The sequence below is a fragment of the Thalia democratica genome, chromosome 7 (assembly GCF_965202585.1).
Source record: "Thalia democratica chromosome 7, ktThaDemo2.hap1.1, whole genome shotgun sequence".
In the NCBI taxonomy this organism is placed as follows: Eukaryota; Metazoa; Chordata; class Thaliacea; order Salpida; family Salpidae; genus Thalia; species Thalia democratica.
Window position 1 is genome coordinate 60,704,030 of NC_139171.1, and position 72,089 is coordinate 60,776,118.

Below are 72,089 nucleotides of genomic sequence, written 5' to 3' on the forward strand. Positions count from 1 at the left end.
TTAAAATGAGAACCCCGTCTAATTTGCTACTGAGATTAAAATATTCAAAAAAGTTTAGACTGATTAACAACTTAATATCTATAACAGTTGTCGATATAAAACAACTATATATACCTATAGGAATAAATTGATTTTATATGGTTGAACTCCAGCACTTTTTAGATACGTGCTGGTCTAGTCAAAAAAATACAGTTTTGATTACAATAATTAAAACTGATTAACAAGTTAAAACAAAAGTTAGTTATATAAAAGCTCTATATTTATAGTTTTGGTACTTTGTTCTATTTTAAATTTGGTAAATTGTGCTGTACAATTTAAAAGTAAAGTAAAGTATTGTATATAAATAAGATATATATCAAATAAATGTGTATATTTGTTTAGTTGATTATATAAAAAAACTTTAGCTTTACTGATGAGTATATGAGGTTATATATCTCATATACGAAACGGTCGTATAAACCTATTGTTTTTTATATAACCAAATAAATATTTAGCTCCAATTCAAATTGTCGAGCGCTATCGACCAAAACTTAAAAAAAACTATTAATTTATATTTTTATATATTTATATATATATGCAATTAATACAAACATACTTTACACGTATTTCAGACTTGACACTTTATGCACAAAGTTTTAACATTTAAATTTTAAAGGTTAAATATTATATCTATAAATACACTTGCTAAGTTTTAAACTTTAGCTTTTTAGTTGTGTGTGATGCTCTAAAAAGCTGCAATAGTGTCTTTTTAAATTTATTCAATACTCTTTTTTAATTGATTGAAATTTATCATTTAACTCAAATATACTTTTACAGACTAGGAAAGAAATCAGAATATCAAAGTTGCAATCAGACTTCAATTTATCCTTTTTTTTTTGAATTTTTTTTTCTTAAGTAAAAATTTTAAAACTTTGTTTATTCTTCTTCCTAGCTAATCTAAAATTTAACTATCAAATTTCTCTATTAACTCAAAAATTCAATCTACCTTCAAGTTACTTTCTTGTTCATTTTAAATGTTTCTATTTATTATAAAATAAGTGCAACCCTCTAATTTATTTTGTCCACTTAGTTAGTATAAAGGATTAACCTGTAACTTTAGTAGTTAATATTAATATATATTTTTGTGTTTTATGTTCTAAATTAAAAGCTTTACTTTATTTGATAAGCATATTTTTCAAAGTCTATGCTTTTATTTTCTTAAGTTTAAATTTCGTATGTTTTATTGGTTTAGTCTAGTAAATTAAATGTTATTTAAAGAATTGACAATAATTTGCTTTATTTAAAAACTTTCTAACCTAAGAAGCAAATATTTTCAACAATTATTCAGTTTTGTAAAAAAAAATGATTTATTAAAAAAACACTTGTGAAGAATATTAACAGCAACTTGCTTTAAGAAGCTGTGTTTTGATTTATTTTAATGATTTTTGTGTTTTTCGTTGAATGTTGTTCAAGTTTTTTGCTTACTTTTGTGCTGTATCAATTCAAACGAACAACTTAAAAAACTGTAAGTTTAGTTTGTGCTTTAGTGGTTTTAGTGTTTTTTAGTATTGTTACTATGCAATATTAGAAAAATAAAATTTGGTAACATTAATTAATATTATACAAATAGTTTAAAAAAATACTCTGTTTAAATGATTAATTATATGACAATGCATTTTTGAATTAAATTGAGGTACAAGTTTATTTTTTTATTATTAAACTTTTTATCAAAAATAAATAAAAATGTTGTAATAGAAGTTATTCAAACTAGAAATAAATTATTGAAACTAACAACAGTTGTATGGTATTTTAAGCTTCAAATTGTATTAACATACGGTTAAAAAATATATAAATAAAAAAATAAATACATTAAAAAAAAGTTCAAGTCTCTTATTTTTCTTACTTTAAGGGAACTTTCATTAAGTTAGAAAATTAATTAATAAAATAGTTTCAATGACTTTAAAAACATAATTTATTAATTTTTCTGTTTTGTATAGCAATTTCGATTACTTTTTCACAAATAACACAAAATGTAATAATTAAACAAAAAAACTATTTTTTAGTAAATTTAGGAAGTATAATTATTATTCCTCAAATATTTTCTTTGTTTTACATTAACTTATGTATAAGTTACAAAGCAGAATTTTCAAAAACAATATTTATTAAAAAAAAAAGTGATTGGAAATTCTTCAGATAGAAAACAAGTCAGTTAAGGTATGATAAAATATATTTACAAGTTTTAACTTTTTCAATTAGCTATAAAATATAATTTATTCTTTAGCTGAGATAACTTTTAAAATCGAAAACTGTTTAACAACATTAGTCTTTTTATTTAAACTGTTCTCCTATTCATTTTTATTATTCTAAAATTAGATTTTTTATTTAAAACTTTTTTTAATATTAATAAAATCCTTTACAAAACAATTAATTTAAAAGCTTTTAAACTCCAATAAGAAGACAATTAACTTTCCAAACAAAAATAAGTTTTTTTCTGCCTTACATTTATTCCAAACATGTCTACAAAATTTGAAACGTGCAACAGTTAAAATTGAGAGGTAAGTCTCGTTCATAAATATAAACTTAAACAGTTACAAATTAAAAACACTCTTTTTATAACGTTTATCTTTTCTTGTATGTTGTAAAACAACTATCAAGAAATTTTAAACCAGATGTCCCAAAATTGGCCATTAGCTGCTAAGGCCATAAAGGAGCCATGATTTGAAATACTATGGAGTTGGTGAAGGAGAGCCAGAGAAGGAAGTCTTGTTGGAGGGGAGCATTGCTTTTTACTTTTTTTTTCCAAAGGGGTGTTGTAAAAAACGTTTAGGAAACCCTTTTCCACAAAAGTTTTACAATGCCTATTCAAAGTACTACTTTTAAACACATAAAAGTAATAAGCTTTTATTTTAGATTGCAAATAAGAAGTATTTATTTTTTATTGCAAACAAAAAGCATTTATTTTGAATTGCAAAAAAAAAAATATTGTTTTTTATTCCAATAAAAAGCACTTATTAAGTATTGCAAGTAAAAAAATTAATATTTTATACTGCAAATAACAAGCTCAATTATGTATATAAAAACTGCCCAAGCTTTAAAACATTTACTATTAAACTTTATTTATAGTAATGTATAGTAGAAATAATACAACTTATTTTAAATCTAGAATATGATAACTTCTAATAGTAATCTAGCAGAGTGTTAACTTTATTTATTTTATAAGTCAGGGCCGTTTTTGCCATATAAGTAACTATTTGCCTACTACTGTAAAAGAATAATAAAATCTACTCCTTTATTTGTGTTTTATTAAATATTTAACCTGATTACTAGTAAAAAATGTTTGATAAAACTTTGCTACAATAAGGCAGTACATAATTATATTTATATACAAAATAAATTTATACTAAAAGGAAAAGTTATAAAAAGAGACCTTTATACGAACTATTTTTTTAACAAGTTTAATCTTACCAGTGTTCTTAAAAGTGGAATGTTTATTGACGTCAAAATAATAAACTATTAATTTAAATAATCATAAGAACTGTTACGAATTAAACAAGCACACCCATAAACGTTTTAACCATTTACTCAGATAATACATGAAAAAAAAAAGAAAAAAACTTCATTTGAACACAAACTTTAATGATGGTTTACTAAAAATCTTAGTTATATATTAGTTATGTATAAACTGAAACTTATAAAAGTATGTGTATATTTTACATAAATCAACACTTTTAAACTATGTCAATATACTTATGGTGACTTTTATATACACTTTTATTCTTGTTTTATACAGTTTGTACTTTAAAAAAAATAAAAATTATTTTTAAGTTTAAGTGCTACAAAATACTATTGTCAATACTGTTTAAAATAGAGATGATCTATAAAGAATAAAAAATACCTGAAGATTAAGTTAAATATTAAAACTAAAGGCATTAGAACTATAGTTGTGCTATTTGGTAACATGAGCTGTTTTCTAAAGGTACAAATGATATTAAAAAAAAAGTAAATAAAAACCAGGTAATATCTTAGGATACAAGCACTTTAAAATGAAACAATTTGATCTAGTAAAAATCTTTGTTTTAATACTTTCAAGAAATTATCAGCATAAAAAGTAATTATCCGTAATAAACGGCTTAATAAAACCTTTTTTTCTTAAAAATAATACCTTTCTGATAATTTAAGTACTATTTACTACTCAATTTATAAAATATAACTTATTTTCTATACAAGCACTTAAAAGATTATTCATTTAATCAGATTAAATAGTGACTAATGTTAAAACAAGCTATCTGTAGTCTTTTAAAAAAAGCTACTACAAGTCCTTTTAAATAAAATCATGAACAACAAAAAAGCCCTAAAGATAATTGGTCCAACGACCTGGTGTACAAAAAATCGTTTCGGTTATCGAGTCATACACCACTTGGGTACAGTTTAACGTCTTGTCCAGAAAATGTAGGTAAAAATCTACCCTAATTTATCTACTTTTTTGTTTTTAAAAATGTCAATTTATTTCATGCTACTTGACTTGTAAATAATAGCAACTAATAAATAAACTATGTATTTTAAAAAATTTAATAAAAACCCATCTCTATCATCAATATAATAAAAAATAGTGACTATTTGAGGTAAGTTATAAAGGTTAAATACATTCGTAAACAACTTGAAGTTTATTTTTATTTTCAAAATCTCTAAAAATATTCTATGAATACAAATTACTTATTATTGTCAAGTTAAAATCACAGTTTTTAAAATATTTTATTTTAGTAAAAAATAAAAATGATAAATGTGTGAGTGAGTTTATAACCAAAGTTAAGAGCTTTGTTTAATTTTAAAATAATAAAGATACACTAATAAAACTAATAAAAGCAAAAAAAAAAAAAAACGTTTTTGCAATGTAAAACAGCGTAAAACAAATAAATGAAATATGTGCAAAATTAAAACGATGCGATGGTAGCATAAAAATAATATCACATTTAAGGTATTTATTCTTTCAAGACTTTATTTTACAAACTAAGTTTCGGTCAAAGACCTCGTCAGTGCTTAAATAAATCTTGTTCAAATCCAATTTTTCCTTTAGTAATTTTTTCTAAAGATCTCTTTATTTGTTTTCTAAAAATCAAAATATATGACAACCAAAATATAGTAGAAATGTCAAAAAATTTAATTTGTTTGCACTCGACAAAAGAGATCGAAATTTGCTTTGAGTTTAGAAGATAAGAGAAATTAAGTTAATTACTTTTTTTTCGAATTCAGTTTGATGAAAGAAACGTGTAAAAAACTACAAACAAGTTTTTATCTGTTTTGTATAATGTTCAAAAATATATGAAAACATTTTTTTGTACTACCTTGCTATATTTAAACACAAAATATTTGAAATAAACTGAAGGATTTTATTATTTTAAATATAATTTAAAAGCCTTATTTTGAATAAAAACTTTAATACCATTGAAAATTGTTTTTTTTTAACAAGTTTGTTTTAGTTTATTACTGTAGCTATAAATTATTTCAATCGATTTTTCTATAAAGAAAATAAAAGTTATAAATCTTTACTTGTAAACATTAAACTTAAATCAAATGTTAATAAATTTGATAAAATAAGCTTATAAGCTAAATATTAAAAAAAGAAGTTTGTTTACAATATTCTGTTAAAGTTAACAACGGAATCATATTTTATAAATATATTTGTATTTTTTAATTTTTAAACTAAGCATAGCAAGTGTAAGGAAACTAGTTAAGTTGAAACTTTTATTGAGTAGCAACAAGTGTCGATTTAAGCGCGCTGGTACAAAATTTCGGTGTTCAACGAGGCGTGAAATTCGAACAGTGAACATCAGCAATTCAGCACACAAGTCTCTTCATTGTTTCTATTCAGCCGCTCATAAGTGATTGGAGCTAATTTAATTTAATTAGGTGTTTCTTTATTGTTCTTTGTTGAGCTTTTGTTCTAAGGAATTACAATTGTTTATAAGAAAAAGTGTGATAATTGTAGTTTGGTAATTTTTTTGACAGGTAGTTTTGTTTTCTTTTGTCTTCTCTTAAAGTATTTAAAAAAGCATTAAATTAATTTAATTAGATTCACTTAGTGTCAAATTACTAACTTATTATAAAAAACAAATCGATTTAATCATGTTTTTGATAATACAATGTAATGAATAGAAACTTACTAGAGGAGTCATCTTACAAATAAGTTTCTATTGTTTTAGAAAACAAACATTTTAAGATACAGTAAGTGTTACAATACTCATTATTAAAACTAAACTTCTTAAAAGGTTTCCTTTGAATTAAATTTAGAAAACATAGGCTTACCAAACAAAAGTTAGTTTTAGTTCCACAGTGAACATATATTTGTTAAAACACTTTAAAAAGTTTTAACAAAAACTATGATATCTTTTAAACCTAACTACCATTTTCTTATGTTTTATTAATTTATTTGTTTTAGGACAGATGTTAAAGTGTATCAAAAATTTAATTCAGTTTGTTTAGTTAAACTTTAAAATTCTTTTCATTGAAACTAGACTGCTTAAAACGTTTTTTTAAATTATAGATGATAAAAAAAGGCTTACCAAAAAAGTTTCAGATTTCACAATTTTATTACAGTAGACATATATCTTTTAGAATACTAATATATTAATACAAACTTTGTCATTTTTGTATCCCAAATAAAATTCTTTGTTATTAATTTAATTTTATTTCAGGAAAGTTGTAAGGTGTTGTAAAATGTTTCAGAAAATAACAAATTCAAACAATTTATTTATTTCAGGAAAGTTTAAAGTTGTTGTAAAATGTTTCAGAAAATAACAAATTCAACCTCCAGGAACAGCGGAGGTATAAAAAGCATCAGTAGTCCTGGAAGTAAGTTTTGTACAAAATTTTGTTAATATAAACTAAATATATAATTGCACACACATAATATTCATAAAAGAAAAATATTTTATCATTAAAATGTATGGCTGTTTTTTTTTTTCAATTTGTCAAGTTTTATTATTTTTGTACTTAAAAATCATTTAGTTACTACTTTAGTATTTCTACACCTCCATAAACCTCAAATAGATATAGACAAATATTTAAATGAATTTTTTATAATTTATATATTTTTTTTCAGTGAAATAAATTAAGTTTTTTATCCACTGCTAAGTGTTAAACACAACTATATTAGTTTTTTAATATTTCTAATTTGAATTTGTTAAATAAAATTTTTACAATTAAATCAATAATTAATAAAGTTTTATTTATTTATTTAACATTATATTTAAAAGAATTTTGTTTATTTTAGGTTGGCAAGGTTCTACTCAAAGCTCAACCTCTGTAAGTTTGAAAATATTATGTAAAATACTTTGTAAAAGTGTTTGTACACTAGTTTTATTAATTAAAAAGTAAGTTTTTATTTTAAGAGAAAATAAGTTTGTTGTTACTCTTTAGACTTGGAAAGTTATGTTTACAAAAACTAAATTCAAGCTAATTAATTTAACAATATAAACATTTTTAACATTTTATCAAAGCCACCCACTGAGAAGAAGCAGTTTCAAGCATACACCCAAGTTAGCAAAATATTCATACAAAAACTTAAGCTTTAAAATTGTTTCGTAATAGCCACCCATTAAGCTGAATACACATTTCACCAAAGTAACTTTTCACGACAAAAACTTGATTTTCTTGACAGCTAAAAATGCTAATATGGCCTGCAGCTACAGCTACAGGTGCAGATTCGTGAAATTGTTCTTTTTGACAGTTCTGTGTGATTAATGTTGTGACTCCTTTTGAAGTTGTTTCAAACTATTTTTGATACCAAGTACTTCCGTTACTTATCAGAAAAATCAGATAAAAAAGTTCTACTTGCCTTAATAGACTATTAGTTGCTACAAGTCTAGACTGTTGATGGTTTTTATGAAAAATGTATTTTATTTTTTTTATTCACAAAAACTCGCACATTATTATGTATAAAAAACAAAAACTTCATGTGTCATAAAAGTACTTGTATAACAAATATAAATATTTGATAAATTTAACAAAATTCCTCGACTCCTAATGAAATTGTTACACCATGTTACTATTTCCGTTAAGTGCGCAGAATAATCAGGAAGAAATTTCACTTGCTTAAATGCACTATTAGTTGTCACAACTCTGGACTGCTGAAATTTTTATAACTATTTTTTTGTTTCTTTATCATCACAAAAACTTGCGCATTAAAATGTTTATAATTCAAAAAATTTTTCTAATATCAAGTTTTTTACATTTGATTTAGTCACACATACTTAAATGCTGGCTGTTGAAACTAACTATCAGTTAAGTTTCTTACTAGCCTTTAACAATTAGCGTTGGTTTAAAAATAAAAAGTCTAATATTTTTTACCAATAATTGTGTAATTTGTGAACAGTTGTTCTTTATGGTTTTTAAATATAAAATTATTCAGACAGTCATAAGTTAAGCGTATTTCAATTGTTTATGGATTCAAACAACATTTGATCACCTTATATTTCAAAGTTTTTGAAAACACGAAATAACATAGATACTTTTTTAATTGGTGCAATCAACACAGGGGTTAAACAACATTAAACTAATTTATTAAATTTTTTTTGTTTATATTATATAAAATTTTCAGGGGTTTCAGAGTCCGATCAACAACACAGCCATCAGAAGTCCGAATGTGGTCGTCGGTCAACCCGGTGGTCCCAACTGCATACCAGGTAGTTGTTTAGGGGATTCACCTACTTTTTTGTTGATTTTTTGTGTAGTACAACTTTGACAGCTTCATTAAATTTTTGATATATATGTGTTGTAATTAATTGTATAAATAAAAATTTAAAGGAGTTACAGCAAAAGTTGTATAAATTCTTAATCAGTTCAAATCAGAGTTTTTGTACCAAGCTTTGGTTAATAATCATCAATGCTTAGATGGTTCTAATGAAATTGAATGCAGTTTATTGTAGTTTTTACACTTGAAAAGTTTAGAAAACTTTTAAAAGTAACAGCATTTAAATATAAAGTTTGACCAAAAAGTTAAATAAAATTTTAATTAAAAAAGTTTAATGACTATTGATGAGATTTTTAAACTGAATGTAAATTCCTGTTAAAACTGAAACACTTCTTTATTTAAAGTAATAACAAAGTAATAGTAGATCAAGAACCTAACTGTTATTTAAAGCTTTTAAATAAAGTGTGAAATAAATAATTTGTACTGGCCTTTTGAACTTAATAAGCTACTTTTTAATATAATATATTAAGTATACATTTACTGAATTATGTCCTTTATTTTAACTTCCATCAAAAATATTGTTTAATATTATGCAACTTAGTACTGATAATGAATAAAATAAATAAACAACTAATTTATATTACAGTCAGAGAAGAAAAACCAAACTACTCATTTCAGCCATCCCCCGTTAGTTTCTTTTATGTAATAACTTGAAATAAATAAATATACAAGTATACACACATATATATATATATATACATACAAAGCAAATAATTTATTATCTCGCAGTGTTTTTAAACTGGTTAGGCTAAACTATTATTTATTTTTTTACTAATCTGTGATCTTGGAAAGTTTAGTAAATAAGGCACGCCATAAAATGTTTTTTTTTTCAGTTAATTAGTTTTAACATTAAAGAAAAAAAAAACAATTATCACGAGGTGACTAACTTTAAACGAACATATTACTACAGGGTTCGTGCGCGTCAGGCTAAATCAGGCTAAGTCAGGCTAAATCAGTTTTTTTGAAAAAAGTTTAAAAACGTCAGGCTAAATCAGTTTTTTTATTTTAAAGTTTGAGAATCTCAGTTTTTCTTAGTTCAAATGCTTGAAAATTTTTGATTAGAAAAAATTGAGATCAAATTGAAATGTGAATATATTTCTAAACAAAGATTTAGTTATTAAAGACAAAATCAGTAAATATTTGTAAATATAAATGCTTAAGACCTTTTGTAGAATATCTAAAAAGTTTTTTAGAATCTTCATTATTTTGTTTTGAGTAGATTATATACGTCATAATTATGAAACTTCATAAAAAATACAGTTTAACATTACAATTTAGTTCAACAACTTAGCTTTTTGTTTGAATTTGTTTAAGTCAGCTATGTTTTTCAGAGCTTAGTTAGTTGCACTGTTTTAATTTCTAACTTAAAGGCACTATACCAAATACTTTTTAGATCAAACCTCTTAGCAGTTTATTCATTTCTTTTACTGTTTGTTTAAAGTTATAAGAGATATTCACAACACTAAAACTTAGCTTTAAGATATAAGTACTAAGTTTGTGGGATTAAAAATTTTAGGTATAATTAATTTTTCTTTACAAGAACAAAACATTAAGGGTTTTTTTTTTTATTTAAGTGTAAGCTTTTTAAATCCGATACGACGTCAACAATCACTGTATTTATTTAGATTTTAGGATCTATAATTATGTATCACTTTAAGTATTAGTCAAAATACTATTATAAAAATTTTTGCTTATTTTAATACTTAATACTCGTGTAAGCGTTTCATTTTAAATTTTAATAAAACACGACAATGCACGGGGTATAAGGGGGTCAAATCACCTTTTTTACAATTCAGTCTTATTTTATTGAGTTGTAATTAAGCTATGAGTTGCTTTTTGCAGATTTTTAATGTTCAAATTATTTTTGAGATAAAGCTGGTTGAAGTCAAAGAATACAATAGTAGTAATCAAGTAGTTACTAATACCTAAATTGACTTCTAAAGGGGATTTTCCTTACTTTGAAAAAATGTCAGGCTAAATTGTTCTCAGTCAGGCTAAATGAAAAAAATTTCGCGCACGAACCCTGTTACTAGAACAAGGAAGTTTAAAAGCATTAGTTGCAATTTATATAAAGTACATGTTTTTTATTAATGTTATAAAAACATTTTTTCATACTTAGTTTTGATAGAAACACTTTAAATTGTTTGTAGCATTTTGAAAACTAACTTCAAGGGGTTTATAGTAGCAAAATCTGAAAACGTTAAGCTGTTTTAAACATGAAATTTTATTTAATTTCTTAGTATTTAAAGTTTGCGAACTTGTAGAACAAAAATTCACTAATTTAATTAATAAAAGAACATTGTAGAGTTTATTTTTAGCCCCAAAAATTCACCAGCGTCACGACTTGGCTTGAAATAAATCTGTACTATGACGAAATAAAGATTTTTATAGAAAAGTCGGTAACACCAAAGGTCAGGGTTTAAAAGATGTTCTTGTCCCCGAAAAAATATTCTTGCGTCCACGCAAAATTAATTTGCAACCTTTGACACGAAGCGCTAAAAAGTTTCTCTTTTCTTGACTGTTTTCAGTTTCGGTTTTTGAATGTTCAAAATCACGAAAACTTTTGGCATCGAGTTCGGATTAAAGTTCTAAAAATAAAAATAAATTAAAATATCCACCGGCGTAAAAATAAACAGACAAAACAAACAAGAAGACATCAAAGCTGAAAAAAAAGTGAAATTTTTAACGCATGCGTGGTTACGAGCAAACGCTGAACTGATTCCGCCACTAGTGCGGCGCCCTTCTCTCAAATCTCATCAATCATCTTGAGCGAAACGAGAGAACGAAGAGATTAAATCGAGAGAGGCGAGTTTCGAGAGAGCATATACGGCAGATGGTTTTCGGCGAGCGAACGGCCAAGATTTCGCTTTTCGCGAGAATGCATGTCTCTTTGCGTTATCCTGTTGCATGTAAAAAAAAGTTGAGAAGTTTTTCTTTTTTTTTTCCTGCTGATATTTTGCAACGCGAAACTTTCTATTTTTTTGCTGATAATTGTAGCCAGCTGTGGACTTAGTCAGTTTTTTTTAATTGTTCTTTTGATGATGTTCGGTGATTAGTTTTTTTTTTTGGAGATGAAAGTTTGATAGTAATTACTAATTAGTGACTTATGAGTTTGTTGGAAGATGAAAGTGTGTTTGATGATTGCTCTTTTGTTTTGTATTGTTTCATGTGCAGTGTCATAATTCAGAATAACTTCAAAGAGTCCTAGTTTGCAGATGATTCATTCCTTATAATTAAAAGATAGTATAAATTTTCTAAACTTAAAAAACTTAGAAAACTTGAAACTGTTTTTAAACATTTACAAGTAAAAAATTAACACATATTAACACTGAACACTGTTTAATGTTTTCTGTACAGTGTATTATTTCAGTGAAAACTTAAAAGTCTTTTAGTTATGTTTCACTGTTTTAACTTCAAAGACTGTATAAATTTTCTGCGCCCTAAAAAAACACTACTTTTAAAGTAAATAGTCAAATTGAAACTTTATTTTCAATGTCTACTTGGTTAAACGGTATACTTAATGCATAAAGTCTTTATAAATTTGTTTTAAAACAGAGCAGAGTTAATAGAAAAAGCTTAAGTCAATGCATAAAAGTTTTAAACTTAGCATTACTAAACAACTTGATTATTTTAATATTATACGCTACTTATACAATGTGTATACAAACGAAAAAGGTAACTGTAACGTCAATCATAAACATTTTAATTAAATAAACATAAATGCACGGATAAGCGGTGAATAATATGTCGAAACGCCAGTATATGTACACAATATGTCGATAGTTTGACAGCTGGGATAAATTATTTTGTGAAAATTTATAAACTTTATTTTGTTATCACGATAGTTGATCAGGTTGTGCATTATATGGTAATAACCAGAAATAATGTTTTTGTTCAATTATTTTGGTTCATGAAAGTATTATTTTACATTAAAATAAAACCATACGGTGCGATTTTTTACTTCTAAGCCTTCCACTATTTTAAAATGAAATTTTAAACACATTTAAGCACTAAATGTTTTAAGTCTTAAAAAACAAAAAAATATTTTAAGTAAAACTTAAGTTTTGTAAACACAGACTTAAACAGCTTACTGAACGCTCCAAAATAGAAAATAAGCCTTTTCAGTGTGAAACAGAGCGTAACGAAAAAGTGATCGGTTTTAAGCTGTAAACTTTTGTTACTGTTGAACTCATTAAGTTAAGTTTAATAACCGTCTGTTTCATATTGCGGTAATAGTTATTTTGTAATTTTCGTTCGATTGTGAAAAGTTTTCTTATCTTAATTATTATTGCTGTTAAACTACTAACTTACATTTAGGTTCAACTTTTTTCAGTTTATTTATAATGGTTTAAGTTTTCATGACTTTACCTTTTTTTTATCACAACCTAAATTTTTAATAATTATTTTAACATATTAATACGAATCTTAAAATTTCATCTTTAACTTTCAAAACATATAAAGCTTTTATACAACCGCTAAAGATTTTAAGTTAATTAAATATTTTTTTTTATAAACACTAGATTATCGTTTAAAACTAATTTAAAAGTGTAAACTGATCTATACATCAAAAGTAGACATAACGATCTCAAATTAATTTACAAAACTTCCTGAATCATCAAATACTTCCGGAACAATAAATCTCATGTTTCAATCAGAAAAATTAATCTCGAACATTTCGAAACACTCATTTCGAACGTAATGCGCTTTAAGTATTTTAATCAATTATGAAAAGCGTTTAAATATGCCAATAAACAGTTTAAACCTCCATCAGATAAGAAAACAGGTGGAAAACACGAAATTATCAAAACTCATATCCCCAATAAACTATTCACTTTTCTTATCTGATTTCACCAGGTGGTTTTTATTGAAAGTTTTTTTGAAAAAAATATCGCTACGGGCGAAATAAGTTGCTTTTGATTTATTAGCGAGCAATAATTCATAAGTTCGTCATGTTCGAAAAGTTGAAAACATTTTTGACCGATTTTTAGTCACTGAATAATAATTAAGCTTGTGAAGTGTTTATGGTAAGTGTTTTTATTTTTTCGATGTAGAAATTTTTGGAGCGAAGTATTTTAATATTATCAAGTAATAATTAATATTTTTTTGTTTTTGGTTGCTTAAACTAATTGCTTGAGTTTTCTTTTGACTGATTAACTTGTTCCTAAATAAAAACAATCTTTAGAGTATTTCTGATAACTTAGTTGTAATTATCTGTAAAGTATTTCTGATAAGTTCTTTTTTTAATTTTTTTTAAACAGACATTATTTTTAAAATAAAAAATTTGAAATACTTTAGTGTTATTATGTGATAACTCATAAAACTTATTGGAAGCTTAAACTTACAACTTGAGTTTTAGCCGACCGATTGATTGGTTTCCTAATAAAAAGTGAAGTGCTTTGATCGATTTTATTTACATGTTAAAACATTTTAAAATGTTCAAGTTTTGTGTTTATAATAGATTTTTAGTGTTTTATAACCAAATATTAGTAACCGGCATAGATTAAACGAACTTAAAATTACATAGTTTTGCTTTAAAAAAATAATTAGTAAATTTTTATGTACTTTAAAAAAAGTTCTTAGTACTACTCTGTCACTTTATGTACTTTATTACATTTCTCCTTATTTCTAAATATAATTAGTCTAACATTAATTAGGTCTGACGCTAGTTTCCGAATTTTTCAACTTTTTTATGTTCCCTTTCATTTTAGGTTTCCTTTGATTAACGACAAGTCCTTTTTCATGTGAAATTTTATCGGCGGTGATAAAAACTTGATAGAAAGCCGAAAGTAATTAAAACTCGAGTGTACGGCAGTTAATTAGTTTTTATGACAAGTTTTTTTATTGAAAACGAAAGTTTACGGCTTGGCATCTAACGCAAGGAAGAGTTATTTTTGTAATTAAATTTTTTGTCGTTGGAATTTCGGGCCGGCTATTTTTAGAGAAAGGGGCTTAAAATCGCTGTGTGAACAATTTGCTGCAACAAAATAAAGTTAAAATATTTCAAAGCTCTTATGTTGTAAATTTAGAAACAGTTTTCTCAATAAACTTATTTTTAATTTTAATATGTGAATGGTCAGTTTAAAAAACAAAGTTTAATTTAAGTCTTAGTTTTGGAATTTTTGAATGATTAAAGAAGTTTTAATTAATTTTATTTTGTAGTTTTTGTTGAAACTTTTTATGTAATTTCTTAAAAACTTTATAAACTATAAATAAGTCAAGTTATTTTAATAGAATTTGTTTTACTATTCGATTACTAAAACTATCTACATTTTTACCACAAATTGAAAGTTTTATAATAAAATTACCAAGTATATTTATATAAAAGAAAAAGAAGAAATAAAAAAAAAATCTACTCTATTAAAACTTTCTGTTTTTATTTTTACAGCATCTAGACTACTTTTAATTAAACAAAATATCTTCACGTATAGCCAAATTGTTAAAGTGAAACATTAATTAAAGCTCAACACTTGAAGTAAAACTTCATGTTTATATTTTTACAGCATCTAGACTATTTTTAATTAAACAAAACATCTCTTCACACATACAGGCAGGGCACATAATGCACAAAGCAACAAGTCCGAACACAAGTAACAACAACAACTACATGAGCAAGAACATACACACAAATCCGAGTCCTTTGAATGGAGGTGAGCTATTACAATGATTATTTACTAATTAATTGTATGTAAGAAAAATTTATTTCTCTCAACTATGTATCTATTTTATAGCATTGCTTTATTTTAACCACATAAACTTTTTCGTATATTAACAAAAGCTGTTCGTTAGTAGTTTTACTACATCCTAACACATTTTAGTTTAGTTTTTATTTTTAGTTTTATACTTTATATGATATTAGATGGTGTGGGTAGGTAATAATGATTTGTAAAAAAAACTAAGGTATTTCTACTTTAGAGCTCGAAAATTAAAACTTTATGTTCATTTGTACAAAACCCTGATTAGTTAGCAAATTAAAAAATATTTAATTGAAAATCAAACATATACATAAATATACTTCTATTTGAAAGTTTTTCATGTTACGCTTTTAGCACTGCTAGGGTGATATTAATATTGGTGTTAACTAAAACTCCAATATTTCTAACTGAAGTATTCATTTGCATACATTTATTTTTTATTGTTTACTTATATTTGAACACGATATACAAATTAATTGTGTTTCCAATTACTAAGTGTGATTAATGTACATCATTTGCGCATTTTATTATATAGTTAGGATAACATATAATACTTACCTATTTTCAATCAAACTACTAATTTGCATATATTTGTTTTATACGGCTTAATGGTATTTGTATACAATTAAGCTACTGTACTCTTAATTAGTGAGTGTGATTAATATATATATATATATATCAACTGAGCACATGAATGATTATGTTGAGTTTGTGTAATTAAATATATAGTTTCTTCACAGCATGTGTTTGCCAAACAATGAAATTTATACATCCAAAATATTAAAAAACAAATTAAGACTATTGATTGGCACAAATTTACAGTTACTAAGCGTTTTCAAAATTAAAATTTATCACAATAGATTTCAAGCATGAAACCAAATGACAACAGATACATGTATTTTAACAGCTTGTAAGCACAATGAAAATAAACATTGACAAGAAACTTGATACAGCTGTGAACACAAAACTCACATTACACAAATAAAAAAAAAAAACAACTTATGTGTATTAATAGGATGTGTAATAGTTTATTATAATTTTTTCGTTCAAACTTAAATTATATATCATCCTATAAATGTTTGTGTTCTTGAAAATTTAAACAGTAAAATAAAGTAGATGAAAACTATAAAATGCTTTTGATTTAAAAAACTATTTTTAAAGAATATAAAGCAATTAAAAGTTTATCGATAAAATTTTTACACGTCTTGGCGGACATTATTTATAATTTAATCCAACTAATGCTGTTTGGAAGCTAGAACCACTATTACTGATTGTTTTCCTTGATAAAGTTCACAGTTTAAACTTTTAACCCAGATACATCAGTGCATGTATCATTAACAACAGTGCTTATGCTGTATGCAACGGTATTAACTCATGATAATAACTATCTCATTATAATTACATCCTTCCCTTATGAGCATTTACAATTTCTTCTAACTTTCTTGTTAATCTTAGGTAAACACGCGGACAATAGTTTTGAAAATATTGATTTAATTATCGTATTATTGTAATGAGGGCAAATAGGGTGGCGATAGATTTAGGATATTTTAATTTAATTAAAGCATTTAATTTGTATTTGCTTTAATTTTGTTGTAAAATTTATTGTGGTAGGTTTTTCCCATAGTTTCAGTTTAAAATTTAAGAATTAGCTTAAGATGGTTAATAACTAAATTATTAGTCTAAACTTGTAAGTTTTATGACAGTAAAAGAAATCTTTAATTATGCTCTAGCTAAGTTTTTTGAAATCATTCTGAATTTATAAAACTATGTTTTCCTATTTCACCGTAGTAAAATTACTTTCAAGCTATTTTATTTATGTTAAAGTGTTTAGTTTACTTTTTTAAAGCATAGAAAACAGTAGCCAATTACTAGTTTAATTTTTTTTTAAATATACTTATAGACCTACAATGTCTAATTCTTATTTTAATAAAAAAGGGCTATAACTTTGTAATTAAAACGACTTATCCAGTTCTTTGTTTTAATCTGAGGTTGTTTTAATTTGCATATTATCATTTTTACGTCATCAAAAATTATCGGTTTTGAGTTGTTCATTTATCCTTTTTGATAAAAACGAATATGCTAATATTAAGTGGATTGTTAACAAATTTATTTTAATTGTTAAAACTCGTACAAGAGTTAAATTAATTATTCAAGTATGTACTACAATAAAATATCAATAAAACATGTTACAATACAACACACACGATTAAGAACATGTGTCATAACTTTGTAATAAAAACTCGTTTTAAATATGAGTCACATAATTCAACAACTTTTTATCATGCAGGGGTTCATATTACGTGAGTTTTCAAGGACCCTTCATATCATAATGAAAGGAAACTATATTGAATGTGTATTTGTGTGAGAAAATAAACAGTTATTAATAATATCGATAAAAGTTTAATAACTTCCTCTACCTCAATGACAATTTTAGCTAGGATTTTAAACTATTAAGTTTTTAAGCTCTTTAAAAAAATACAAAAAGTCGAAGTTTTATATACTGTCAATTATAGCTAAAAGTGATATGTAATATTAAACTTTTTATATTAAAAAATGTTTATTTTTACAAAAACTCCAAAGTATTTTGACGAATTTGCCAGCTATCAAAATGGTGATCTGAAAATTCAACCTTCATATTAAAAAATTAGTTACTTTTAATTTTACTTGATCAATTACTATAAAAAATCCTAATCGATAGGGTAATTAAATCGATAGTGATCGTATACTGCAATACTTAAATAAAAGGTGTCATATTTGTTCTAGATTTGAAACTCAACCACATAAGCTAAACGTTTCGCAAAGCTTCTAAACTTTTGTTTATTTTGTTAACCTTTTTAACTTCATCTTTTAGAAACCTATCAATGAATTGCTTGTTTTTTATCTGCAACTTGATATTCAACTAGCAACAATTTTAAACAATAGCTATTCGAGAGCTCAGTTTCTAAGTTTTTATTTCAAATAAGCGCCTTTAGGATAGTTTCTAAGAAGATTAAACCCACTTCTTTAGTTTACTAATGAAGTTTATTAAAGAAGTTTACTTTTTTAGTGAAATACTTTCTTGCATAAACTAAAAAAGATTTAAGTTTTAACTAGTTGATAATTTCCTGAGCTTATTTATTTTGGTTTTTTGAGTATTGTTATAGTTTATGTACCTATAGTAATGACTTGAATATTTTTAACCCACATTAATATACCAACAAAATATTTTCTTGTATTATTAGAACAGTTAAACTTTTAAATAATGGATAATTTTCTAGGCATACTTGTTTCAAATTTTTTTTCTAGTTTTTTGAGTACAGTGTTAGCTTAAAGCTCTAACATTTGGATTGTTCTGTAGTCAAATATTTGTGCGAATTAAAGCTTTCCTGTAATAGTTAAATGGTTCTAGAATATTGCTTAATTAAATTTTAGATTATAAAAATAAACCTTCAGTTTAACCAAACTTCCAAAACTTTACTAAAAATGTCTACATTTGGCTGTGATATTTAATTTTTGGTAAAAGTTAAAACCACTGACTATTCAGATTATTTTGAAAAAGTTCTACATTTTTCAAGTTTTCAATTTTTTTTTCTTTTTAGATCTGTCGGTAGAAAATTGTTTTACATCGATTTTGTTTTCAACAGCTTATCATTTTTTCTACCTTTGTATTTTTTCTAATCTAATTACTCGAGTCAAGCTTATTCAACATGAACTTTTCAATTTATGAATAGAATGAAATTTTATTAGAATATATACTTGTTAAAACTAAGAAGAACTTGTTTGTAAACAAAAATACATTTGATATGACAACAACTTTTATTTCTACAAAAATACAGAACTTATTTTTAACCTAATTCTTAGTTAACAGTTATTAGATTCAGCAATTTTATAGTAATTATCTAACTAATATACACACACACACAAAAAAACTTTCTTTTTCAACGAAAACAAATTCAAACTCATGAATAATTTAACTGAAAACGTCGCTTTTGACTTATCAAAAAGTGCAAATTTCAAGTTTCATCGCAAATTTAAATTTGTTCCTTACATTTACCATATGCCGTAAGCGCGATAAAATCTCAAAATTACGGTTTAGAGCAATTGTATCAAGCATAAACAGAATTATGCTGTTACGCAAACTTGGCTGTCAAAAATACACTTATATGATGAATTGGATTTCTTTTCACGATCATGTAGCTGTTAAAACCTGTTTAAATGTATAAATTTAACAGTTTTAGTCGAAAAACACTTTTGACAGCATAAACAGTGTTTTACGTAGGTTTTGGAGAAAATTTGTAGATAAGGTTTAGCTGTTTTATTAAAAACGTCAAAAATTTATAAAAAAGCTATTAAACTTGGTTGTCTAACGTCAATAGCTTCCAATAAAAGCATCAAGAACTTAAACTTGAAACAAAAAGGGAGTTGGAATTTCAGTGACATTTATTTTCAGTTAACAACTCAAGTTCAAATGAGCTTCATCAATATTGAATTTATGTGAATGTCGAACTTCTTACTTTCCCAGGTTGTATGTTTGCCTTCTATGGGAATACTTTGCTTCTTAGACACGCCTGTTGAAATATGAATGGGATTTAACTGAAATAAAAATGTTTTTTAAAGAACTACCAGTGTTAAACAAACTTTACAATAAGTTTTGTTTTTTATACGAATTTTTTATCTTTAAAAACCGTAAAAGTTTAAGATATCTTAATGGAAGCACACTAACTTTTTTGAGCCTCTAAATTAAAGTTTTAACTTTGGCTAGCTAAAACTTTAATTAAGTTTCAAGAAAAAATTAATCAAGTTTGCTCGAAAGCAAATAAAAAACAGTGACAAAAAACGATCCTATAACAAACTTTCAAAGCTATATTATAAATAATTTTGTTTTTACATTTCTACATTTCAAACTGAAACTAAAATATAATAACCTTTTAAACGAACTTTGACTTAAAAATTTTTGTTAAAAGCTCATTATTTTATTTAGTTGATTCCCAAGACAATTAGAAACAGTAGAAAACGAGCAAACAAAAATTACAACAAATTTTTTTGGCGTGATCTTTTTCTTTTGATTAAAAATGGAGCAAACAGGCTTGCAGCTGTCAGCAAATTATTACAATCAAATCGTGCATGTCCCATTTAATAATAAAAAATATGTGGAAACAAATGAAAATTTTCTGGGAAATCCTACAGCAAGTTCAAATACAACAACGTTTTTTACAAAGTCATTCTAATTTGTCTTCGCTTGTGAAACATATTTTAAATGTCAGATTAACATAATAAATTGTCAATTTAAACATTCGAATTGTCATATAAGTCTAAATATGTTGTATACAAGTTAAATATGTAGAAAAATTTGACTTTATCTTGATAGATTTATTACATTGTCCATTTTTTAAGCTGACCTTATATTTCAAGCAAAATATATCTAGAACAACAAAATCTTTCAAATGACATACTTTTTATTTTTTACGGTTTAATTATATTAAGTTTAATATATATTACTTTAATTTTAAAACTTTAAAAATCATCAATAAGAACTAATACATTTTAAAAGTCTTCTTATTGTTTAGAACAAACTAAATAACCTGATTTAAAATTGCCAAACATGTATATATAAACATTTCAATTATTTGAGAAAAAGTATTTTAAATTCTAAAGTTTTTGAAAGTTACAAACTTTATGGCAGACACTTTTATCAATTTTTAACTTTTATACAAATCTTCTTTTATCAAGCTTTTTTAAATTACTGTTTAAATTTACTATTTTTCATACAAACAGTAAAATGAATAATTTGTTTCAGTATTGGGGAAACCCGGGTTTGAGGACCACTACTCCTCATCTTCCAGGGACTCGAACTTCAACAATTTCGCCCACAACTACGACACCCAGTGGTACGCAAACAGCCCGAGCACCCCGTTTTCACCCAGCAACCAATCAGACGCAAGGATGGTCAGTTTGCTTGATTGTTATTGGTTAAAGCTTTAAATTAAACAAGTACCTAGATAATGATAATCCTTATTGTTATAGAGTTGGTCAAGATTAAAAACTTTAAGTTAAAGTAAAAAAGTTCTGAGTATATAAAAATTTGTTAAGGTAATAAATAGTTTTATAGTTTTTTATTTAATAACAAGTTTTAAGTGTATTGTGACAATTGAAATTGGTTTTAAAAAGTTTAACTTCATTCAGTGATATGTAAAACTAAATAGTTTAAAAGTTAAGAATACGTTTAAATTAAAACTTTTGCCAATATATTAATCAGCCAAATTCGATAAAACAGTTTATTGTAGTTAAAAGTAATGCACAGCATTCTTATTTTGTAAAATTGTTTTGTAAATCTTTTTAACATGTTTATAACTTGTCTTAAAATAACTATTAAAGGCACATAGTTTTATAAAATTACTCTTCAAAACTTCCACAAAAAACTAACAAATACCTGATTTTTTTTCTTTGATATAATAGTCGTAAATTAATTCAAACAAAAGACCCAATTCACACACACGGCAAACATTACACAAATTAAAATTCCTCAAAAAAATTTCCTTTGATCGAATTCCAGTGAAATTCCCAAACATCAAAGCATCTATCTCCATGGCAACATCAATGACAATTTTCACGGTTGCCAGGCATGTTAATTCGTCATGTAATGAGATCACGTTCGCATCTGTTGCCATGACGACCGATCATTTGGGCCCCGTGAAAATTCGGCGCGACGAATTACAAAATAATCCCCCGTCTCATCACTCGCTTCCGTGGTGATAAAATACCTGGTTGCCACGCAAATTTGTTTCTGCGTTGTCAGGGGCGGGTTTAATGCGATTTTGATTCGATAAATGGCTGTGATAAATTACATTCAAATTTTCTTGTTCTTTGGCACGAGGCACAAGTCTGCTGTTTTTTTGTTCAGTTTTTGTGGCTAATTTAGTGTGACAAAATACCTATCAAATTGTCAGCCTTTGTAATTCTTTTGTTAGTAAAAAGCAGAATTTTAAGTATTGTTATCACATGATGTGAAATTAGCTTTTTGTCAAAAAGTTTTTGGTGATTAGTGCACAGTGAATTAAGTGTGACAGAGAACTCGTGAAGTAATGCAAAGTTTTCAGCTTTGTTAGCTAAAAATCGTGTTAAATGTAAAAATAATGTTTATAAATTTTGTTATCAAATTATAAGCGCATTCCAAAAAATTAAAATTTACATTCTAAAAGTTTAAAGAAAACTTTAATTAATTTTTAATCTATAGAAAAAGACAAAAAACTAGTTTAAAGTTTCAACGCAGTTAATTAAGCATAAACTCGTCTTTCGCTACTTACAAAAATTTATGATAGTAACTCGACACCCGTAGGAGTTGATGATCTTATTTTCCAATATTTTCACAAGTTAACTTTATCATAAAATGTAATTTAATACACTGCTTGTCAGCTTAAATCTCAACAGCTTATCACAGCTCTACCAAATATTCAAATAAACTGTGTTTAAAGTATGGCATTTCAGCAACTTCTCAGATAACAAACCCCCTCACACACTCACTGACTGGTTATTAAAAAGCCGAAAAGCCGTTCATCAAACGAAACAGCCAACAGAGAAGCGTAAACAAAAAACAAAAAGTTTAAAATAACTTGTTATCAGCTATAAGGTCTGGTTTGTGTCAACTGCGAATGCTCGAGAATGCAAGTGTAACCTCTGCGTGTTTGGTTAACCCTGCAACGCAAACAAGTCGATTTCTTCGTCGACTATCAGCGAATTACTCTTGTTTTTTGTTGGATATTGTTATCAGTCGGTTGACAAACAAGAACGCTTGTTAAGAAAACAACTAAAGTTAAGCAAACAGGCAGTTTATGGTAAAAAGCCGCTACTTGTAAATGTTATTAATTATCTTCATCAAGTAAGATAAGGCTTGTGTTAATATGTTATACTTGTATTAAAAAACTTGTATTTATCAAAAAAAAAGTAGCCTATTCTTTTTATACCATCGTTAAATACAAATTTTTAAATCTTATTTTTTTTTTGTAAACTGGCTATAGTAACGTGTAAAGTTTAAACAAAAAATTTATAACTAATTGTATCATATTATATTACTAATTTCTAAACAACAACCTAAAAGCAAGTTAAAACTTTACAAACCAATTACGCAACAACAATGCACCGTTCTCGCGCGTCAGTCACAAAAACTTAATTATGACGTCACAAACAACTTTCATTATTACGTCACACAGGGAGACGGTTTCGGCGGGCAGGGGGCGGCCAGCTTCAGCCAGCAGCAGTTCAACCAGGTAAGAAAATTTTTAATAAATTTTAATAAATGTTAATAAACTTTTATTCAAAACACAAGTTCGTGTTTTCATAGCTTTTGTGCACAAATCAAAACTGTCAGAAAAAAAAAGTTTTGTGTTTTTTTGTTGCCCCCAACACAAAAGCTTGTTTTCACTGCCGACCCTTTGTGTGCTGAAAATATTTTTAGAATTTTTTATTTTAAAAAGGCACGGAGAGACAAATTTAATTTCGCGACACATGTCGCGTTTGTGAGAAAAGCGAAGATCTTTTCAGCGTCTTATTATGACGTCACAGTGAACAAGGGTGGGATAAATCGCGTCTTTCGTCGCGTTGCGGCTTCCGCTCCGTGGTTTTGTGTATCCAGCATTTTTATTAATTTTATTTTAGAATTTTTTTTTCATTAACTTTGTTACCTTCGATGTGACATTGTTTTGGTTGGCGACGCAACAAAGCCTTATGCTGAATTTGAAGCTTTTTTTGCTAAATTTAGAAACTTAAAACGCAAGTGAAGTTATTAAAACATGTTCTATTTTTCTAAACTAAATTTGAAAGTAAAATTTAAAAATGTTGGGAGCTTTTTCTTCCAAATTTGGAACTTTTAGGTAGCAAGTTGGTTAATTCGCACACAGTTATATAATTTCAAATAATTTTAGGGGATTATAAAACATGTAGTGATTTTATTCTGAACTTTCAGCGCTTTAAGCCTTTTAATGATCGCAGAGCAATTTTCTCAAACAAGTAAATCTCCAAGGAAATTAAAATCAAACCGCGTACACAAAGCATTATCAAAAACTGTATTCTCAATATATGATAAGTTAATATTAAAGTTACTGATAATACCTTTGAATTTTTTTACAGTACCCACATACTTTTATTCATTAATTTTCAACTGTAAAAAAAGGGCACAAAACTTCAGCTCATTAATAATTCAATTTGAAAAGTCTAGTCAAATATCTCGTAATATTTCATCTGCTCGCGTGGTAGCAAACAAGTATTTTATATGATTTATTTTCACGGGTATTAATTTCAAACTTTATCATGTTTTATTTGTTAAAAATTTTATATATCTTTTAAATTTGCACGCCATTTGTACGTGTTTTCGGTGTATATTTTTTTGTTTTCTGTATTCATGTTGCATGCAAATTCACACTGTACACGTTTTCATGACAACAGCTTTACTCGAACGGTTACCACGGACAACCGGTCACCAGGCCCCAGTCCGCCACTCCCCACCAGCAACCCCAAGGAAGGGGAAACACCCCGCAGAGGTCGTGGACGCCGGGGATTTCCCCCACTTCGAAAATTACGGTTAGTAGAAAGTTGAGGTATTTTTGCAGGTAGACATTCCAATGGAAGCTGAATACAAAACTTTTGTAGTTGTAGTTTCGTCGTTATATGGTTAGATATATTTGTGGTAGCTTGCATCACGTTCACTAAAAATAAGTAGGATCATCTGTATGCGTATTTGTATTACTTCAACTTTAAATAAATTTTAACAAGAACGCACCATATAAACGTTATTCAAATAAAATGTGTTAAGTATCATTCTACAAAAACCGAAAATATTTTTAAGACAGCATTTCGAAAGCTTTGTTTTTCGGGGAGCTTCAGAGTTTGCAAACAAGCTCAGGTACAGCATAACAGGTGGCAAGCGGGCGAGAGACTTTTCAGAAAAAATTGCAAAAAAAAATCTGAAAAAAATATCACGCTCGACAGATGCACATATCATCCTTCTTTCTTTTATTTCACTTTTTTCAAACTTTTTTCTCCGGTCGGTGAACTTTGATTGGAAGCACGATCCGAAGTCTTGTTTGCAATCATTCGTGCTAAAAGCTTCGTATTTCGATGTTTTTAATTTTTGGTTTTAATATCAGGTGTTTTCAAGTCACGGAAGCCTGCTAATCCCCGACGTGTGTCTTGTTTGCGCGACAAACATCAATTTAAAACGTCGCTTCAATTTTCACTTTGTACTTTTTTTATTGTTACTTTTAACTCACTTTGTACTTTTACTTTCACTTTGAGTGCTTTGATTGTTTTCGACACTCCACTTGCTTAGATTTTTTTTCTAATGTTCAGTTTCCTACTTTTTTATTTATTTATACGTTTCATATTTACTTTTACCCTTAAACTTTTAAAGCTTCATTAACTTTCTCTTTCTCACAACTTTTCTCACAACCCTTTTCTCCTTTCTAACTTTCAGCTCGAGGTAGACAACGATGACGTCACCACTGAAACGGACATCTCAGAGTTCCTCATTCTCAACCCCGGCGACCAGATCCAGCTGCAGAACGGGGAGATCCAGCTGAATGAGGGGGAAGACCCCCAGATAATAGTTCTGTCCCCGGAGCAAATTTTCAACGCGGGTCTGCAGTTCGAACCCGTGCAGAACGGGGATAAAGAACCCGAAAAAGTCAGATAATATTATTTTAATTGAATTTATTTCTTTATTTCTTAATTTTTTTAAAACTTTTTTTGTCTTATTTTTTATACACAACTTATTTGCAGACTGTAAAACTGTTTTAAAATTTTTTGCTACAACTTTTTGGAAAAAAAACGAGGGTCATAAAGATTTAAATCATTCTCACAGCGAAAGTTAAAAAAAATTGTTTTTTTTTTTGATTTTTGCAGCCTAGTTGACTATTTGACTGATGGGTAAAAACCACTATCAGGCGAAAATTCTAGGAAAACTAGTGCACAACTAATTGAAAAACAGTAAACACCAACCACCAGTGAGCAAGAAAAATTACCATCATTCAGAAAAACATCTTGTTTTTGTTTGCACTCCTTGTACCATGCCCACATTTCAAAAACTGCCCGCATTTTAAAACTTCTCGTTGCGTGCCACTTCTCTGTTTGCCTTCTGCTTTTCTTCCCCTGCTGCGTGGGCCACCTCCGAGTTGTTTGCCATGTAATAATCTCGTGTTTGCAGTAGGCTCGCCACACAATACCCGCACTATTTGCTCTGATTTCAAAATGAGACCCAAATGTTTGCATTGCATTTATCATCGAAGCGGGCCCCCCTTCAGTTAACACGTGATTTATTTGATCAAATTAAAAAGTATAAAAAGTCAATGTACATGAAATTACACGTTTCATACAAGGCTTTAAAGTATATTTCATATCTTTTAAAGCTTTTTGTTGTTTGTTTTGGACTTTAAAGTTAATGTTTTCGATAAAAACGTAATAAAAACATGATCCAAAATCAATAAGTATTAGATTAGTATTTTATTCATAGCCTTGAAGTCATTTTTCTGTCTACAAAGCCTTTTTAGTGTTTATTTTAGGCTTTTCAGATAAATTTATCTACAAATCAATAAGTTTAAAACTACAATTTAGTTGGAGAGCTTTACAATAAATATAAAAGCTTTTATTTTTATTATTTGTTTAGGGATTGTTGGAATTAAAAGGTTTAAGTTTAATTTGCAGTAATTTAAACAACTTTATCTATTAAAAAAGTTTAAGTTTAACACTACAGTTTTAAGTCAACAACTATAAAACCTTTTACTTTTGTTTATTTTAACACCGATTCAATCTATTAAAAGTACAATTTATTTGATAATATCTGTATTTTATGTACATATGTATTGTAAAAACACTCGAGTTTATTGTACCTGTTCATTGTAGATATTGTGAATGTATTTTTGTTGTATTTGTGGGCATGAATTCAGTAGACGGTGCTAGAAATATGTGAGCTTTGACATTTAAAATGTAGACAGAACAAATTAAGATATAAAAAGGTGTGAAAAATTACTGCTAAGAATAAACTTAAAAAACTGAAAAACCAAATAAATTTGTCTAGTTTACCTATCAAGTTTTTATTCAGTTTTGTAACAAATGACATAACAAAAAAATTATTGTAAAATTCAATTGTCAGAAAACCAATTCTGTTGACAAATGAATTGTGTTTGAAAATATTTAACCTTTGGAGTTCACCACAGGCAGAGAAGAAAACTTTTTAACCAAAGTGCCAGTGTAAACCGCTACTGGTTATTATCTATTACAACTCAAACCAAGCTAATTCTTTTGATTTAAGATCTGTTGATTGTTTTATTGTATTTTTGGAACAATTAAAAAGTTAAAAGTAGTTTTTTGACATTTAAAGCTGTAATACAAAGTTCTTAAGTTGGCAGAAAACTTCAGAAATTGTTACTGTTTGTAATTTACATTACAAATGAAATAGAACTATTAGAAATAGATGGTTGAACTATCAGTGTAATATACACATCAAGCTACACATTCTAGATTATTCATTTGAAACTAAACTTTCACCATTTGGAGACTGCTCAAACTAAGTTAACCACAGTGTACAAACCGCTACCTACTAGCTTGATAAAGTTAAATTTGACAAATAAATTCGTTAAAGGTGTCTCTCTAACTTGGCTGAAAGTAATTCGTCTGTCATACAGTTGTCATTTCAAACAACCACGTATAGAACTTGGTTTGAGCAAATTTAATGGTTGATGAACAATTACAAGTGCATAAACATGTCATTTTGCCTGTCTGGTCATTTCAACTGCGCTGTCAAATATTTGTCATTTACAAGAACCACGTACACGATTTGGTTTGAGTGCTCAGTTGGATGCGGCTTGTCGGTAGTTAGCTACTAGTAGATCGGAAACCAGTAATAAGAGAAATGAAAGTAAAAACAATCAAAATGCAATTGTAAACAACGTTTTGGCTGTCAGTTCAGTCTTTTAAATTGTAAAGCATCAGTCAAATACAATGTGCTAAAGTTTATTACCACTTGCAACAAGCATTTACAGAGAGAATACATTTAAAGAGTTTAAAGTTTTAGGTTACGATATTGACAGCTACTAATCAAGATAAAACTGTCAAACTTGGTTGTGTAAACTTATATACTAGCAGTGTAATTGATTTAGAAAATATAAGATTATAAGTAGTTTTAATGTCGAAAAGTTTGCTTAAAGTTGTTAAAAGCTACTGTTATGTTGACAGATAACACTTTAATACATTTAAAGACTTATTTAATAAAGACTTATAAAATCAGGACTTATTTGCATTTTGCAAAAATGGTGTTAAAATCTTTGTCACTTTGAAGAGAGATGAAATTTACTTTAGCAAAAAAATTAACATCTATTCTTAACAGGCTGCTGTTGATGGCTTCTTACTGTTGATAGTTTAAGTAACACAGGTGTTTGATTTCTAGTTTAATTGACAAAGTAAACAAAAATTACAGTAGTTCAATAGTGAAACATACCAACGTAAAAATACTCCCATCTAAACTGAACCAAGTTAAAAGCTAACCGCTGTAAGTGCTTTTTCGTTGATGGCTGTTGAAAGGTAACTGCAAGTCAAAACAAGTAAACAATGTTTTGGCTACCAAACCAAGTTAATCCCGAAACACAATGTTAAAAGTATACATCAATTTTAAGACATAAACTAAGTTAAGCGTTGACCGCAGTAAAAGCTACTACAACTTTCTACTGTCTTTTTAGCTACATCTTGCTGTTTACTTGTGCTTTCTACTGTTTACGTCTTTCTACTTTCTTGATAGCTTCTTCTTGCTGTTTGCTTGTGCTTGCCACTGTTACGTAACACGCAGTCACCGGTGCTTGCTGTTTAGTAAACAAAGCGGGAGATTAAGATGCAATTTCACGGCCATATGGGTGTCCAACAATCAGTAGCAGTGGTGGTTAATCGACTTGAAATGTTGCTAATTACGATATTGCATGTTTTACAGTGTCTGAACAGCAATGAGATTTGTTACATGAGAAATTGATGTTTTAATTGCAAGAAAAATTAAAATGAAGACTGAAAACTTTGTTGTTTTATAGGTCAAAAATAAGTAAAATGTCTTAAAAACAGCAGTAACTGCTAGCGATTGACTTGGTTTTTTGTTTAATAACAAGCTAGCATGCAAATCTTAAAAGACAAAAGTTTTAAAGTATGCACACAAAACCATTTGATTATAATTATAAGTAGAAAAATAATTTAAAGTTTTCATTTTTACGCGTATAAAGTAGCTAGGAAGTAAAAAATGAACAACTTTTTACAATTATGACTTGTATTTAGTTGGCCAAAAGTCAATAGACAGTGTTAAGAAAATGCGACCTTTGACATTTAAAACGTAGACAGAACAAATGAAATTAAACAAGGTGTTAAAAATATAATGAAAATAAATTATAAATACAACAACGCAAGTAAATAAGTCTTTTAACTTAAGTAAACATTTAATTTTTAAAAGGAATTTTTTTTAATTAAGCGGTGAAATGCTATACCTATCATTAATCTATTGATAAAAGTTGCTTAATTACAAGCAAAACCAAGTATAGAAGTAACAGTGGCTAAAAATTAATTGACTTGAAAAGTGTGTAAGTTAATTACAAGAAAAACCATGTATAAAGATGGTTACTGTATTGTGTGGTTTACTTGTAATTGCTTATTGATTGAAAAATTTACATTCTAACTACAAGTAAATTGAAATAATCTAACCACTTAATTACCACCGTAAACAAACAAAAAGTAAACCACTGAAATTTTGAAAGTTTTTGCGCTTATGAAATGTAAAGAGAAAAGTGCGCACTAATTACAACTGAAACAGAAAGTTTTTTGTCTGACATGTTCAAAATTAGATTATCTTCAGTAAAAATCAAGCATGAAATTGACTTAAAAAGTTACAATTTCTCACTAGAAATAAGTACAGACTTTAGATTATTTATACATTTTTAAGAAATGTGCTCACTAATTACTAGAAGGAGCAATTAAAAATACAGGTTAATACAGTTAATTACAAGTAAGAATGTAATTTAATTAAGATAAAGTTAAATAAAAGGTTATTTCGTTATTAATTGCGATTTTAGTTGGTTTGATAAGCGAAAGTTTTAGTAATTACGAGAAGAAAAATGATTTCAGTATCGATCTGTGTGATTAACAACAGAATAGCTACTTTATACCTAATACATTATTCCATTAGCGATGTCACAAAATAATTTAATTAACAGATAAAATTAATCAAATTAGCAAAAAAAAATATTTCTTTTTGCATCATTAGTAATTATTTTACATTACTTTTTTGGATAATAAATCTTTCAGACAAACAAGCTTGTTAAAGTATTAAAACTAAACGCTTCAGTTTTATTATAAGCTCAGTTATAAAATGTTGAACATTATTTAAAAATTTAAACTGTTTTAGGTTTTAAGTTTCAAAGTAGCTGAATAAACTGTTAGACCAACAAAATTTCAATAACTAGTTTTATTTAAACAAAGGTAGGACAACAAAGTCTTAAAAGTAGCCAGTTTTAATTGTTTGTTGTTGATATTTATCTCATTTCTTTAATCTAACCTGATAAGATATTTACGCTTGTCATTGTCCAAACAACCAGCCTGTCACAGTATTCCTTTCAACTATATTCAAGTTAAAAGATGAACACTGCTGTACAGGGGTAGTGTTTGTTTAACAGACAAAAATCAAATGTTGTTTTCTACTTGTAACCATTGAACAGTTTAATATAAAACTTTCTTTTTGTTTGTAAAGCTACAGTAGCAACTGTAGTACAAAATTTTCCTATCTTAGATTCCTGTTATAAGTCTAGAACAAACTATCTTGTAAAGTTTAATGTTAACGAAAACTGTGAGTATAATTAAACTAAGGTTTTGTTATTTATAAAGTTAAGTACAAAAAGAGTTTTTTTTAACTTATGTTTTAAATTTAATAGTACCCAATGCTTAAAATATTCTAAAATCTATATGCTAGTATTGATGTTAAAAAGTTTTAATTTACAAAAATTATTTTTACGACAATGATCAATCTCACTTAAATGTTTAAAACTTTTTATCAGCTCAACATAAGTGACTTTGTAAAGATGATAGACACGTCACATCTACGACATAAAAAATTTAATCTATCTCAAACAAGTATTAAAAACATTTAATTGGTGCGATTTAGACTGTAAGAGGCAAAACAAAATGACTGCAAGTACGGTAGTAAATTTGAAGGTGTAATATTTATACTGTCTTAAATTCATAAAAAATAAATATAGATATTGAACAATTTCATTACCTTCTTTAATTTTAAAAACAACTAAAATTATTGAGCACTAAAATAATAAAACATTTTACAACATAAATAGGGTTATAAAATCAATAAAACTTTACTGTTATTATTAAAAAGAAGAACTAAACTTTGTCTTATTAATTTTCTTCATTTAATATAGATGTTTTTGTTATGAATTACTTTACTGGGACTTTACTTAAAGAGTATTATTAAAATTATATACTGATGGGTTAAATTAAGGCTAATAAAATTCATGTCAAACTACTTTAATTTATAGCTACTTATAGAGTAGCAAAGTTGATCATGTTTACACCACATATACGACATAAATATCTAACTTGACCTTGGTTAAATGTTTTATAAATTGAAAACCTTCAATCAAACTGTCTACAATAAAACTAACTGTTTATATGTTAGTAAAGTAAGAAGTGTGGTATTCACTGTTAGAAAAATGAATTTTTGTAAGAAAAATCAATCACATTTGATGCACAAACTTCCTGTAGAAATATATAGACTAATTAATTTTAGTTACAGTAGCAAAATTCAATATGTGTTAGATATGCTGTTTATGTGTTAGTAAATTAGGAAGTGTGGCTTTAACAAAAATCAATCTTGTTTAGTGCATAAACATTTTTAAAAATTAAGTCTATGCAATATTATAAATTTAATCAAGCTTAATTTAAGTTACAGTAGCAAAGTTAAGTACGTACTGTCTGAAATACCTTGTAAGAAATATTTAAATTTAAATGTTTCAAATTACTCAAACTTTTCACGTCAGATTTCAACCTCACCTGTTAAGCTCACCTGTTAATTTTGAACCGCAAAAATCAAACTTCAAACTCAAAAATCAACCTCTGAACCCCGATAACTTCTTTCCAAGAAAAACTTTTCTGTCATATAAAAAGTTGCAACTTTTTTATTTTCTGGTTTCAAAACACCGGAAGCAATCTATCACCTCGAGAAGTGAATTGCCAAGATTTATTTTTATTTTAAATTTAATTTAATTTTTCAGACGGGCGCTCAACAACAGGGGGCAATGGGGGGAATGATAACTCCCACGCAAGGTTGGTTTCCTAGCAACTAAACATTGCGTTGCTTAGCAACCAAAATATTTTTTTTAGTTTGAAGTTTTATAAAAATAAATAAATATTAGTAATTAGATTTTAAACTAAACATTTTTTCATTTATTAAAACTAAATATCTGAAAGTTTTGAAATTTTTTAAAATTCAAAAATTTACTTGCCAAATAAATAAAACTAAAAATCTCATTTCAGGGGGTTACCAGACGATGAGCCCGGGCCAGATGGTGCTCAACGGTCAGCAGTTCGGGCAGCTCCAGGACCAGGACGCTACCGGGGGCAGGGCCAAGAAGAAGGAGAAAGACGAAAAGTCCAAGGCTGTTGCGTCACAATCGAAAAAGTCGAAAGTGAGAAATTTCGTTTGATTTTTAATTTATTCGCGCGGGGAATTCTTTTTGAGTCATTTGAGCGCGTGTTGGTGAGTCACAGTGACGTCATAAAGGTTGCGTTTTCACGGTGACGAATCCAGCTCGTTGCCAGGCAATTAAAACTGCGAGACGTCGAAATGCGTTATAATCCCGGAGAGCTGATGGATCGGAGCTTTCAAACAAACTTCTTTTGTTTGAATGAGTCGTGTTATTCGGCTTGTTTTTATGTAAATTGTTTATTAAAAAAGTTCGGCTGCGATTTAGTAATTTCAACTAGTGTTTTAAAAACTATATTTAGTTATTAAAATTAAAAAATCATTAATTTTTTTTTTTTTTTTTTTTGGACATTTTAAGTATGTACTTTTTGAAAAAGTGTTTAGTTAAAAAGTTTTAATTTTTAGCTTCTTTATGTAAAATTTATTGTTTTGTAAACTGTTGAAAGTTTAATTCTAACTTAAACGTTTTAGAAAAAAATATAAACTTATAATTATAATTTTTATTTGTTACAGAGCCGAAGTGGAAAAGACTCACAGGAAGACTTCAGCAAAGAAAAAGATACAGGACTTAGGAAAAGAAGGTAGTTTATTTTTTTTTAATAATATAAATTATGTTTTTATAAAAACTACTTGCTGAATAAACAGCACTTCCGAAGCGAGCAAAAACAAAACTTTTTTGCCAAAAAAGCATCTTTAATTTTGTTTGTTTGCAAGTTTCAGTAGATGTTTTGCTTAATAAGAAAAAAGCTTACTAAACTCTTATAATTTTAATCCTGCAAAAAATACTTGTTTAAGTTTATAGCACTTACTTTAGTGATAAATCATAAAGTTATACAAGCTGTAATTGAAAACCTTCAATTTGTCGAAATTAATTTAAAACATAATTAATCTTTTGAAAGCACACATTAAATACACAACATCAATTATAAAAGTTTGACAGTGCGCGCATTTTTCAATAAATCTGCTTCAACTGTAATAACACGCTGCAGAAGTCTTCAAACACGTAAATATTTTTAATATAAACATCAAAAATAAACCGACTTTAATTTATACGCACTTTTCGATATTTACTCACAATAAACCTCAAAATAAAATCTGTTAAGTGCGTCTGAATGTCGAACCTTTCTGAACTGCAGACCTGAAACATGCGCATAAGCGAGGATTAAGCGGATTAGAGAGGACTTTCAACTATCGAGACTTCCTTTAATCGTTTAATTGAAGCGTCAGACTTTGAGAAATAAATTTAAACAAATTAAATCCGTATTACAATCACAAAAATAAAAATAAAGTTTGTAATTAGCGCGCACTGTAATGTTTTTAAGTGTTAAAGTCCACTTGAAAGATGTTTATCTAAATTCTAAAACAAATAAGGTTTTGTACTTGAGATTTTAAAGATAAAAAGATAAAAGTTTGAGTTTTATCAGTGAGAAGTTTTGAATTTAAATTTTAGCACTTCACCGCTATGTAGCTTGAGTTTTTATCGATATATAATTTATTATTAAATTATTTTTTTGGCACCGTTACACATAATCTAATTATTGAGTTGTTTTTAATATTACTGCCAATGAAATTATCTCTGTAGAAAAGTTGAACTTTTTTTTTCTTAAATTTTATATAATTTTTTAGCGTTATCTAAAGTTTATTTTCTCTATTAAAAGCTGTTTTGTTTAACTTAATTTGAAATGAAAATTTAAATGAAGATTTTTTTACAAAACTACTCAAAAACTTGTGACATTTTAAGTACTCGTGAGTCATTATATTTAAATACCTTCCGTTCAAAATTTTCGCAGACTTTAGACAAAAGTTTGAAATTTCTTGCATATTTTTTCAATCACTGTAAAGACTTATCATGGATTGACCCTGAAAACGTTTTTTTCGTGTAGCTGTTGTTAGCAATACAACCAAGCAGCTTCAATTTCAAATGGCTACTTCAAATGACTACAAATATGCCTTACAAAAATCTTGCACGAGTTTGAGTAACATTAAAAAACTTCAACAATATTTTTGTTGTTTTTTTGGGTTAGGTGTGTGCTGGCTAACGAGCCGATTTGTAAAAAAAATGTTTGTTTGTTTGTGCAGAGATTAAAATTAATTCTTATGTTACTATTCTAAGAGTTTTTGTATGTATGCAAAACATCAGCAATGTTTTTATTTATGGTTCTAAAAATTGAAACTATTTTTTTTTTTAAACTTGGGTTCAGCTTATCAGGTTAGAAACATGAAGTCAGTAACTAAAAGGTACACTTTAAAATGATCATCATTTAAAAGGTATTTTGTGAAAAATAAACTCTTATTAACGTTATTTAAAACTTTTAGATACAAAGGTTAGTCAAAATGATTAATTTTACTGTAATAATATTTAAAGCTGATAATATTGAAGTTACAAACAACTTTTAAGTTAGTATAAATTAAATAACTAAGGTCAGTTTAAACATGAAATCTAAATAACATAATTTATGATGTGTATTTAGTATCTTATATCCCAAAGTTCTGAAAAAATTTTTTTTTTTTTTGAAATTTAGTACTAAATAAACCCAATACTGATGATATGTAAAATACAGTATCTTAAATCAAAGTTAAATAAAATTCGAATACTTTCAAAGATTTATCAAATTTAAAGTTTTTATTTATATAGTTTATTTGATTTTAAAGGTCATCTAAGTTATAAATATAAGTAATCGATAGGCTGTTTTCTAAAAACTTTTTTGAACATAATGTTTGCTTAAAAAAAAAAAAACTTTTATGCTATTTAAAAGTTTTAAACTGTAAAATAAGATTTTTCCTTTTTTTATAATAATAGATAAGGTTAAAAGTGTTATTGAAATCTGATACTCAACTTAAATTTGAATATAAATACAAGTTAACAAAACATTTGTAGAAATAATTTAAATTTGCTGCATTTAGATATAACTAAAAGCTGTTTTCCAATAACTGATTTAATATTCGGCTTAATTATATTTATGAGTATATTGTAATATCGTTTAATAAGTAAAGATAATATTCTTTAAACATAGTTGTAAATCATCTTGTCAATGTAATGAATATTAAATTATAAACAAATTAGTTTTAATAATAGAAGCAATATTAATTTAATTTTGGATGTCAATGTAAAAATTTTAGTTTTAAAAAGACGGGAATTTTTACTCTAAGTTATTTTTTTTTGTTAATATGTAAGAAATTGCTGACATAAGTTCTTTTATATTACTTTTTAATATTTGAATAAAATAAATTCATTTAGCTAATACAAAACATGTATTTCTAAGCTTCATTGAAATTTTTTTCAGAATTAAATTAATAACAGTTGTGAGTCTTCAAGGATGTAATTAATCTGATAGTTTTCAACTAGATAATACTTTATTCCCTATAAAAAAGTGATCTTTATAAAAATTGAATTTTCTTTTTTGTGTTTAATAATCTATAGAATCGAAAATACAGTAGTCTTTAAACAATATATTAAATTTCTAAAAACTTATCAGGCTTTTCGTATAGCTTCAAACTAAGTTAACATAAAAACAGTTCCCTTTTATCAACTGTGAGAAAAGCCTGCATAAATAAAATGTTTTTTTTTTCTACTCGCAATTACAGAGTTTTTAAGTTTTATCTATATTTTTAAACCTTTTAGAAAAACACCTTGCTACTTTATAATTTTAAAATCTTGAAACTTGTGTTATTATTTTCATTTTTCCCGACCACTCGTCCTTATTCGTTGATAGAAGCGGACAACGTTCTTGATTCCAACCATCACTATTTTTATGCCTAAAAACTACATATAAAAAAAATAAAAACTACCTTAAAAATCTAGTTTTGCAACACATTGAAAGCCTCTTCAGACTTTTTAATTTTTTGTGTTAACTAACTTACAAATATGACCATTAAACCCAACAACCAGGGGTCCAAGAAGGAGGCATTTTCACATGTTTTTAAAATAATTTTTAAATCTTTCTAATATAACAAACTACTGTACCACTATCTTCAATTAACTTCATTATGTTTTGGTATTTTGGTATTTATATACCAGATCCCTCCTTTCTTCAAACAGCTTGGGATCGAAAGATGACTTTTCAGAAAATCCCGAAAAACGAGAGTTAATAAACATTTAAAACTAAATAATTAGGTATTTTTAATAAAATTTTACATAAAATTAAATTTTATCTATTCATTACACCCTGGGATGTAAATTCTGAAAATGCTCATAACAAGGTGTTTGCCTTCCTCTTGTCGTTCATTTACAATACAGTTATATAACTCCCTCATATAATTTATTTATTTTTTGTTAAACTTCATATATTCATTGCAGCCTGGGATCGAAGGAAGAGGACGATTCCTCGGCGACTCCGGAGGAACGAGAGAAGCGAGAGAAGGACCGGAGGATGGCGAACAACGCCAGGGAGAGATTGAGGTGAAATTACTGTTTATTTATTTACTTTATTTTTATTTGAACTATTAATTATTCATTTAATTTGTTTTTTGTTATTTAATGTTTTTGCTTAAGTAGTTGTTAAATTATATTAGTTTTAATATTTCTATTTCAAAGAGTGTTTTATTGCATCTTTAGTTATTACTATTTGTAATATATGTTGTTGAACTATAATAATATTTTATTGGACAAGGTGAATTTTACCAATCAATCATAAACCTTCTTTAGTTATTTAATTAATTTAATCTAAATTTACAGGGTGAGGGACATAAACGACGCGTTCAAGGAGCTGGGCCAGATGGTCCAGATCCACACCAAAGTGGACAAGCCGCAGACCAAGTTGAGCATTTTGCACCACGCCGTGCAAGTTATACTGACACTAGAGGGCGAAGTGAGAAGTAAGTTGTTTTGATTGTTTACTTAACTAATTAATTTTTATTAAATAGTTTATTAAAATTTTAATTACTGCATCACGCAGTGCAAGTTTTATTGACACTAGAGGGTGAAGTCGGACGTAATTTTTTTTAATTGATATGGTTTGTAAGTCTTATCTCATAGAATTGCTTGCCCTTACTTTGAATTGTAGTGAAAACTAGATGTTTTATTTGGTGGTAAGTACATAAGGTATTTAAACTGTCGAAGTGTTTAGTTTGTTAATGCATGAATTAAAACAAGTTAACTATCTCATTTAAAACAGCCGTAAAAACATAGAGGTTTAGCAAGTCTCATAATATGTTTTAACACAAAAATAATTAGATAAATAAATTTTGATCACTTATACTGTTTAATTAGTTTTTATTTTCAATAGCGTTTACTTTAACCAGCAACAAGTGTTTTAAGCTTTTATGCTGACTATGACAAATATTCAACTACAAATAGTGTATTTAAATTTGAGTGCCATTAGTTTATAAAACAAAGTTTAGAAGTATTTTTAATATTGAAGTTAAATAATTCGGACTATTTAACAACTTATTTTATTAAAACAACTTTTATAATCTAGTTTGTTTTCCTAAAACATATGCAACATATTTTTTTTTGGTTTGTGAATTTCTTAAGGCTTCATTAGAGGGATATAAAACGATGATGGATTTAAAAATTAGGTTAAAGAGTTATACGCATTTCCATTGAAGTGGTATTGGCAATTAAAATACTTTATTTTATAACTTCTTGTGCGTAAAACTAAGGTTAAACTCAAGATAGCTTGAAAATAGCTGTAAAGTTTTTTATCCTAATTTTTATTAAACTTATGAACAAATTTGAACATAAAATAAGTAATATATATAGAATTTAAATTTTATTGTAGGTGAAATTTAAAAACGTCAAATTAATTTCTTTGTTTTTGTGAGAATTCAGTATAAAGTTTATATTTGAGTTCACATCTTTTAAAAGAAGGGCATAGTAAATTAAACTTTTTTTATTTTACAAAATTTTCGGCACAAATAAAGATGCTTATTCTGCCAAACTTTTAACTTAAATAATGAAATTTATAACAAGTTAAAAGTTTTTTAAATTTTCACACAGTTAACGTTTGAACCATAAAACTACAGTTCACCGAAGTTAAATTGCTAAACAAACATTATAAAGCGTTCAACAACCATTAAAATTATCTTTCTAAAATAAATTATAATAGATATTTTTAGTTAAATTACTTTTTTATTGAAAAATTACACACATTTAACATGTAGACACGCAAAACAAAATGTTTAGTTCAATTTTTTACACTTTAAATAAACAAAATAGTCGTATTTGGTTACAGTGATTTATTGAAAAATAATTGGCGCAAAATTGTTTTACTGCTTAATTGATTTTTAACTTAATTACGTGGTTTTCTATTGTTTTACAAAGGTACAACATTAAATTACCTTTTGTTAAATTATTAGATAAAATCAATCACAACAGTAGATGATTTCTTATAAAAAAAATTAAAAAGTTGGTGATAGAGTACAGATAATTATAATTAAGCTTAAAGAAGTTTAAAATCTGCTGAAATTAAAATCCAAAAAATTTTAATAATAGTAACTTGGAACCTTAATTTGTATTATTTATGAAATAAAAGAATTTATGAAATTTCAAGTGTATTTTTTATACAAAAAATGAACAATTTAAAACTATCCACTAGAACTAAAGCCTTAAACCAAATATAATTTTATTCAATTTATTATCAGCGAGAAACTCAATACATAGAACTTAAAAATTAATGTGAGGTATTCTAAATATTTTAATTTTCCATAACAATTTATAAATCACGAAATTTCACACTGCAATCTCAGCGTGAAATAACTTTTTTGTACAAAGTTAAAAATATTGAAAAACTTAAATCATAACAACCATAAGAACAATTTTTCACGCTCAAGTATGTTTAATAAAAAGTTCGAAAAGTTAATTCGAACTACCCTGAGAGATACTTGTTTTTTATTAATCAGTTGGGAATCGACTTATAGATTTCCACTTTATTAAAACCTTGCGTTTAAGTTAGTTTATTTCTCTCTTATTTAGTATTTCTCTCAATGTTTTCACTTTGGTTATATTATTTTAGTTTTGAAATATTTATCAATTTTTACGAACATTAAACTTATAAATTTGTTCTATTAATTTTATTTTACTTAATTAATCTTATTAAAGTTTCCACTTTTATTTAAGCATACTTTTCAAAAAAATGTAACCAATTTCATTTTTAATTATTTAAATCCATTTACTGACAAATACTTTTTTGCAAAGTTTATACTGTTTAGCTTAAAAAAAAAAACTTTCGTTAAGTTAAACAATCTCCGTATAAAAGTATCAGATGAAATTTGTAATTTAGTTAATCCGTGGTTCTCGCGTACGAAAAAGCTCTCTATCGCCACTAGTGGTCCAGTTAAAAAGGTATTTTGTAGCACTGTAAGTGTGTAGTACAAATTACTTTGTGCTTTTCATTATTTTTAAGTTATTATGCTGAATTATGTTTTTTTTGTGTTAGTTTTCCTAAACTTTTTCTGTTAAATCAATAAGAAAAATTTTGAAAAACTTACTATCAGCTTCAATAAAAATCTAACTTCTAGGTTTTGTAAATCTAAATTTAAAATTATCTAAAGCAAAACAAAACATTGTGAATTAAAAATCTGTTGTTCAAACTTATTAAAATTCTTGAGTCAAAAGCGATGGGTAGCTAAAAACAGTGTGAAACCTTTATAGTTTAGCAGTAAAAAAACGAATAAAAACTATTTAACTGTTATGATGATGCATACAAAATAACATGTCTTAAACTTTAAATCTATATCTATAAACTATTTAGCAGATGAAGTTAAACAACCCAAAACATTTTTTTTTGTTTTAAGAGGGTTATAAGCAAAAGTAAAAATTATTTAGCTCGAAAAAAATTAAATGTAAGTAGTTTATTATTTAGTTAAGGCATGCCGCAATAAACAGAACGTACATAAATTAAAAATAACATATAAACTTTACAATTGAATCAAAAAAACGGCTAACAAACATGAAAACCGTTTTTCTTTAAATTTCAGTTTATAAGTATAGAAGAAAGATTTTTTGAAATACCTAACCATAAAACTTTTTCGTCAGTGAGAACAGACCTTCAGAACGTTGTAAAAATAAAAGCTAAAATAAAATGTTTCAAGTAATTTACATAATTAAAAACTTTTCGAGCGTTTTTTTTTGTAAAATTCATATGAGAAAAGTTTTCACAATATTTTAAATTTTCACAGTGAGGAACCTGAATCCGAAAGCGGCTTGCGTGAAGAGGCCTTCGGAGAAAGGGTCGGGACCCGGATCCTCGGGAGCTTCGGGGATCAGCGACCACTTCCAGGAGCACGACGTCATACAGGGACAGAAGGTTTGTTGTTATTAAATAAAATGTTTTTAATTGTTATATTTTTATTGATTAACAATACAGTTATTGATATATATGGATTTTTCATAACTTTTTTGTTATTTCTAACAAAACAAGATTAAGATTTTGATCGTTGCTTGTTATGTTACTGAGAAATGTAACGTGTCAAACAAATCTAAGTTCAGAAAGTTTCAGGGGCAAAAAGTTTGTTTTTTTTTGAATGTGAGATTTGTTAACTGTTAATATTTTGAAGTTTTGACAACCACACTGTTAGTGCTAACATCAAAAAGGTGTAATTGTGATTATTAATTGTTATATTACTGAACTATGCCAAGTGTCAGATAAATTTGCTGTTCAGAAAATATTATTGAAGCACTTTTTGAAATATGAGTTTCATACTTTGTTCAACAGCGTATTAAGTGCTATACTGTTATTTATAATATATTAATTATTTTTGAAAACGGTAACAGTCAAATGCCGTTGCACTCATTAGAATTTATATAATCTTAATCATATGAAAATCTCAATAAATTTTATAACTAATATATAATTAAAGTTTACTTTAGTTTAAGTTGCACATACGAATTTACTGAAAAATTAAATAGCTTATAACATCACATAAAAACTTTTAGAGATTGCTTGGCCCAGCAATAGCTTTCTCGTGACGTATCCGACTATAATACTATAACGCACGAACGTTGTCAGAGCGGAAATAAACAACTAATTTGTTTACTAATAGAGGAAACGGTTTAAACTTTAAACTTATAGTAGCAATGCAAAGTTCGAAATAAACAAATGTATTACTTAATCTTAACTGACCTTAAGGCAGTTTTAAGCTTTAATCTTTGGTTCGGTAGAAGAAAGGTTCAAGTTTAAAACTTATTCAAAATACTGTAAAAAACTTAAATTTTTATACAAATAAAGAATAAACAAACTAAAAAGTTCATTACCATTAACTATAAAATGTTGTGTCAAAACCTTAAGGATAACTAGGCTAAATAACTTAATTTGCTAATGGTACTAAAAGAAACAGTTTTTACAAACAAAAAATAAAAAACACTAACAAAAACTAAAACATGCTAAAATCACGTTTAAAGCTCTTATCATTTGTGGTTTAACAAGTATTTTTGTACTACAAAAATATTGCTCAATAAAAATTTACATGATAAAAACCGTAAATATAAATTATTTCATAACATTAGGTTACTGAAGGATTTATATAACAACATAAACTTTTTATTTGTTTACATTAACAACTAATGCGTGTTATTGACTTCTAGGTGAATAGTAAAAACCCCATAAAAACTTTAATTGTTTTGAAAATAAAAGTTTTTACTGCATTCGAACAACGTTTAGCCAACAATGTGTTTAAAATTAACTTGTTTTGATGTTATACATTAAAACATAATGGCATTGGTCCAATATTTTACTGTTATATTGTCATTTGATAAAAAACATTTAAATTACTTTCCGTTACAGTTTAGTTGTTTAGAAAACAAAAAATTTTGTAGAAATTAATAAAACAATTAAAGTTACAACAAAAACAAAGTTTTTTTTTGTGTGAATACTTGTCAAAGTTTTATAAAAGAATTAAAAAAAATACTAATTTTTCTAAAGTAAGCTATGTCTATACAAAACAACACATAATATTAAACTAACAAAAGTTAATTGCTTTAAAAAAGCTTTATTAAAATAGAATAAAAAAAAATTACTACTGTTTGACAATTTAATATTCAATAAGTTCGTGTTTCACAAAAACTATCTCGGTTTAACCTCTACATAAATTCTAAATTCCAAAAAGTGATTAATCAACTTGCCTATTGTAAACCTCTTATTGTAACAGATCAGTATTAAGATATAAATCTGTTTGTCCAATGTAAATCAACCGTGAATACAGATTTGTAGAGCACAAATAATTTTGTATCTAATATTAATCATTGCATGACAAGAGATATAATACAGTGTGTACATTTTTAAATTTATGAAGTTTAATGTTGGTGGTGTTTGTGCAAAGTGTTTACACAAGGATTAAATTTTATTGGTTTGAGTAAACAGGTTAATTGAAAAGTCACGACACTTATTAACACATTGTGCAGTGTTTGTGCGTATTTTAAAATACTGTGTAGTATTTGTATAAGATTATATACTATTGTGGAATAAACAAGTGTATAGAAAAATTTGAAATGATAGTTTGTAGTGTAATAACTCTTAATAAATATCTATATAGCAGTATTTATAAAAGATAATAAACATAAGCCTACTATCTAAAATTTTAAATTATGTACGCATACATGCGTAACCTACTACAACAAAAACATGAAAATAAATTACCAAAAGTCACATGAACAAATTTAACTAAGTTTGAAAATATGACGCAAAGTTTTGGATTTTTAACATGAAAATACAAAACAGTTTATTATTTTTAAATCTTCTTACTTCTTGTGTAACAAACCCAGCCTGGTTAGGGTTGTTACCTTTAGAGGTAATAGCTTTGTTCTTTTTCTTAGCCACACGTTTTGAGCGTTTATCTGTGAAGTTACTATCTGAACCTATTACTATCACAAATTATAAATAGTTATTTACTGCAAATTATATAACGAATTCTAACAATATCTGCGATCAAGTGTTTTATCAAACCAAAAATAATATATAACATACAGTAACTCAATTTATAACAACTGATAACACAAACCAAAGCAAACATAATTACTCTTTAGCGCCAAATAAAAAAATAATGTCGTAAAAATTAAAATTTAAAATAACAAATAATTTGTCACAATTTCAGATGAGGAAGCAACGGACAAGTTCGAATATCAGCACCAACCCTTACCCTACCCCCCACCTTCAGGGTAACCATGGTAACCATGGCAACCAGGGCGGTTACCAACAAATAATGTCGCCGTACACTGCAGCAGGAATGCAGAATCCTCATCTCAACATCAACCAGTTCGGATCTCATCCTGGTATGAACTTTCCAATATTTTTGATTTTATGTAAAAATATTTTATTACATTTACCCCATCTTAACTTCAACTAAACGAGATCAAACTTGTTTAATCTTAGTCTTTAAATTTATATAGAATTTATACGAAATCCAGTTGAAATAACAGACATTTAAAAGTTTCACTTTTTTAGATTAAAATTCAAACTCTTAAATTTTTAGTAACAAACAGCATAATTATCAAACATTTTACCATACAGTTTTACCTTAAGTCAAAATAAATCACACAATTATTGAACTGTGAGCTTAAAAAGTCAGTATTTTTATCATTCTTATTAACATAAAAAAGCAAAAGTCTAGATAATTTTTTTTTCTAATATTTTTTCAGGCCATTGCTTAAAGCAGCAACAATTAATCTTCTAAAAAAAACAAAAACATTTTTTTTATTTTTTTTAGATCTTGGTTTCGATCACCATGCCGGCTACCAGCCCGGCCAAACCAACTGTGACGTCACCATCCACCAGGACTCGCCCGCCGTGACGTCATCCAACCTCCAGAACCTGTTCGACCTCCAGCAGCAGTGACGTCGTGGAAAAATTCCCCCGAAACGAGAAAAAAAGAAAAAGTGGCCAAATTGCGCGTCGTTTGTGAATATTTGTACAAATGTTGAGATCAAATTATTTTATTTTTTTTCGTTATTCGTCCTCTTTATTGATTCATTTTATCTTGTACAGAGACACAGACCCTTGATTTTCTTTTTGCTGTTGTTCGCTAAATTAACCGTTTTGCTTTGAAGAAGTCTACTTTTTTGAAAACAAAATGTTGATTTAAATTACCGAACTTATAATAAAAATATATGTTATTATTAAAGGCTTACGGAAAACAGTTACAACAAAAATAATAAACAAAAAAAAAAACAGGTTTTCAAATTTGTTTAAAGCACTGAACTTACTAACAGTTAGTAGAAAAAATGTTTTATTTTATCTCCACCCATTATTGAGAAATCATGCATCTTGAGTTTTATAAAATTCCGTTCATTTTAAATAAAAAGTTTTATAAAGTTTTTTTATTCGAAACGTGCCAACCGACAAAAGCGAGCTTATTGAAAATATTTCAACAAAAAACAACTCCCTCCTCGTTCGACTTCCTTGTTGGGGAATTTCCCTCCAGCTGAAGAGAAACTCCTCCTGAAGAAGCAAAGAGAGCTTCTTTTGTGCGACGTCACTTTTTTTTCTTGAGAAACTTTTGTTTGTGACGTCACTTAGTTTTTTGTGAACTTATCTCCCCTCCATGTCATCTGAGTCGTCTCTTGCAGTTTTTTTTTCTTAATATTTGTACAACTGTTTTACAACATGTTTGTTTTATTTGATGAAGGATTTTTAATTGGAAGCTGAACTATATGTGTCGTGTCAAACTTGTTTTGAATATTTTTGTTTGAATTTTATATTTTGTTATTGTTTTACTGAACTGATTAATTCATTTTTTAATGTGAAAAACAAGGATTCTTGGCTAATTTAAATATGTTAATAAAGAATTAATGAAGTTGATCTTTAAGTGTCAACAAGTTTTACATTTTCATGAAGTTAGTTTATAAATGGTTTTTTACGTTGCTATTAAAAATTACTTAGTTTTAAGAAATAGTTATAATAGTTTTTATATTAAACTACGATTATTTTGTTTTTTTACAAGTATAGACTTGAATTACTGATCTATTAGTATGTATTTTTAAGTTTTTTTTTTTTTTGTTTTGCATTGTTTATAAGAGTTGATGTTAGACAAAAAGTTGTACTTACATTAAGTTTTCGTCAAGTTAGATGAGAAGTTATAAAATGCATATTTCATAAAGTTTTTTTGCTTAAATTGTGATTAACATCACAATAACTATTAATTAGAAGCGTTGTTAATATATATAAATAAATATATTACAACTATAGAAGAAAAATTTGATAATAATGTATTCCCAAAAAAATATTTTAAGTATTTTACTTGCATTTATTATGTACTTCTAAAAACAAATACTTTAAATTTTGCACTATTCTGTTTATTAACAATAAAATATTTGATACCTTGTACATTGAGTTTCTAAAGTCATGTTTTAATGACTTTGAACAAGAACCTTTTTACATGTGCCTAATTATTGTTAAAATAAAACTATCAAAGTAATAAAACCTTAACTTTTTGTGTTTATCTTTATGTGAAGACATGATATAAGATTATAATTATTCAACTTTTATCATGCATTTTTTAATGTTATAGTCTTCAGTAGAACAAAAGCGATAAATTGTTAAACTACAATCTAAACTAAATTTTATTCGTGTTTTCGAGTGTAACAAATAGAACTCCTTAGCTCAGAATGTTTCATTTCAAACAAAATTTTTTTGTGTGAAGCTCAATCTTTCGAGCCCAATCATCATTACCGAACACAGTCTTGTTGCTGGAAGTTGTTTGTGACGTCACAATGAAAAGTAGCCTTGTGATGTCATAGTTGTCAGTGTCTTAAAATTCGTCTCTTTGTGCGAATCTTGGTTCTTTATAACACCTTCTCAGTTATTTATTGGTTTTTCATTTTTTCATTACTTAATATAAGATTTAAACTAAAAATATTTTATGTGTTTATTTACTTTTTACCTAATTTTCTTTAGCTTTTAAGTGATCTACTAAGAGTTTTAACTACACTGAAAAATGTTAGTAAAATCTATTCCCCTTATTGTATGTTGAATTTTTTTTCGTTTTATGTCTTACTTGTCTTCGTTTATCATGAAACTTACATTTTTGATGTAGAAAGACCCTCTTTACTTTTATACTAGAAGTAATTAAACTTTAAAACTTCTTAAAGTGTGTACTTAACCAAAAGCTACATAATTTTTACAAAACTTAACTTAGAATTGTATGAATATTTTTTATAAGTTAGCTAACTTGAAACATTTAAACAAACTTTTTTTTAATTACTTTGTATAAAAGTGTGTGTTTGTCATATTTTTTATGTCTAAAAATTTATATTTTATTAAAACAAATAAAATATTTTGTACCATGATGCTACTTGTTATTTTAATGATCTAAATGATTATGTAAATAAGTTAAGTCTAATTTTTTTTAGTAACATCTAAGAATGTCTAATATCTAACCATAGATGTCATTTTGGGAAAACTTAAAGTCTGAATATTACTTTTTTTTTATACAGGGTAGTAATAAAACAACACTTTTTAAACCTAAATACATGATTAAATTTGTTTTAACCCAAAAAATGATAAACACTTTGACATGATTTAAAACCAAACTTATATACTTACGTGTGTTTTTCAACTTTTCTGCATTTAGCATTTATAAACAATTAGTGACCTTAGCTTGCAAAAATGCTATCTTTTATCATTACTTAACGTGTAACACTTTTTTTCAAATAAATTAACCAAAATTTGAATAATAAATAATTTCAAGTAGTGATTAGTAGTTATTAAGATCACTTTTTTCAAGTTTGTATTTCACTCTACTAATGTTTTTCATATACCAAGTCAACCACTTAAAAATAAGCAAGTATAACTCAGCTCAATTTTAAAAACTTTAAAGAGCTTCAGACAAAAGATTGAGTGATTCAAAGTTTATTCTAAAACTACAATTTCGCAGTGGTATTGCTACAAGTGATTATTATATGAAAAGATAGAAAATCACAACATAAAAACTATAATGAATGCAACAAAATCCGTACTTAACATCAGCAGCAGGTTTGGATCAAAACAAACAAAAACAACAGCAGTAACCTTTTTGACACAACCATGGAAAGGAAGCATCGTGCAGAGATTTGCAAATTAGTTTTACAAAATTACACATTTTGAATGGCATAAAAAGAAAACTAAATGGAATATAAGTCAGTATTTGTAGAGACGATGGTCTTATAGAGATTGAAAAAAAATACAAGTGGACCAGATATCACGAAAGTAAAGAAGAAAATGCACGAATATGCTAACGAAATAGAGATCAAAATTGGATTAGAAAACCCAGCATACGAAATTAGTTACCTAGATCTCAACCTGAACTCAAGAAATGGAACATTCCACCCACACTCGTTTAGTTTAGAAAACTAAACATTGAAACCAAATACATTGTTTTAAATTCAAACCGCCCTTACTCTATCATAAAGCAGATACCAAGTATGATTGAAAAAAGGACCAACAAGTACTCAAGTAATAAAGAACTATTCGATTCATCATAAAACGTATACAATGAAGCCTTAAAAAGAAATGGATACAGCAAAGAGATCAAACACATCGATAAGATTAATACCACAACCGAAAAAGGTAAAAGTATAAATAGAAAACGAAAAGTATTGTGGTTCAACCCACCATATGACTAGGCAGTAAAAACGTACATAAGCAGAAACTTCATAAAAATTATAAATAAACATTTTGGCGATAAGAGTAGAATGAAGAAATTCATTAATAAAATTAATGCAAGAATCAGACACTCCTGCACGATTAACATTGAAAATACCATAAAATATCACAACTCCAAGATCCTCCTAGCCAATAAATATAAAAAAAGTTCAAAAATGTGCAATTGCAAAAAAAAAAAAACAAATTTCCAATGAAAAAAAAAAGAATGTAGAAAAGAAAATGTCATATACGAGGTAAGAATAGAGTCTATCAACGACAGCAAAGTACATATACAGGATTAACAGAAAACGAAATCAAGAAAAGAATCGCAGTGCATAAAGCAAAATTTTAGATCGACCCAAATAAGAAGAACAATTCAAAAAATAAGAACTCAACTGAACTATCCTAAAGAGACTCACAAGTTAAAAGAAAAAGAACCGCGAATATGAAATTCTTTGGAAATTAATCAAACAAATCCGAAAAACCAGACAAGGAAAAGACACCTGCAAAATATGTTTTACAGAAGCCCTAGCAATCTAGAGGAGAAAAGGAACTATAATAACAGAAAAAACGAACTCATGAACACATGTAGACATCAAGCAAAGTACATACTAAAAAACTGGAAAAAGCAAAACAAAGTGCACTATATAGTTTTTAATGTCTATTGTACTTGTTTTTATGTTTTCGTACTAAAAATTTATTTTTCTTAAATGTAATTTTCTTTAAGTTTTTATGCTCTAAGATTTTTCCGTGAATTTTGTTTACGTAATGTACTAATCTTTTTTACTTTTATTAATTACTAAAAGCAAACTAGTTAAGTTTAATTAAAAACAATAAACACCACCAACTAGTTTTCAATATATGTATAAACAGCCATATGTAGTTGTTTTGCAAGTTTTATTTGACTGATGAGCGCTTGTAGCAATACCACTGCGTTACTGTAGTTTTAGAATTTACATAAAACCACTGAGTCTTTTATTATAGACTAAATCAGAAAAAACTTAACTAAAATCAATTATTAAAAAGTACATGTTAAATTGCAATACAAAAAAGCTTATTTATAAAATTATACAAGCTGATAAGTCAAAGTGTTACTAGAAAAAACACATTTTAAACTTACGTAGTTAAAATTATTTCAAATTTATCTTTTTATCTGAAAAATCGCTCAAGTATTGAAATAACACAAGTTCAAAATTACTCTTTTTTTTTCCTAATTAAAAAGTTGTAAAAAGATTGAAATGTTTATTAGTCGCTAAAATATTATCTTGGTTTAAATAAGCTTTGAGTCGTCAGAAATGAAAAAAGAGATCAATAATAAATAGTTATGAATTTCTAAATTCAACTTCGCAAACAGTAAAAAAAATAAAAGTGAAACAAATCGATTAAGGTAGAAAACAAAGGATTTATTGAGTTGATCAAAATCATGAACTGACACAAACCGTTAAACCAACGTGAGTTATTTTTATCTTCAGTTTTTATTCAGACTCACATGAAAATATTAAGGTAACTAAGTGATAATAAACTATATCTTAAGTTGAACTTCAATACATGCATAATAATTTAATGAATTTCTTAAGCTTTCAGCATACAAAAATTGGTGGCTTACACCGTCACAAACACAAGTGTAAGTTTCGGTTTGTTATGATACCCTGGGATCTTTCTGTGAAAAAAAAACTTTTACTATTTCAGAGTTTGATTTTTTTGTATTGAAGATTTTGATTTTTTGTATATCTTTTAAGGATGGTGAGACTGTTAAACACACAAAACAAAACAGTTGTACAGTTTTTATTTTATAGTTTATATTAAAACGTTTAATAAACGAACAGTCCTAAAATCAAAGTTATTATCAAATGATCAAAAAATACACAACATCAAGGAAATAAAACTAAAATTTTCAGTTTTGTCTACTAGAGGAAAGCTTTTAAGAAACAACATTGCTTGCCACCTACTTGCACTATTTGTAGTCCTTTAAATTTTCTAGGTAGCTAGAAACACCCTAATTAACAGCGAGTCATACCCTTTCTGCTATTAGTAGAAAACACCTGAAAATCAAGTTGGAAGCTTCTTATGTCAATCCTTTTGGACGATATCAACTTTATTTTGAATATCAAGGTTTTTTTTATTTATTATTAACTGCTTTTATACGAGTTATGTACGCAGCTTTTGTTGTTAAGTTGAAAAAAACATACATTTTTGCAAAATGAACAAATGTAGCCAAGCAATCACGTTTTCTAACTGTATTTTTTGCTTTATATTTACTTTAGCTTAACTTTACTAAAACTTTGCTAAAAAATATCAATGTTGGAAATACATTATAGTTTAAGAAGTCTCCATCAGCAGTAGTGAACACCAAGCAAACAAAACGAAACAGAAACTCCTTATTCATACTTATCAAAACGTTTATGTACTCGAATGAACTACTTTACTAAACTTACTGGGTTTTAACCTTTTTGAACACTGTTTATTTCAAAACTCTAGATTTTCCGAAGGTTTTTTTTGATAAAATTTTCAAGTTTCAGTTTTTCCAGGAATTCAAGTATCTTGGCAACCCTGAATGCACTTCTATTAAGTTATTATTATCTTAATATCCAAGTTATACAGCCGAAAAAATCTGTTTAATATATTGCACTATAAACATACTATATAAACGTTTATCTTTTCTTAGTATAAGGATTGCTTAGCTTTAAAACAGTAAGCAAAAAGTATATTTATGCAATTAATTATTTTTTTTACTTCAGAAAAAGTTTACAGACTACTAGTTTTGATTATTATTAAAACTATTAAACTTCGATAGATTTAATTTTTTGTCAACATGAAAATAATTTTTAACAACACAAATTTACAATTTAAAAGAGTCCACAACTTAATTATAATAAATATACAAGCTCTACATATACTGGCAATTAATTTCGTTAAATTTTTTAGTAAAAGCTATCTTCACTGTGGTTTTAAAACAACCGACCTCAAATTTTCATGCAATGTTTCTTGCGATAAAATTTGTCGTTATTTAAATTAAAGAAACAATTTGTTATCAGGTTTTTAGAAAATAAACAGTTTATCAAAGTTTTCAACAACAACACAACTTACTATTGATTTGATATAATACTGAGAAAGATTTAAAATAATCAATTTAAAATACAAAAATAAACTTATTTTTGGTAAAATTGTTTTTATAACTAGTTTTTCCATAAAAATCAATTTAATTCTTCCGAAAACTGATTTCTATATAAACTCTTTTTTTTAAAGAGAAGGATCAAGATTAAACAATTAATTACAAATAGTAGATGTAAACATATTATTATAATATATAAAAATTATATTTATCAAGACAAAAAAAAAAACAATTTTAAAGTTGATTAAAAAAATTTTTATCAATGTGACCTTGTTTTATACAACCTAAAAAATACAATTTTTGAATTATATTCAGTACATGTAAGAGATTAACTGTTATATAAAAACACTAATATAAGTTATTTTCGCGACATATTATTTCCTCAGTATAAACTTAAATATTGCTTGCTAAAATAAAATAACCTAAATGATGTGACTGAATAAATTGATGAAAATGAATTTGAAAATTTACTAGTCATTAAGTCTTAAAACTATAACTTTCTTTTTGCAGTTGTTTGCAAATTAACCGTTTTGCTTTGAAGAAGTCTACTTTTTTGAAGACAAAATGTTGATTTAAATTACTGATCTTGTATTAGAAATATATGTTATTTATTAAAGGCTTACGGAAAACAGTTACAACAACAATAATAAAAAAATAACTACAGGTTTTAAATTTTGTTTATAGCACCGTACTAACAGTTAGTAGTAAAAATGTTTTATTTTATCTCCACCCTCTATTGAAAAATCATGCATCTTGAGTTTAATAAAATTCCGTTCATTTTAAATAAAAATTTTTATAAATTTTTTTTATTCGAAACGTGCCAACCGACAAAAGCGAGCTTATTGAAAACATTTCAACAAAAAACAACTCCCTCCTCGTTCGACTTCCTTGTTGGGGAGTTTCCCTCCAGCTGAAGCGAAACTCCTCGTGAAGAAGCAAAGAGAGCTTCTTTTGTGCGACGTCACTTTTTTTTCTTGAAAAATTTTTGTTAGTGACGTCACTTAGTTTTTTTGTGAACTTATCTCCCCTCCATGTCATCTGAGTCGTCTCTTGCAGTTATTATTATTTTTTTTAAATATTTGTACAACTGTTTTATGTTTGTTTTGTTTGATGAAGGATTTTTAATTGGAAGCTGAACTATATGTGCCGTGTCAAACTTGTTTTGAATATTTTTGTTTGAATTTTATATTTTGTAATTGTTTTACTGAACTAGTTTTGATAAAGTTTTTAAATGTGAAAAACAAGGATTCTTGGATAACTCAAATATGTTAATAAAGAATTAATGAAGTTGATCTTTAAGTGTCAATAAGTTTTAGATTTTCATGAAGTTAGTTATAAAATGATTTTTTACGTTGCTAACAAAAATTATTTAGTTTTAAAGAAAACAGTTATAATAGTATTTATATTATATTACGGTTATTTTGTTTATTTTTTCAAGTATAGACTTGAATTACTGATCTATTAGTATGTACTTTTAAGTTTTTTTCGTGTTGCTTTGTTTATAAGAGTTGATGTTAGACAAAAAATTTTACTTACGTTAAGTTTTTCGTCAAGTTATATGAGAAATTATAAAATGCATATTTCATTAAATATTTTTGCTTAAATTGTGGTTAACATTACAATAACTATTTATTAGAATGTTGTTAATATATTTTACAACTTTAGAAAAAAATGTTAATAATGTATTCCCAAAAATAAAAACTAAAATTATTTTACTTGCATTTATTATGTACTTCTAAAAACAAATACTTAAAATTTTGCACTATTCTTTTTATTAACAAAAAAATATTTGATATCTTGTACATTGAGTTTATTTTTAAAGTCATGTTTTAATGATTTTGAACAAGAACCTTTTTACATGTGCCTAACTTCTTTTAAAATACAAACGTAATAAAACCTTAACTTTGTGTGTTTATCTTTATGTGAAGACTTGATAAAAAATTATAATTATTCAATATTTATAATACATTTTTTAATGTTATAATAGTCTTCAGTAGAACAAAAGCGATAAACTACAATTTCAACTAAATTTTGTTCGTATTTTCGTGTGTAACAACTAGAACTACTTAGCTCAGAATGTTTCATTTCAAACAATTTTTTTTTGTGAAGCTCGAACATTCGAGCCCAATCATCATTACCGAACACAGTCTTGTTGCTGGAAGTTGTTTGTGACGTCACAATGAAAAGTAGCCTTGTGATGTCATAGTTGTCAGTGTCTTAGAATTCGTCTCTTTGTGCGAATTCTTTATAACACCGTCTTAGTAATTTATTGGTTTTTTAATTTTTTCATTACTTAATATAGAATTTAAACTAAAAATATTTTATGTGTTTTTTTACTTTTTACCTAGTTTTCTTTAGCTTTTAAGTGATCTACAAAGAGTTTTAACTACACTGAAAGATGTTAATAAAATCTATTTCCCTTTCCCCTTAGTGTATGTTGAATTTTGTTTCGTTTTATGTCTTCTTACTTGTCTTCATTTATCATGAAACTTACATTTTTGATGTAGAAAGAACCTCTTTACTTTTATACTAGAAGTAATTAAACTTTAAAACTTCTAAAAGTGTGTACTTAACCAAAAGCTACATAGTTTTTACAAAACTTAACTTAGACTTGTACGAATTTTTTTTATAAGTTTGCTAACTTAAAACACTTAAACAAACTTTTTATTAATTACTTTGTATAAAAGTGTGTGTTTGTCATATTTTTTATGTCTAAGAATTTATATTTTATTAAAACAAATAAAATATTTTGTACTATGATGCTACTTGTTATTTTATTGTTCTAAACGATTATGTAAATAAGTTATGTCTTATTTTTCTAGTAACATCTAAGAATGTTTAATATCTAAACATAGATGTCATTTTGGCAAAATTTTAAGTCTAAATATGACTTTTTTACACAGGGACGTAATAAAACAAGACTTTTTAAACATTAATACATGATTAAATGTGTCTTAAATCAACAAATTAAAAATACTTTGACATGAAAACAAAACTTATATACTTACGTGTGTTTTTCTAGTTTTCTGCAATTAGCATTGCAATTAGCATTGATAAACAGTTAGTGACCTTAGCTTGAAAAGATGCTATCATTGATTATTACTTAACGTATAACAGTTTTTTCAACTAATTTAACCAGAATATGATTTACTAATAATTTCAATTATTTATTCACTGGGTTAAGATCACTTTTTTCAAGTTTGTATTCAACTGTATTAATTTTTTTCATATACCAAGTCAATCACATAAAATAAGCAAATACAACTCTGCTCAAATTTAAAAACTTTAAAGAGCTTCAGATAAAAGATTCAGTGATTCCAAGTTTGTTCTAAAACTACAGTTTCGCAGTGGTATTGCTACAAGTGATCATTATATGAAAAGATAGAAAATCACAACATATAAATTATAATGAAAGCAACAAAATCTGTACTCAACATCAGCAGCTAGTTTGGATCAAAACAAACAAAAACAACAGCAGTGTCTTGTTTGACACAACCATGGAAAGGAAGGAACAGTGCAGAGATTTGTAAAATAGTAAGTTTACACATATTGAATGGCATAAAAAGTAAACTAGATGGAATATAAGTCGGTGTTTATAGAGACGATGGTTTTATAGAGATTGAAAAAAATAAAAGTGGACCAGATATCACGAAAGTAAAGAAGAAAATGCACGAATATGCAAACGAAATAGAGATCAAAATTGAATAAGAAAACCCAGCATACGAAGTTAATTGCCTAGATCTCAACCTATACTCCAGAAATGGAACATTCCACCCATACAGAAAATCAAACAACGGAATTAAATATATTGTTTTAAATTCAAACCATCCTCACACAATCACAAAGCAAATACCAAGTATGATTGAAAAAAGGACCAACAAATACTAAAGTAATAAAGAACTATTCGATTCATCAAAGTGCGCATACAATGAAGCACTAAAAAGAAGTGGATACAGCAAAAATATCAAACGCATCGATAAGATTAATACCACAACCAAAAAAAGGTAAAAAGACAAATAGAAAACGAAAAGTATTGTGGTTCAACCCACCGTATGACAAGGCAGTAAAAACAAACAAAGGCAGAAACTTCATAAAAATAATAATTAAACATTTTGGCCAAAAGAGTAAAATGAAGAAATTCATCAATAAAAATAATGCAAGGATCAGATACTCCTGCATGATTAACATTGAAAACACAATAAAACATCATAACTCCAAGATACTCAAAGCCAATAAAGATAAAAATAGTTCAAAAACTATTGCAGTTGCAATAACAAAAAAAAATACAAATGTCCAATGAAAAAAACACAAATTTTGAATGAAAAAATTAAAATAAATGTAGAAAAGAAGGTGTCATATAGAGGCTAGAAAAAGTCCTAATAACGACTGAATATATAGGACAAACAGAAAACGAAACCAAGGAAAGAATCGCAGCGCATAGAATAAAACTTAAGACCGACCCAAATAAGAAGAGCCATTTAAAATATAAGAACTAAACTAAACTATCTAAAGAGATTCACAAATTGAAAGAAAAGAACCAAGAATATAAAAGTCTTTGGAGTTGAGTCAAACACATCCGAAAAACCAGACAAGGATAAGACACCTGCAAACTATGTTTAACAGAAGCCCTAGCAATTCTAGAGGAGAAAAGGAACTGTACCAACAGAAGAAACGAACTCATGAACACATGAAGACATCAAGCAAAGTACATACTAAAAAACTGGAAAAAGCAAAGCAAAGTGCTCTATATAGTTTTCAATGTCTGTAGTACTTGTTTTTATGTTTTTGTACCAAAATTTTATTTTTGTTACATGTAATTTTCTTTAAGTTTTTATGCTCTAAGTTTATACCGTGAACTTTGTTTACCTAATCTACTAATCTCTTTTACTATCATAAAGTACCAAAAGCAAACTAATTAACAACTATAATTAAAAACAATAAACACAAACAACTATTTTTCAATATATAAACAGCCATTAGTAGTGGTTTTGCAAGTTTTGTTTAACTAATGAGCACTTATAGTAATACCACTGCGTTACTGTAGTTTTAGAATAAACTTGGAATCACTGAATCTTTTATCATATACTAAATCAAAAAAAAGATTAAACTAAAATCAATTATTAAAAAATACATGTTAAATTACAATAAAAAGCGTATTTAACAAATTATACAAGCTGATAAATCAAAGTGTTACTAGAAAGTACACATTTTAAACTTACTTAACATTTTTCTTTTTATCAGAAAAATTTCTCAAGTATTGAAATAACACGAGTTCAAAACTACTCCATTTTTTTTGTAAATCTACAGGTTGTAAAAACATTAAAATGTTTATTAGTCGCAAGGTACTAGTAGCTGTAATAATATTTTAGTTTAAATAAGCTTTGGGTCGTCAGAAATGATGAAAAAGATCAATGATAAATAGTTATAAGTTTATAAATTCAGTTTCGCAGATAGTAAATAAATAACATTAAACTAATTGAATAAGGTAGAAAACAAAAGATTTCTTGAGTGGACCAAAATCTTGAACTGACTCAAACCGTTAAACCAACGTGAGTTGTTTTTAATTTCAGTTTTTGTTCAAACTCACATGAAAATGTTAAGGTAACTAAGTGATAATAAACTATATCTTAACTCCAACTTCAATGCATTCAAAATTTATAATTTGATAAATACCACAAGCCTTCAACATACAAAATTTATTGGCTTATACAGTTACAAACACAAGTGTAAGTTTCGCTTTGTTGTGATATCCTGGGATGTTTCTGTGAAAAAATAAACTTTTACTATTTCAGAGTTTGATTTGTTTGTATTTATATATTTTGATTTTTTTTTGTATATCTTTTAAGGATGTTGAGACTGTTAAACACACAAAACAAAACAGTTGTACAGTTTTTATTTTATAGTTAATATTAAAACGTTCAATAAACAAACAGTCTTGAAATCAAAGTTATTATCAAATGATCAAAAAATACACAACCTAAAGGAATCAAAACTAAATACTTTTAGTTTTGTTTCCTTGAGGTGAAACAACCTACTTGCTTGCCACCTACTTGCTACCTTGCACTTTTTGTAGTTCTTTAATTTTCTACGTAGCTAGAAACATATACTTAACATCGAATCATACTCTTCTGCTACCAGTAGAAAGCACCTGAAAGTCAAGTTGGCAGCTTCTTTTTTTAATCCTTTTGGACCATATCAATTCTAGTTTGAATATTAGGTTTTTAATTAGTTACTCTTGACTGCTTTTATATGAGTTATATACGCAGCTTTTGATGTTAAGTTGAAAGAAACATACTTATTTGCAAAACAAACAATTGTAGCCCAGCAGTCGCGTTTTCTTAACTTTATTTTTCGTTTTATTTTTAGTCTAGTTTAACTTTACTAAAACTTTACTTAAACATTTTAATGTTGAAGATTATAGGAAATACATTATAGTTTAAAAAGTCTCCATCAGCAGTAGTGAACACCAAGCAAGCAAGCAAAAGAAACAGAAACTCCTTATTCATACTTATCAAAACGTTTCTGTATTTAATTGAATCACTTTACTAAACTTACTGGGTTTTAAACCTTTTTGAACACTGTTTATTTTAAAATCTAGGTTTTTGAAGATTTATTTTTTGCTTAAATTTTCAAGTTCCAGTTTTTCCAGGATTTTAGGTTTCTTGGCAGCCCTGAACGCACTTCTATTAGCTTATTATTATCTTAATATCCAAGTTATTGAGCCGAAAAGAACTGTTTCACGTAGTGCATTATTAAAATACGTTGTAGACGATTATTTTCTCTTAGCATAAGGATTGCTTAGCTTTAAAACATCTTATCTTGTAAGAAAAAACTATATTTATGCAATTAATTATATTGTGTTACTTAAGAAAAACTTTACAGACTACTTGTTATAATTATTATTAAAACTATTAAACTTAGATAGATTTAATTTTTTTAAATATGCAAATAGCTTTTAACAACACAAATTTATAATTTAAAAGAGCCCACAACTTAATAATAATATATATATACTAGCAATATGATTTCGTTAAATTTTTTAGTAGAAGCTATATTCACTGTGGTTTTAAAACAACCGACCTTAAATTTTACTTAGAAACTTAGAACTTGTGTTGTAATTATCTAAAATAAATTAAAAATTTGTGGTCAGTTTTTTGAGAAGAAATTACAGTTTATCAATGTTTTCTATTACGTTAGTTTTCAGATTTTTTAATTTTTTTATTAATTGCTTAAAAAAATTAAAATAATTAAACATAGTATGACTTATAAAAACTGCTATTAAATAAGAGTTAGTAGTAGAAGCTTTAGATCTTAAAAGTTAACATACAACCGACTATGTACAAAGTTAGTTAAATAAATGTTTTTTTTACAGAAGATGCTTTTAAAAGATGATGCTAAAGTAAGTTATGAGACGTTAACAACATTCTTTTTTTTTTCTTCAAACTAAAACATATTTTTATATTTTTATCAAGTTAAAATAGTTATCAATAAACACCAAGAATAGATAAATCATGAGAATATAAGACCTTTCTAAATTTTCTAGTTAATTAGTTATAAAGCAAAACTAAAAAAAGACACAACTTTTGTTAAACATTTTTGATGTGATCGTGAATTGTACAATCTTTAAACAAAAGTGTTAAAAATATAAGAAATTTATAAAGTTACAACACTTAACCATTGTATAAAATTAAATTGAAAAAAGTTTTTTATTAAATAGCCAAGAGCATCGCACACCGCGCGCAAAGCGCGCTTTTGTGCTGGCCGAATAAGGCAGATAAATAATATAGTAAGTAAATAAAAAATATTAATTAGAAAGTTTTCAAATTTATGATAATTTTAAAATACTATTAAAAACTGTTAAAATTTTAGAAAACTTACGTTTAAACGAAATATTAGAACAAATTAGTTTGAAACAGATAATGTAAAAAGAAGAAAAAAGTTAATACATCTATTCACTTAACTATAAAACAAAAAGAACTAAATAAGTAAGAAAATAGTTTAAAGATCTTGAAAACTTTAAAGAGCTAGAGATAAAAGATTCAGTGTTTCAAAGTTTATTCTGAAACTACAATTTCGCAGTGGTATTGCTACAAGTGATTTTTAAACGAAAAGATAGAAAATCAAAACATAAAAATAATAATGAATGCAACAAAACCCGCACTTATCATCAGCAGCAAGTTTGGATCAAAACAAACAAAAACAACAGCAGTAACCTATTTGACATAACCATGGATAGGAAGGAACAGTGCAGAGATTTTCGAGTTAGTAAGCTTACACATATTGAATGGCATAAAAAGAAAACTAAATGAAATAAAAGTCGGTATTTATAGAGACGATGGGCTTATAGCGATTGAAAAAAAAAACAAGTGGACCAGATATCACGAAAGTAAAGAAGTAAATGCACGAATATGCAAACGAAATAGAGATCAAAATTGAATTAGAAAGCCAAGCATACAAAATTAATTGCCTAGATCTCAACCTATACTCCAGAAGTTGAACATTCCACCCACACAGAAAACCAAACAACGGAATTAAATATATTGGTGTAAATTCAAACCACTCTCACATAATCACAAAGCAAATACCAAGTATGGTTGAAAAACGGATTAACAAATACTTAAGTAATAAAAAGCTATTCGATTCATCAAAGGGCGTATACAATGAAGCCTTTATAAAAGTGGATACAGCAAAGAGATCAAATACATCGATAAGAATAATATCACAACCAAAAATGGTAAAAATAAAAGTAGAAAACGAAAAGGATTGTTTAACCCACCATATGACAAGGCAGTAAAAACATACGTAACCAGAAATTTCATAAAAACAATTAATAAACATTTTGGCGATAAGAATAAAATGAAGAAATTCATCAATAAAAATAATGCAAGGATCAGCTACTTCTGCATGATTAACATTGAAAACATTTTAAAATACTAAAACTCAAATAATACTCCAGGTCAACAAAGATAAAAATAGTTCAAAAATGTGTATTTGCAAAAAACAACACAAATGTCTAATGAAAAAATAAAAAGAATGTAGAAAAAAATCATGTATGAGGCAAGAATAGAGTCTATCAACGACAGCAAAGTGCATATAGTTCTAAAAGAAAACGAAATCAAGAAAAGAATTGCAGTGCATAAAACAAAATTTAAGATCGACCCAAATAAGAAGAGCCATTTAAAATATAAGAACTCAACTGAACTATCTTAAGAGATTCACAAATTAAAAGAAGAAGAACCACGAATATGAAATTCTTTGGAAAATAGTCAAACAAATATTAAAAACCAGACAAGGAAAAGACACCTGCAAACTATGTTTAACAGAAGCCTAAGCAATTCCAGAGAAGAAAAGGAACTATATTAACAGAAGAAAAAAACTCATGAACACATGTAGACATCAAGGATAATATCTACTAAAAAACTGGAAAAAGCAAAATCAAAGTGCTCTATATAATTTTCAATGTCTGTTGTACTTGTTTTTATGTTTTGTACCAAACATTTCTTGATTTTATTTTTTGAAATGTAATTTTTGTTAAAGTTTTTATGCTCTAAGTTTTTACCGTGAATTTTGTTTACCTAATCTACTAATCTCTTTCACTTATATTAATAAACAAAAGAAAAACTAATTAACTTTAATTAAATACTACCAACACAACCAACTAGTTTTAAATATATATATATATAGTCATATAAAGTGATTTGCAAGTTTTTAAAACTGATGAGCACTGGCAGCAAACTGTATTTTTAGAATAAACTTAGAATCACTGAATCGTTTATCATATACTAAATCATCAAAAAAAATTAAACTAAAATAAATTATTAAAAAATACATCTTAAATTGCAATTCAAAAAAGCGTAATTATCAAATTATACAAGCTGATTAATCAAAGTGTTACTACAAAGTACACTACTAAACTTATTTAGTTAAAATTACTTCAAAGTTTTCTTTATATCAGAAAAATTACTCAATTTTGAAAAAAACACGAGTTTAAAATTAATCTATTTTTTTTCTCTAAATCAACAAGTTTGTTAGTCGCTATAATGTTTGTTAGTCGCAATAATATTTTTTTAGTTTAAATAAGCTTTGAGTCGTCAGAAATGATGAAAGAGATCAATAATAAATATTTATGAACTTTTGTATTCAATTATGCAATTAGTAAATATATAACAGTTAAGCTCATCGATTAAGGTAGAGAAAAAATGATTTCTTGAGTTGACCAAAATCTTGAAAAGACACAAACCGTTGAATCAACGTGAGTTTTTTTGCTTTTAGTTTTTATTCAAGCTCTAAACGCTAAGAAACGCTAAGAAAACTAGAGATAACGCTAAGAAAACTAAAAGATAATCTAATATATCTTTACATGCAAAATAATTTAATAATTTTTTTAAAATTTCAGAATACAAATATGGTGATTTACACCATCACAAACACAAGTGTAAGTTTCGGTTTGTTGTGATATCCTGGGATCTTACTGTGAAAAAAAAAACTTTTACTATTTCAGAGTTTGATTTGTTTGTATTTAAATATAGTGTTTTTTTTCTGTATATCTTTTAAGGATGTTAAAACTGTTAAACACACAAAACAAAACAGTTGTACAGTTTTTATTTTATAGTTTATATTAAAACGTTCAATAAACGAACAGTCCTAAAATCAAAGTTATTATGAAATGATCAAAAAATACAAAACCTCAAGTAAACAAAACTGAAAACTTTTAGTTTTGTCTATTAGAGGTGAAACAACCCCATTGTTTACCACCTACTTGCTACCTTGCACTATTTGTAGTCCTTTAAATTATCTAGGTAGCTAGAAACATATACTTAACAGCGAATCATACCCTTTCTGCTGAAAGCACCTGAAAGTCAATTTGGCAGCTTCTTTTTTTAATCCCTTTGGACCATATAAATTCTATTTCGAATATTAAGTTTCGACTGCTTTTATATGAGTTATATACGCAGCTTTTTTGTTAAGTTGAAAAAAACATACTTATTTGCAAAATGAACAATTGTAGCCAAGCAGTCGCGTTTCTTTAACTTTATTTTTCGTTTTGTATTAGTTTAACTTTACTAATATTTACTAAAACATTTTAATGTTAAAGATTATAGGAAATACATTATAGTTTAACAAGCCTCCATCAGCAGTTGTGAACACCAAGCAAGCAAAAAGAAACAGAAACTCCTTATTCATACTTATCAAAACGTTTCTGTATTCGAATGAATTACTTTACTAAACTTACTGAGTTTTAAACCTTTCTGAACAGTTTTTATTTTAAAATCTACTTTTTTGAAAGTTTTTTTTTCGCTTAAATTTTTAAGTTCCAGTTTTTCCAGGATTTCAGGTTTCTTGGCAACCCTGAATGCACTTCTATTAACTTATTATTATTTTAATATCCAAGTTATTGAGCCGAAAAAAACTGTTTTACATATTTCACTATAAAAATACGTTATAGACGATTATCTTCTCTTAGTATAAGGATTGCTTAGCTTTAAAACATCTTATTTAGTAAGAAAAAGCTATATTTATGCAATAACTATTTTTTATTACTTAAGAAAAAGTTTACAGACTACTTATTTTAATAATTATTAAAATCATTATACATTAATAGATATAATTTTCTGCAAATATGCAAATAACTTTTAACTAAACAAATTTATAATTTAAAAGAGTCCACAACTTAATTATAATAAATATACAAGCTCTACATATACTGGCAATATGATTTCATTAAATTTTTTAGTAAAAGCTATCTTCACTGTGGTTTTAAAAAAACCGACCTTAAATTTTCATGCAATGTTTTTTGCAATAAAATTTGTCGTTATTTAAATTAAAGAAACAATTTGTTATCAGGTTTTTAGAAAAAAAAAACAGTTTATCAAAGTTTTCTACAACAACAATACTTACTATTGATTTAATATTATACTGAGAAAGATTTAAAAAAATTAATTTAAAATACAAAAAACAAAATTATTTTTGGTAAAATTGTTTTTATAACTAGTTCTTCCATAAAAAGCAATTTAATTCTTCCGAAAACTAATTTTAATATAAACTCTTTTTTTAAAGGGGAGGATCAAGGTTAAATAATTATTAACAAATAGTAGATGTAAATAAATTATTATAATATATAACAGTTTTGGTTTTTTTATTTATACAACTGTTATATAAATAAACATAGATTAACTGTTATATAAAAACACTAATATAAGTTTTTTTTGCGACATATTATTTCCTCAGTATAAACTTAAATATTGCTTGCTAAAATAAAACAACCTAAATGACGTGACTGAATAAATTGATTAAAAAAAATTTGAAAATTTACTAGTCATAAGTCTTAAAACTATAATTTAACTATTTTTTGTGAACTTAATTATAATTTATTCACACTCGACTTTTACTTTAAGTACTTAAATTGATTCAACCCCCTACATAATTTTAAAATAAATTTATCAACAAACTTTTAAACTTTCTTCGCATCTTAACGTACAAAATACTTCTGGAATAAGCAACCACCAGGTTATGTTGAACAAATAAAGCTACATAGTACTAAAAAGTTGGATATTTAAACGTAGCTTAAATATTAAAAATAAAGCTTGATTTTGTAACCTATAAAAATTTTTAACACTATATAAAACATAATTGTAAATGTTTTTTTGACTTGATAATCAGAAGTTATTCTCGAACAGCTTCTTATACTTTTGAAAATCAATAACACCAACGTTGAAAATTTTGTTTTCACACATTTAAATTTGGAATAATTTATTTGAATAAAAAATTGTTAGTGAAACATTAAAAGGAGGTGAATTCAGCAAAAAGATCAAACATATCGATAAGATTAATACCACAACCAAAAATGTAAACAAAAATGTAAAAAATTTACGTATGTAACAGTTAGAACTACTTAGCTCAGAACGTTTCATTTCAAACAAAATTTTTTTTGTGTGAAGCTCGAATTTTCGAGCCCAATCATCATTACCGAACACCGTCTTGTTGCTGGAAGTTGTTTGTGACGTCACAATGAAAAGTAGCCTTGTGATGTCATAGTTGTCAGTGTCTTAAAATTTGTCTCTTTGTGCGAATCTTGGTTCTTTATAACACCTTCTCAGTTATTTATTGGTTTTTTATTTTTTTAATTACTTAATATAAAATATAAACTAAAAATATTTTATGTGTTTATTTACTTTTACCTAGTTTTCTTAAGCTTTTAAGTGATCTACAAAGAGTTTTAACTAATTTGAAAGATGTTAATAAAATCTATTTCCCTTTCCCCTTAGTGTATGTTGAATTTTGTTTCGTTTTATGTCTTCTTACTTGTCTTCATTTATCATGAAACTTACATTTTTGATGTAGAAAGAACCTCTTTACTTTTATACTAGAAGTAATTAAACTTTAAAACTTCTAAAAGTGTGTACTTAACCAAAAGCTACATAGTTTTTACAAAACTTAACTTAGACTTGTATGAATATTTTTTATAAGTTTGCTAACTTAAAACACTTAAACAAACTTTTTATTAATTACTTTGTATAAAAGTGTGTGTTTGTCATATTTTTTATGTCTAAAACTTATATTTTATTAAAACAAATAAAATATTTTGTACCATGATGCTACTCGTTATCTTATTTATCTAAATAATTATGTAATTACTAAAGTCTAATTTTTTTAGTAACAATTAAAAGTTTTTAGTATCTAATCATAGATGTCATTATGACACTATAAAATGGCATTATAAAATTTAAAGTCTAAATGTTATTTTGTTTTAAACAGGGAAGTAATAATTTGTCCCAAAACACTATAAAGATTCTGATCCGATTTTTAACAAAACTTCTATACTTATGTTTTTTTTTAGTTTTTCTGCATTTACCATTGGTAAAAAACGAGTGGCCTTAACTTGAAATAAAAAGCTATCATTGACTATTATTTAACGTGTAACAACTTTCTTTTCAACTAGTTTAACCAAAATTTGTTGATTTATTAATAGTATCAACCAGGGGCGTCGCGTGGGGTGAAACGCTAGAGCTGTAGCACCACTTAAAAAATGAAATATCATGCTAATTTTTTATTTTAGAGTTTAATCCTTTAAACACGCTGCTTTAAATGGGTTCTTGCTTCATCTTTACAACCGTAAACTACGTTAAAGTAACTTTATTTTAAAGCTGAGGAATTGAGTGTTAAAATGTTATAAAATTTTTAATATTAGCTTAAAGAATAAGAAAGTTATGTTATCATGAAGTTGTACAAAAAATACACCCAAATGTGTACATAAACGTCGTTAATTTCCCTGCTATACTAGTTTTTTTCAAATTTTTAATGTTTGAAGTTCAAAATTTTTGTAAAATTGGAGCTGCAAGCTCAATCTGTGTCAGCTGCATCTTAAATGTTTACATATTTTTAATACATTAAATGTTGAAAAGTTGAATTCTGGAGCTGCATGAACTTGCAACTCTATGTGATTTTAAATCATGATCGTTGTAAAATTTACAACGCGAGAAAAACAAGATAAGTTGAACTCGAGCAAGGAAAACTCGATCAGGGAAAACTTGAGCAGGAGCAACTCGAGCAGGGAAAACTCGAGCAGGAACAACTCGAGAAGAAATAAACACGAGCAGGAACAACTTGAGAAGGAATAAACACGAGCAGAAACAACTCGAGCATAAAAAATTCGAGCAGGGGCAACCTTGTTTTTTTCAAGTTACTTGCATGTTTTTTTTTTTGTTTTTCATTACTAGTTAGACAAGTCATAAAATTAAGTTAGTAAATTTGTAATTGTACAAATTCAAAAAATTTACATGGTCATAAATAAAAATCAAAGTAGCTATAGTTTTTAAGAAACGTTGATGATATACAAAGGTATGTGTTTTTTTATATATTAATTTTTTTTCAATTTATTTATTATTTAGTTAAGCAAATACGTTCATTTTTTTTTTCTGATAAGTTTGTTATTTTTCCATATAACTATTATGATTTTAAACTAAGTATTACAAACTACGGGTTTTTTTAATTTGGCAATGTCAATCTGCAGCACCTCCTAACAAAAATACCATGCGAGGCCACTGGTCTCAACTAGTAACTTGCTGGGTCAACATTTTTTTTCAATTTTATATTCAACTGAATTAATGTTTTTCATATACATAACCATAAAAAGTTTTAACAAAAACCAATAATAAAAGATACATGTTAAATTGCAATATACAGAAGGATATTTGTAAAATTATATAGGCTGATATTATAAGATAAAGTTTCACTAGAAAATACACATTTTAGACTCACATAATTAAAATTATGACAAAGATGCTTGTATTTCAAAAAAATGTTAAGTGTTGAAATGACACAAGTTCCAAAGTTTCAAAGTTTTGATACCTTTCTAAATGAAGAAAATATTAAAACCTGAAGTTATTTACTAGTCACAAAAGTATTACTAATTATGATAATCCTATTTTACTTTTAGTAAGCCTTTACTCCTCAGTAATGATCAAATAGGCCAACAGTATATGTTTAATATTTTTAAATGGTGAAAACAGAACTTATAGAACGTGCAATTGCAGAAACAAGATATGTGGCCCATTTAATCGAGAATGCCTTTTAGAGGGTGTAAACAGTCGGAGATAAGGAATACATTGATTGTGGGGAGTTTCTTTCAAAACAAGGTTTCAGACAACAATATCAGACAACAACCTCATTACAACAATTAAGGTCAAGTTTACCTCATCAAATAACATAGAGTTCTCCGAAATTGAATGGCTATTGAATGCTATTTAAAATCAACTAGTCAGAACGACAGATAATTGCTCCATCTGCAATCTAGAAAGAATGGTCATCAATGATGCGGACAGAGACAAAGCACTTAATGCAAGAAAAGAACTAACTTCTATACTTCCCCATTTTAGATTCAACTACTTCTAATTTTTATTTATTTTTTATTTCGTTTGCTAAACCATTATAAGTTTTATTATAAGTATTTATTTGTTTGACAAGTTTTTTTACTTAGTTTCCCTTTTATTTACTTAAACATCCATGGTAAGTTGTCAACCAGAATAAAGAACTTTGAACACAAACTGCTATTTCTAAACAGCTTCTTATACTTTTATAAAGTAATAAATAAGTAATAAAAACAAAGTTCTAAACTTCATTTTCAAACAGCTATATTTAAAATATTTTGAATGGAATAAACCCTTTCATTTTTGTACTAATAAAGTATATTTCGAGTAAAAACCAACATTTTTAGAACTATAACTGGTTTGTATTTGTAGTTAATATTAAAATACCATAAACTAAAAACAAAACAATTAAGAACCATACGCATTTAACTTTGTGGCAAAATTACTATAGTTTTTAGATATGGTCTATTTGAACTTAGTTGCTTAAAAAATAAATAGTTTAAGATAGTATGACTTAGAATAATTGCTTAAAATAAGAGGTAATAATACAAGCAAGCTTAGAATATTTAATATTTAAAACATAATCGATTTATAAAAATTTAGCTAAAATATTATCTTTTTTACAAAAAATGTTTACATATTGTTTTGTTACGTTTTGAATATAAGTTCAGTTTTATACCAGATTTTAAATTGAAGAAGTTCAAAATACTAAGACGCTTTATATGTTTTCACGAAAATCATAAATACTTTTAATGTTTATATTTTTGTATCTTAATTGCTGTAATTGAATAAGTACATTAGATTTTTGTTCTAACTAATGTTACTTTTAAAATATGAAACTGAAATAATTTTTGAGTTATTAACAATACTATTTTTTTCTTAAAACTAAAAATTAATGTTTTATATTTCATTAAGTTTAAATAGTTATTAATGAACAATAAGAATAGATAAATCATGAGCATATAAAGCCTTTTTAGATTTTTAGGAGTTCTGGATAACTAGTTTTATACAGCAAAACCAAAAAAAAAAAAACTTTTGTTAAAACCATTTATTGTGGTGTGACTGTGATTTGAACAACCTAAAAACAAAAATATTTAAATTTATAAGCATTTTATAAATTTGCAACATTTAATTATAGTACATAGCTACTAACAAATACCACCAAACACTTAAAAGAATAAGCGTTGTATCTTACGTCGATATTAAAATTAGTAAGTGTTAAACAAACTTTGCCAAGCAAAATTAGGTTAAAATAAGTGAGTTTATTAATTAGTAGAATCTGTTTATATTGTAACTGGCTTAAAAAATTCTTAGTTTAGTCAGTAAAAATACCGATGCTACTTATTTTATTTTATTTAGTTATTTCTAGTCTGTATTTTTATTTAAAAAGTTAATATCTATAGTTATTTTTTAAAAGTTATGTTTATCAAATTCAAATTTTTGTTTTTTGCTGTGTTTATGATAGTAAGTTTAAAAGACTACATTGTGTTTTTGACTTTTAATAAATTTAAACTTTTTGTTAGAAAATGTAACTATATTTATTTTAACGTTGTAGAAAGTCAGGTTTTATGTATTTAAAGTTAAGAAAAGTATATAATAACTATGTTTTTATGTTTTCGGCTATCGTAACGTATAATATGTCGTATATTTACGATTTTCATAAAACTAAATTTGTCACAAATATTCGGTTGTTTACTTATTTTTAGCTTATTCGTAAAAGCTTATTTCTATTTTTTAATCTAACTCGTTAAAGTATTTTTAAGTTTGCAGTTTTACTTTTAGTATTTAAACGCGCAATATTGCTTAAAACATCAATAAAAGTCTTAAAACTAACTGTTAATTAACTAACTAATTAAAACTGTTACTAAATTAACATTAAAAACAAAAAACATCGGCGAAAGTCTGCAGAGCAGAAGTCCGGACTTTCGTTTGCCGTGAGACAAGCTCAAGTTTAACAAAAACAATGTTACTAGTGGACAATGTTTTTAACAAAAGGGTTGATCATGCCAGTTCGATCATCAGACCACAAGTTTTGGTAGACTGAGACCGGTTTCGTCCTTATTAGGACTCATCAGTCAGTCACAACCAAAAAACTTGCAGTCGTCAATCTAAAAACGGTTTATGATGCTTTCACATGAATCAACCATTTGCTGGCAATGATCAGTAACGTCAGCATTGTCATTTGCCGTACAACGTTAAAAACATTGTCCGCTAGGCAAGACATCTGGCACGCTCGTTTTAGTACGATCAACAAAAAACATCGGCGAAAGTCTGCAGAGCAGAAGTCCGGACTTTTATTGGCCGTGAGACAAGCTCAAGTTTAACAAAAGGGTTGATCATGCCAATTCGATCATCAGACCACAAGTTTTGATAGACTGAGACCGATTTCGTCCTTATTAGGACTCATCAGATATTAAACAGTATTCTTTCTTTATTACACTGACATATGTTTCTGTGTTTAAAACGAGAAAACACACTTCAATGGAGCTCTGTAAAAAAGGTAATACTCTAAGAATAGAATAAAAGCTAAAGTAGGTATATGTATGTGTTTATTAAAACTATTGGATATTGTTTACTAAAAGTTTGAATATTATATATTTATAAGATATTTATGATGGTTAAATTTAAATCATAACGAAAGTAAAGTTAGATACAACTAAAAATAACAAATTGAACTTAAATCAAAAAAATTAAAACAATGAAGAACAAAAAACTAAAGTTTTCATTAAGCTTTTAAAGCACTGGTTAGTAATTAAACCACAGCGTCACACACAAAAACACCAAAATATATGGTTATGATATTTTTATCATTAAACTGTATAAGTATATTACATATTAAGTAAGATAATTAGTTATTGCCATAAAAAAGTCGGGTATAAAAATGAAATATATACAATAAACTAAATTATGCAATAAAATAGAAATTTGTATTTAATATTAAGTTAAAATGTAAAACATAAAACAACAAGGTGGTTATGTGTTAAGTATAAAGCTGCAGTAAAAAATCCTCTAGCCCATCTATTTGGCGTAGTAGGTGAAAAACCACGGTTTGTTTGTGATTTGAATACAGGTTTCCAATTAAACTTAGAACTTAACACATAAGGAGTATGAAAAATATATAGTCGAGTAAGAGACAAAAAAATGTTGGAGAATAAAAAGTGACATATGAAAAACAAATAAATGTAAATTACGTGTAACTTAGGGTATATAATTGTGTTAATATGTATGAAACGAGTGTGTGTGTGTGTTCATGTGAAATATTGTTTTGATTATTAAAGTTTTACAAATGCGAATTTCTCTTATACTCTCTGAGCGTTAGCTACTTTAAACTTTCCATTGAATTAAAACGGATTATCAAGTGCAATTTGATATCCGTTACACTTCTTCTTCTCTTACACCTCATCTTCTCACACTTTTGAGAAGAATCATCACTCCACTTCTCCTCGACCTTGTTGTAAGAGAACTCTACCTCTTACAATACTTTTTTCATGCCTTATGAAAACAAAGAAGATAGAGTTTTTGTTGAAGTCGTGTTTGAAGATATGATTAGACCTGTTAAGAAGAGGTGTGTTGTTTATTATTCGTATGTTTATTTTTTCATATTTTTTAAACATAGAGTAGTTAATTAGACTATATTTTTTTACTTCACATATTCTGAGTTAGGTTTAAAAATTTGATAGTTTATTAATCCTTTTATAATCTATACTTTGTTGTTAAACGTCTTTTATAACCCTTGCCTTTCGCGTTCATTCAAGCATTTAAGAGTAACCCATGAGCAAGAGAGTTAAAGGAAACTCATTTCTTTTGACTCCCACTTGCGCATCACAAACTTTCGGGTCTGAGTCCACCGAATGCTTGTGGTCTGGTGACCGAATTTGTGTGATCAAACCTTATGTTTATTGCATACATTCTTAAACGTATTTTTATCAATTTAACCTGTATTTTAAGGTTTTGATCACATTCAAAGTATTTTATAAAGAATGAACTTCTTTACATTATTGTATATGTATATCTGTTATTGTTTATTATCTAAATAAAACAAACCGCTCATTGTTATGCCTAGTTTTTACATATTAGCTTAAGTAGCTCTTAGTTTTACGTATAGTTTAGTTACAAGTTAAGTTTTAATTCTAAATGTTTTTTATAGTTTAAAGTATATTATAACCATACTAGCTTAATGTAAATAAATATAACCAATATCCTGTGCTGGTTTGACTCAACACACAAAATTGTAAACTATTTAAAAAAAAGTTTACTTAATTTCATTCAATATATCTTTTTTCTTGTGCAATGCTGTAATCAGGTATCAAAACAAGGATTTCAATTTAAATAGGATACTCAAGAAAAAAATAAAACAGAATAAACTTCTTTCTAACAAAATAACAGCTAATAACTTTTAACTAGATCTAAAAAGGTATCCCAAATCAAAAAATTAACAA

The 72,089-nt window shown here is 26.7% G+C and overlaps 2 protein-coding genes across 4 annotated transcripts in view; both read left to right on the forward strand.

Moving 5' to 3' along the window:
- LOC145840553 (uncharacterized) overlaps positions 1–1,096 on the forward strand; it is a 16,209-nt gene extending 15,113 nt beyond the window's left edge. For both annotated transcript variants that reach the window (XM_082947852.1, XM_082947853.1), the window contains exon 10: positions 817–1,096. The gene's annotated coding sequence lies outside the window, so the exon portion shown is untranslated. The remainder of the gene's footprint in view (positions 1–816) is intronic.
- A 5,638-nt stretch (positions 1,097–6,734) lies between these two features.
- LOC145840478 (uncharacterized) lies at positions 6,735–45,810 on the forward strand. Of its 2 annotated transcripts, none has more exons than XM_082947752.1 (16): positions 6,735–6,828; positions 7,250–7,281; positions 8,576–8,660; positions 9,315–9,355; positions 15,276–15,375; positions 21,197–21,345; positions 23,607–23,663; positions 24,838–24,972; positions 32,691–32,742; positions 32,953–33,104; positions 33,635–33,702; positions 37,419–37,520; positions 37,797–37,936; positions 41,240–41,367; positions 44,150–44,327; positions 44,762–45,810. In XM_082947752.1, the coding sequence occupies exons 1-16, from the start codon at positions 6,759–6,761 to the stop codon at positions 44,887–44,889; spliced, it is 1,617 nt and encodes a 538-aa protein (XP_082803878.1). In that variant the 5' UTR covers positions 6,735–6,758; the 3' UTR covers positions 44,890–45,810. The 2 variants fall into 2 exon arrangements, with proteins under 2 accessions (XP_082803878.1, XP_082803877.1); XM_082947751.1 differs by lacking the exon at positions 24,838–24,972 and adding an exon at positions 25,865–26,074.
- Positions 45,811–72,089: the final 26,279 nt, after the last annotated feature.

Excerpts from the sequence above, each read along its gene's own strand:
- LOC145840478 (XM_082947751.1), top strand. The coding sequence starts at position 6,759 with ATGTTTCAGAAAATAACAAATTCAACCTCCAGGAACAGCGGAGGTATA. Across the intron at positions 37,521-37,796 it reads AACGCCAGGGAGAGATTGAG|GGTGAGGGACATAAACGACG; the intron begins GTGAAATTACTG and ends CTAAATTTACAG. Across the intron at positions 44,328-44,761 it reads CCAGTTCGGATCTCATCCTG|ATCTTGGTTTCGATCACCAT; the intron begins GTATGAACTTTC and ends TATTTTTTTTAG.